Genomic DNA, 72,089 nt, shown 5'->3' with positions numbered 1-72,089 from the left:
CCTCCCCTTTCTTGGATCGACAGATTGAAGCTATTGACTAATTAATTGTGAGATTGTTCTTTTTCTCTTTTATTTCTCAAGTATTGTTTATGTCTCTTGCTCATATTTTATGACTATTGTTTCTCTTGCTAATCTGATCAATTAGTAACTGTTTACTTTAATCTATTGCATGTTTAGAAATTGAATCCGTAATTGTTCAATTAATCTAGACTAAAGTAGCAAACTATACCCTGATAATTTGTATGCGTTTCATCGTTATTAGGACGAAGTAGAGACTAGACATACAATTCGAATCGTTAACCGCGTATGTTAAAGATCGTTATCTTTATTGCTTCCTTGGATTGTTAATGCTGTTGTTGGATTAAATCTAGACACTTGGCTTAGATTATTCAATAATTAGGGTCATCGCGTTTCGAGTTAGTTGACTGAACTTAAGAGGAAGGGGAAACTTGTATTTCCACAATAAAGTGCTTGAGAGTAATCGAATTAGAGACAATCGAAGACCAATTAGTTTGTTGATAGTGGATTGTTGACCCAAGACCTTTTAACCATCTGAATTCATCTCATTTACTTATTACTTTTTCTTATTAGTTCATTAGTTATAATCAATCTCAAAACTCCCTATATTATTGTTACTTGTACTCTTTACTTTTTACACATTAATTACATCGCCTTCTCTGTGGATCAATCCTTATTACGATATACTATATTTAGTTTAAGGTCACAAGTTTTACAAATATTATCTTTGGGAGCATACGATTTTGGCTCATCAGTCCAGATTTATTATTTCAATTGCAAAAATGGTCACGAGAAATTCAATTTATTATTTTTATATAAAGTCCAGATTTTTCAAATTTTTGTTAAAAAATTTCATTTGCAAAATATTTTGTTAGCTAGTTGTATCAAAATCTGAAGTCGGTATAAAAGATTTTCATGACAAAAAATATAATAAAAGAGAAAAAACTATTCAAATATTTCTATTTTCAACAATTAAAAAAGTTTACACATAAAATTGTTAATTTTTTTTTTTCCAAAAAATCATACCGAATTACATACGTATGTAAAAAAAATGGTTTTAGTATGTAATACATATGATTTTAGTATGTTATATGTATACGTGTTGGAACCACTTTTTACTTTTGTAATATGATAAATTGAATTTCTCGTGAGATTTTGATAAAGGGGTTTCATTTCACTTAGGTCTCGTTTGGTTGCCCGTGGGAATACAATTCCATCGGAATATCGAATTCATAGTAATTGGACTCCCACGTGAATTTCATGTGAATTAACAAAATCCGTTTGGTTGCCATGTAGGAATTCAATTACACCGGAGTTTGCAATTAACTTGGAGAATGGAATGCCTACATCATGACAAAAAAAGGCAAGCAAACAAGTTACAATTTTGTAATTCATGGGATTTTCCAACTCCCATGATTTACAAGGGGCAACCAAACGAGACCTTATTATGTAAGTTATGGGGCCTAATCACTCCAATTGAAAGTTATGGGGGTTAATTTCACAATTGCACAGTGTTATGGGGATCAACCACTACTTCCCCGAAAAAATAATAAAAAAAGAAATTATACGATATAGTAAAATAGACCTCTACAAATCTTCCTAAATGAACCCAAACTCTTAACTACGTACTAACATAATGGAAATTGACTAATGGATAAACAATATAGACGTCCACATATAGCCCGCACAAGAGATACAACACCAATTTTTATATGTTTTGTGTCAATTTGATTTCTTTTATCTAATATAATAATATAATATTAATAAGAGATTTCAAATTCTATTCATAATATTTTTGTACATCACCCCTTTAATATAAGGCTCTAATAAGATTAGTTTTTTAATAAAAAATTTAATTATCATAGAGTTAGCTTTCTCCTCGGCTATAAATAATGTTTATCATTTTCTTTTTTTTGTCTTTTTTTTTTACAGCAATGTTTATCATTTTCCTTCCTTCTATCATACAAACTTTTGCTCTTAACAAGAGACCCATTTCTTTACGAGTAGACCATCGCCGGAAGTAGCATATATTTTAGATCATACACTTTAACATCTTTCAGTTACAAATTCATAAACGATTTAGGCCAACTACAAACAGGCATGTACATATAGGCCCGTGCATCGCACGAGCATTAAATCTAGTATATACTTAAGAGAAGAACTTTTTGAACGATTTCATTGGACACTGCTTTTGTTCGATAATTTGTGTATAAAAAGATAATTTGTTTAATAAATTGTGTACGAAAAAAAAAAAATATGTATATAAAAATAGAAGATATACTAAAGCTCAATTACTGTTAGGAATTTGTGCCTTGAATTTGTGTCGAAGACAAACTAAGCTAAGGTACAATTAAAGATACGAAATATGCTAAGGAAGAAATTGGAGATGAATTGGAGATGAAACAGGAACATATGTCAAAAGAAGACCCGTATCCGCGCGAGTGAGCAATTTTCTACGGGTCGCATGCATTACTGATATCGACGCTAGAAATTGGTAATAGGCGTTGTATTAGTTGACTTTGTTTATGTTTCTAGGAACTTAGTGGGTGTGGGTCCCACTAGTATTTTCCTATTAGTATCTAGTCTTCTATGCTTTAGTTTCGTACGTAAGATTTGGGTGGCTTAGGAAATTATTATTAATAATTTCTATTAGTATTTATTTCTTAATTAGACTAGATATTTTATCTTGGGTGGAATAAATATATAAAGACCTAAGTTTTATTCTAGGTTAATTAAGAGAGAGATTTGAGAGCACAATAAAGAGGGTCGATTTGTGAGGTTCCTTCGAAGAAGAAAACTCGGTTTGTTAAGGCTCTATTATTGGTGTTCGTCTGTCTTTGAAGATCGGAGGAGTTTGTTCAGATCTTGGTAGGCCTCAAGATTATTTGTCCTTCATCTTATTGGGGTAGTCTCTTTTAATGCTTTGAGACTACTATATTTGTTGGTAGAATATGGTATACTTTTGGCTCATATTGAGCGCGTGTATACCGGTCTACTGTTGTACTATTTTCTCCACAATAATGAAATTTGATCTCCTCGCAAGGTGGACGCAGTCAGTTATTTTACTGGTGAACCACGTAAATTTGTGTGTCAACTTTATTTACATTCGTTATTTATTGTTCTTATCTCCTTATCAATTAACTGTTTGGGTAACGGGACGCCTCTGTTACAACAATTGGCACCGGTGCTAAGGTTCTGATTTGGGATCTGCTTCCGCGTTAGTTGTCTTTTAGGCGTTATTTGGGTTTCTTGATTTTCAGGTGAAAAGATGTCGGGAACGAATGTTTTGAATGTTGAAAAGTTCACTGGGAGAAATAGTTTTGGGCTGTGGCAGATAAAGATGAGAGATTTGCTTAGACAGCAAGGCGTCTGGTCTGTTATCTCAAAGGCAAATTCAACAGTTAGTTCGTCTGATGCAGCAAAGACAGATGCAGATGTAGTCATGGAGGATGATACGTGATTTTTATATAGTCTTTTTAGCCTATTTCAGCACGTATTTCTATGCATTTTTATACTATTTCTGTAGTATTTTGCCCCGAATTGGCTACTTTGGTTCGTTTTGTCCATTTTGTAGAAATGAACGCGAAAGTAGTGGAATCGTACTCTTTTTCGTCCTTTTTGCATGCATTTAGAGGAGACGGGATTTTCTAGAGTGAGATACTACATTGGGAAGCGTCATGGCACGGATTACGAGGCATTTAGGCGCGGACTTGAGCTGATTTGAAGATAAAGGACTCGATCGAGCAGTTTTACCACTCGATCGAGTGGTTTTGCTGTTATGGGCTTTAAAACAGCCCGTGTTATGTTTATTTTGCTAAACTTAATTACTTTGCTATTTAAGCACGCTTTACTAGGTCATTAGGATCTATCTTTTCATTATCTAAACTTTCTACTGTAAACCTTACTACGTTGCTTTTGCCTTCACTGTAACCTTGCTCTCGGATCTATTTTCGCTCGGATTTTGTGTTCTTTACGCCGGAATTCGCACGATTGTAATCCCTTCTCTTCCCTTAATAATAGTTAATCATTTGTTGCTTTAATCATTTGTTCTATTTCGATTATTCTTCTGCCCTAATTTCTCTTTATGCAATTTTATTGTTATTTCATAATGTTTACTGCTGGAAAATTATCTGCTGTTAGTTTAATTAGCGACATGAGTAGCTAAACCCCCTTCATGTTGGGATTAGGGGATCTGCGGTAGGATTGTGACGATGTAGTAAATGAAACAGATGAATTGATTATAAGACTCTGTCACCATAGCAATTTAATTGTATGTATTCGACTTAGTTGAGTGCACACTTCTGAGTTAACCTTTAATCTGGCTAAAATTAATCCTAGATCGAAAGATTAGACTAAATAGGCCTGCTATGAACAGTAGACTACCTTGACGAGAATGAAAATTAAGTTAGTGGTATTTTAGGATAGAAAGTGGACCGAAAGGACCTTTCAACATCCGTCTTACATTAATTCGTCTAAGTCTTTTACAGCTGAGTCACTGGACTACCGTAGTGAACCGAAATCCTGACATGTCCCTCTCTATCTGATAGTTTTATCCTTATTTCTTGCTTTTACTGCTCTTACCCTTTATCTCTCTTTCCTTTAAAAATCGTAGTTTAGATAACAATTCAAACAACCCCCCCATTTGTGACCAAATAGACGGACTTATACAGATATCTTGCCTCCCTGTGGAGATCGACCTGACTTCCCTAGCTATATAGTTAGTTTAGTTAGTTTATTTTTGACAGGTACATGACAGACGTGTCAAATTTTGGCGCCGTTGCCGGGGAGGCAATTGCCCTATTTGTTTTCGTTCCGTTTATTTTTTCCGTCTCAGGGAATTTTTATTCCTTGAGGCAGTTCTTATTCATTTTCTTTCAGTGTTGTTTATGCCCAGGTCAGACAGGTTTGAATTAGTTTCAGCTGATTCAGAGCTAGAGAGATTATTCAGGTATAAACTCCGTCTGCAAAGGAAATCACGAAAGGAAGACTTGAGTACTTTCAAGCCAGAGCTACATCACTCTCTTTTCGAAGACAGTCCGATTTCTACAGTAAAGATGCCTAAGCTTTCCAGTCATTCAGTGCCTAAAGCATCCTCTATTCCGAAGGGTTTTAATCTCAGGGATCGAGGATGGGAATACATTCGACATCCGTCCTTCTTATATCAATCAGGTGGAGAGAAATATTTATAGAGGTGTAGTGGTGAAGACCCGAGGAAGCACATGGAGGTCTTCTGGACTATTGTTCTACTATTCCCGCCACTAAGGGGTAACTTAAGACAAGATTAAGGAAGTTTTATTTCCTTTCTCTTTAGCCGATTCAGCCGGGGAGGAGTGGTGACTGACTTGGACCGCACAGCTGCTGGGGTTACAGATTGGGAGTCTCTTGCTCTTGCATTTTACAAGAGATATTTCCCTCCACAACGCACCAATCTGCTGAGGGCCAAGATTACTAGTTTCAGACAGGCTCCCGATGAAATTTTTTATGAAGCATGGTCACGATTCAAGAAGTTGGTGAGGTCTATTCCTCACCATGGTTTTGACCCATGGTTTCTAGCTAATCAATTCTACAATGGGTTGTATGACGACCAAAGAGCCATACTTGATGCAGCATCTAGTGGAAGATTCCAGGAGAATACCGATGATGATAAGGGATGGTCCCTTATTGAGGAGATGGCAAATCACAGTGCTGAGTATGGTAACCCGAGGGATGGGATTAGAACAGTTCATGCAGTTAATAAACAGGTTTTGGCTCAGCTGGAGACCATGAATGCTAGATTTGACAAGTTGGAGCTACAAGCTGCTGGGGAGCCTCAGAGGGTCCATGTTCTTACTAGAGGAGAGACCGTCACATGTGAGAGATGTGGGAGTAATGATGGCCACACTGCTGTTGGTTGTCTTGTAGAGAACGAACAAGTCCTTGCCTTTCAGCAATATAGGCAAGGAGGAGGTTCCTATTACAATAATCAAGGGGCAGTCCATCCCAATTTGAGGTGGACTAGTCAAAATGTGCTCAATCCTACTCCTCCTCCGCACCAGCAGCAGCCTTATGTTCCTCCACACAAGAATCAACAAGGCTTTCAGAAGCCTCATTCGTTTACTCCTCCTAACCATGGTGCATCATCTTCTGGTGGGGTGAGTGAAATTGGTGAGCTTAAGTCTATGCTGCAAGCTTTTACGAAGCGATTTGGTGAGTGATCAACGAAAGATCGTCCATAAAGGCACTTGAAACTCAAGTTGCCCAACTAGCCATGAACCAATCCACAAGAAAGCAGGGTCAATTACCGACTCAAAATGAGAAGAATCCACACGAGACGGTAAACTTGATAAATTTTAGAAGCGGTCGTTCATATGAGGGACCGGAAATACAAAAATCAGACCCGAGGAGAGCTATAACTGATGATGAACAGTGTTATGTCGAAGAAAGTGAGCTCACGGCAAAGCAAGTGCTCGATCGACTGGTTTCAGGTGGTCGATCGAGCAGATTTGGTGATGAAAGTGGTCGATCGAGTAGTTTTTCTACCCGATCGAGTGAACAGGAAGAGCAGACTGGTCGATCGAGTAGTTTTTCTACTCTATCGAGTGAAGAGAAAAATGGAGTTGCTCGATCGAGTGAAAATTTCACTCGATCGAGTGATATTATTGAAGATTCTACTCGATCGCATGGGCATATTGGTCGATCGAGTAGTTTTGATGACGGGAAGCTTATTCGAGAGCCTGCTAGTGCTCGTTTAAGCGATAAATCACCGGAAAGACCTCGTCCGAGAGGTAAGAAGCGTCCAAAGGATACAGAACTTGCTCAGGAAGATACATTGGAAGAGAGAAACAAGGGACTCGAAATTCCTATCACGGTTCCCTTCCCGAGGCGTCTGCAGAATTCTAAAGTCAATTAACAATTCGGCAAATTTGTTGAACTTCTGAAAAGCTTGGAAGTCACTGTGCCGTTTATTGAGTTGCTGACAAAGGTACCCTCTTATCTTAAGTATATGAAAGAAATTTTATCGCGTAAGAGGAATATTAATGATAGTGAGACCGTAGCTTTGACTGAGGTGGGGTCAGCCCTATTTCAAAATATATTACCTCCTAAACAGTCAGACCCGGGTAGTTTTTCAATTCCATGTCATATAGGTACCCTTTTGATTGATAACGCTCTATGCGATCTAGGCGCTAGCGTGAGTGTCTTACCGCTGTCTCTGGCTAAGAGACTTGGTTTGACAAAGCTGAGTTGCACCAACATGACAGTCCAGATGGCCGACCGTAGTATATCACGGCCACTAGGTATAGTAGAAGACGTACCTGTGAGGATCGGGAGGTTCTTTATTACCGTTGATTTCGTTGTCTTAGACATCCCCGAAGATGCACACACCCCTATTATTTTAGGGAGACCATTTTTGTCCACTGCCCGTGCAGTTATAGACGTCGGGGGGAAGACTTTGACCTTTCAGGTAGGGGACGAGGAGCTGATTTTTCATCAGTCTAAGTCCCGGAGGGCTCCCATGCAAGCTCAGCCTTGCAATGCTCTCTCTTCTATTGACCCTATTATTGACACTCCAGTGGAAAATTTGGAGTATTGTGCTGCAATTGTTATCCCTCCGCCTCTGATAGAGAGCAAAAAGAAGGAAAGTTCGTCTGTTTTCCTTGCTGCAGGTACAGATGAAAGCAATGAAGAAGTTGTCAGGGGACATGGTGCGATCAATGTCAATCAAATTGGAAGTAAGGATGCTAAAGACGGTGATAGAGGAGCAAGGATGAGGAAAGTTCGTGCTTATGTGGATGTGAACTATTCCCCTCCTACCGTTTCAAATGATAATTCATGCTCATGGAAGTTGAAGAGGACAATCAACGTTGCTGAGATGACGTCCTCCAGTCAAGAGCCCTTCAAGGGGCAACTGAATTGCATTGGGAATTGAGCGGGGAAATGCCCCGTGTAACACTTTGTAATAAATGATTTTTAAATTTTCCGTTGAATTTGTTTTATTGCTTTTAATTAGGACAATTAGTTTTTAGACAGTTTTTAGCGTAGATTTAAGACTATAGACTGTTTATATGCGTATTTGGTATGTTGGGATATTTTTGCACGTGTTTTTATGCAGGTTTGGGGAAGTTTTATGCATTCCAAGGGAAGAATGGACGAAATTCAAGAGTTTACGCGAGAAAAGAGCTCGATCGAGTACTTTTTGTACTCGATCGAGTGAAAAATTGATCGACCGAATGCTTTTTCCAATCGATCGAGTAAAGCAATAAAGGGGACTTCTCGATCGAGTAGAATTCTACTCGATTGAGCAACTGGATCATCAAAAGTCCTCGATCGAGTGGTTTAAAACCACTCGATCGAGTGAAAATGCACAGGACGCAGGGAGTTTTACTTTAAACTTCTTATTTTTGTTTTCTAATTCATTTTCCCCAATTTTCGTCTAACCCCTTCCCTAATTGCGATTGAAAGCTCCCCCAATCCCAATTTTTCTTGCCTAATTACCAAATCCGCCTCCTACAAATTGTTTCTTGCTTATTAATCTTTCAAAGCCCCTTAATTTCCCCCTTGATTGTGCTCGTTTTCACGGTTCTAAAAGGGGATTAGGGTTTGCGGTTTTTAGCTCGAAAAATCGCCTCTTTTGCTTGTTTATTTGAAGATTAATTGCATTTGTAGTTTTTATATCATCAAGTAAGTGATTTCTACTCCCTCATTGTTTTTTAATTTCGATTATTTTCGAATTTTATGAGGTAAATTGTTCTAGGGTTTCGAAATTCCTGTTTAGTCGAATTTTTCGACTTAATTTGTTATTGCCTACCCGTATCTTTCTTGCTTGATGATCAATCCCACCTCCTCGCTGTTTGTTGCATGTCTTTTTCGAATTTTACATGATTTTTGCGATATGGGTTCGGGGATGTCGAAACTTTTCGATTTGTCATTTTGGTTATTATTCTTTGTAATTTGTCTAGTTAGCATCATTGTTGCGAAATTGCTGCTGATTGTTGACTGTTATCACACCCCTGTCGATGCTTAAACATGCTTAATTTGGACCTTTGCACAGAATTTGCGATTAGGGTTGTTTAATTCGAATTTTTCGACTGTCAGACGGGTTTATATGCTGCCTTGCCTTAATTAACCTCAGTTGTTGCTTACTTGCTACTGTCATTACCTGCTATTCCCATTCCCTATCGCTGTTTGCCTACTGTAATTCGAAATTTTTGTGGAGTTGTTGGGAATTGTATGCTATAAGTCGAAATTTTCGACTGGTAGGAGTTTTACATGTTGTTTCTGCTGGTTTTTCGTGCTAATTTTAGCCAATATTAGCCGCTGTTTCTTATCATACCCCTTACCCTTTGTATACAATATGGATTCTAGCTCTTTACCCTCTACTAGTTTGTCCTCTAGTCCGTCTCTGTCTGAGACAGTGGCCCCTGCTGTTGCCACTGTCTCCACTTTAGTCACTACTGCAGCCCCAGTATTCCTAGTTTCAGCTGTAGGTACAGTTTTTGCTCCAGCTAGCTCTGCTGCTAGCTCAGTTCAGGCCCCCTCTTCCTCTACGGTCACCACCACTGCTAGCACTACTGCTAGTTCCTCTTCAGTGGTGGTCATAGCAGCCACTACTCCCACACCAGCCACTGCTTTTACTCCTGTGGTGGACTCGCCAGCAGCCGCAGCTGCTTTCAGAGCAGCCCTGGTCCCTCACACCGTCATTGCACGGGCTACTACTTCGGGTTCCAGAGGCCGGGGTCGTAGACAGTCTCGTTCTGCGCCAGCCCCAGCCACCTCTACTTCTACTGCTTCTGCTTCAGCTGCTGCTTCTACTTCTGGCACAGTCACAGTCCGAGGGGACACTTCCCTCGACTCTCACCCAGATTATCCGCAGGTACATTTTGTTAACGCTTTACATCGTACGAAATTTTATAACCTGCTAGGCTGTGTGCATGTTCCTTCCCGATTTCTAGAGAAATCGGCACTTGTGAGACTCGGCATTTACGAGTCGGTTTGTGACTTACTACGGGGCACGAGGATGGCCGGGCTCATCACTATGAGCGGCCGCACTTTTCTGGAGCTGAGCCTCGAGTTTCTCAGCTCCTTTACCTTCTGCTCAGGGGCACACGATGCTGACCCCACTAGTTCTTCAGTGTCCTTCCGGTTGTTTAACCAGACCTTTCCGATGACCTTAGGAGAGTTTGGTAGGTTACTTGGCCTTACCTCTACGGGCGCGATTGCCGCCCCTAGGAGGGTCTTCCGTCAGCTTTGGAGGACCCTGGCCCACACCAGTTTTCAGGAGCGAAAGCTCCAACAGGTCCACCTCCCCACTGTCCGTTGTTTTCTTAGATTGATGGGGAGCACTATTTTCGGCCGAAAGGAGCCGAACAACATCACAAACACCGAGCTCTCCATCCTGGGCGGTTACCTGAACATCGACTGTGAGGGTCCTTTTACCCTCAACATAGCTTACTTGACCGCCTAGTACCTTCAGAGTCAGGGGAAGAAGGAGACGGGAACCATTGCCTGCGGTGGCATAGCCACCATTCTTGCCCGTTCCCTCATCCCCGTTTGGCCTCGTGACTTGCAGTACCTCCAGGGAGAGAGGCTACTGAGTCTGGATGCCATGCTTTCTCAGCATTGGCTGACCGCAAACTACCAGACATGGAAGATAGACGGCTTCATGTCTGTAGACTTACCTTGTGAGACTCTCCCCCATCTAGAGCCCCTTCCTACTGTTGCTAGGGGCGCCCGCCTGCCACCACTGCCTGACCTTCACCTTCCACGCCGACCACCTCCCACTGCACTCGCCGCCAAGAAGCGGCGTCTTGAGACCGGAGAGGGGTCTACACCTTCAGGGAGTACCCAGCCTTCCACGGCTGCTCCCGTACCGACCCCTACTCCTACTACTACTACCACTCCTACTCCCACTCCCACTGACCAGACACAGACTCAGCCGGACCTACCGGCTACTTTCGTACCACCTCCTCCCTTTGTGGCGCCCGATCTGGACCAAGGGGCGCGTTTACGGTTTGTTGCTTGAGGTTGCAGAGCGTCAGGCTCGTATGGAGAGGGACTTGGCTCTAGCCTTGCACCCTCTATACGAGTACCACTTGCGGCGACACCGTCCGATCCCAGAGGGTTGGCCACACTCTTCCTTCTACAGGTACCCACCTGAGGGGTACCCGGTGTCCGAGGAGGAGGAGGACGAGGACGAGGACCCAGAGGTGGCAGTGGAGAGAGCTCGCGCTGAGGAGCAGAGGAGGGGAGAGGAGGAGAGAGATCCGGAGTTCAGGGTGGAGGACGTTCGTGACAGCGACGGCGACGACGACGACGAGTAGCTCTTTGGTCTACTCACTTCCCGTTTTACATTTGGTTTGGGGAAGTTCGTATTTTGTATGTATCTTCTACTCTTTAATTTTGTCTCCTTTATATTTATTATTTTTAATTTCTTTTGGTTGTATATTCCCATTTCCCCGTATATATCTGCTGGTGTATGCTGGAGGACAATGAGGGCGTTGTCCGTTTTGGTTTGGGGAGGGTATTTCATCCTTTTGAGTCTGCATTTGCATTTGTTTTTGCATTCACGTTTATTTTTCAGCTTTGCATTGTTGTTTCTTTCATTAAAAATCAAAAATCCAAAAAAATTAGAAAATTTCAAAAATTCAAAAAAATATTCACGTTTACTTTTGCATATAGGTTGAGTCGGAACAGTAGATTTCCGTGATGATAATGCACTATAACTTGTCTTTTTACTTGAGCCTTGCACTTCTTTTGATAGTTATTAGCTTTGTCATACGCATAGTCTACGAGTTTCTGTTCAAATATAGCTGACTGTTGAGACTTGACCTGATAAATTTGCAAACTACTTGAAAATTCTGAGTTTTAGAGCCTTATAACTGGTGACATTCATGGCCAGTTCATTAGGAATTGAGAGTAGTACTCCTTGCATAGCATGTTCATTTTTTTTTTCACTTTTATGACATTCAATTTCTCGTCAAATGCACATATTCGGGTTTGTGGTTGGTGTCACATGCAGGGAGGTGCTTGCAAATTTCCCTTTCCTTATATTTTTCACTCATTTAGCTCCACATTAGCCAAATTTGCCTTTTTGACCCATTAGTTACATTCCAAATTAAGCCTGCCTAGTCAAGCTAGTTAGTATGTTCTTTTGGGTATGAGTTTTCCGGTTGCATTTTGGCCCGTATGTCCTTTGTATGGAGTTGTTGGAAAATAGAGGAAGGAGGAAAAAGAAAAAAATTGAAAAACAAAAAAACGTGAACGTGAAAGAAAGAAAACCGAAAGAAAAAAAAAGAAAAAAAAGCTGGAACGTGAATAGGAGAAAGAAAAAGGAATTTTGAAAAAAAAGAGTTGTTTTGTTTCAGTTAGTTATTTCACGGTGTTTAAAAAAAGGAAGTTTGTAACCGTCTGACTCCTCCACTCTTATTCTATATTTTTGAGGAGATTGTGTTTGAGTTTAGTGAGCTTTGTGCCAAATGAAGGGCACTTGTACTTAGCTTTTTAGTCAGTTGAGATTCGGATGGTTTATTATGGTCCTGTTAGGAACTAGCTTGACGTTTTTACCTCCACATTTCCATAACATGTTTTGCCTTTCTCACCTGAACCTCACTATTCCCAAATTATTTGTAAGCCCTCAGCTGTGACGGACATTATTGATTGGAGTGTGTGCATTAGTACTTGAATTGTCTTTCATTTTTGTTGGATGCATGCTATGTAGGTCGCAGATAGGTGAATGACTGTCTTTCCTTATCTCTTTTACATATAACATTCACCCTTTGTTTCATGAGAGAAGAGTGACCACGAGAGAGTCCGATTTTGTTGGTCTTGCAAGGTCGATAGGTTGGCTATATTTCTGAACAGCTTATAACTCGTTTGCGTATTGACTGCTTAACGTTAACTGTTAGTTTTTGTTACATTAAATTGGTTCAAGTAGATAAGTTAAGCTAGCTCTGAGTTAACATTTCCGTTCTATTAGTTGCATTTTAGTTTACTCGAGGACGAGTAAAGGTTCGGTTTGGGGAGATTTGATACGTGCTTTTTATATAGTCTTTTTAGCCTATTTCAGCACGTATTTCTATGAATTTTTATACTATTTTTGTAGTATTTTGCCCCGAATTTGCTACTTTGGTTCGTTTTGTCCATTTTGTAGAAATGAACGCGAAAGTAGTGGAATCGTACTCTTTTTCGTCTTTTTTGCATGCATTTAGAGGAGACGGGATTTTTCAGAGTGAGATACTGCATTGGGAAGCGTCATGGCACGGATTACGAGGCATTTAGGCGCGGACTTGAACTGATTTGAAGATAAAGGACTCGATCGAGCAGTTTTACCACTCGATCGAGTGGTTTCTACGTCCCAGGATGGTCGATCGAATAGAATTCTACTCGATCCTTAGCCGCAGAAAGACGAGTTACTCGATCGAGTAACTTTCTACTCGATCGAGTAGATTTGCTGAGGTATTTTCTCGATCGAGTGGTTTTAATCCACTCGATCGAGTGGTTTCGCTGTTATGGGCTTTAAAACAGCCCGTGTTATGTTTATTTCGCTAAACTTAATTACTTTGCTATTTAAGCACGCTTTACTAGGTCATTAGGATCTATCTTTTCATTATCTAAACTTTCTACTGTAAACTTTACTACGTTGCTTTTGCCTTCACTGTAACCTTGCTCTCAGATCTATTTTCGCTCGGATTTTGTGTTCTTTACGCCGGAATTCGCACGATTGTAATCCCTTCTCTTCCCTTAATAATAGTTAATCATTTGTTGCTTTAATCATTTGTTCTATTTCGATTATTCTTCTGCCCTAATTTCTCTTTATGCAATTTTATTGTTATTTCATAATGTTTACTGCTGGAAAATTATCTGCTGTTAGTTTAATTAGCGACATGAGTAGCTAAACCCCCTTCATGTTGGGATTAGGGGATCTGCGGTAGGATTGTGACGATGTAGTAAATGAAACAGATGAATTGATTATAAGGCTCTATCACCATAGCAATTTAATTGTATTTATTCGATTTAGTTGAGTGCACGCTTATGAGTTAACCTTTAATCTGGCTAAAATTAATCCTAGATCGAAAAATTGGACTAAATAGGCCTGCTATGAACAGTAGACTACCCTGACGAGAATGAAAATTAAGTTAGTGGTATTTTAGGATAGAAAGTGGACCGAAAGGACCTTTCAACATCCGTCTTACATTAATTCGTCTGAGTCTTTTACAGCTGAGTCACTGGACTACCGTAGTGAACCGAAATCCTGACATGTCCCTCTCTATCTGATAGTTTTATCTTTATTTCTTGCTTTTACTGCTCTTACCCTTTATCTCTCTTTCCTTTAAAACTCGTAGTTTAGATAACAATTCAAACAACCCCCCCATTTGTGACCAAATAGACGGACTTATACAGATATCTTGCCTCCCTGTGGAGATCGACCTGACTTCCCTAGCTATATAGTTAGTTTAGTTAGTTTATTTTTGACAGGTACACGACAGACGTGTCAGAGGAGAAGGCTCATTCTTTAATTCTGTTATGTTTATCTAATCATGTTATGGTTGAGGTTGCCGATGAGAAAACTGCTATAGGTTTGTGGTTGAAGTTGGAATCTTTGTATATGACAAAGACTCTAACCAACAAGTTGCTTCTTAAGCAGCGTTTGTTTGGTCTTCGTATGCAGGAAGGTACGTCTCTCAAAGACCATCTAGACCGTCTTAACTCTATTTTTCTTGATTTACGTAATTTAGATGTTAAGGTAGATGATGAGGATGCTGCCTTAATTTTGTTAGTTTCTTTGCCAAATTCGTTTGAGACTTTTGTGGAGTCTTTTGTTGTTCGTAAAGATTCTTTGACCCTAGATGAAGTGAGGTCAGCGCTTCACACTAGGGATTTGCGCCGAGTAGCGTCAGGTGGTGTTGTAGACAGTAGTCCTGTAGGGCTTTTTGTTAATTCAGAGGGTTCTAGTAAGGGTAAATCCAAGTCTAAGGGTCCTCGTAAGAATGTCTGCAATTACTGCAAAGAACCAGGTCATTGGAAAAATCAGTGTCCTAAGTTGAAGGAAGCTGGTGTTTCTGCTATTGCACAAAACGTTACTAAATACGATTCTGAAGAAGATTATGCTCTCGTTGTTGATGTTATTCCACGTTCTTCGGATAATTGGATTTTGGATACGGGATGCGTTTATCACATGTATCCTTTTAGGGAATGGTTTACTTATTATGAAGCTTCACATGGGGTTAATGTTGCCATGGGTGACGGGTCTATCTGTGAGGTGCTTGGAGTTGGTACTGTTCAGGTTAGAACATGTGATGGTGTTGTTGTCTTCCTAAAAGGTGTTAGGTATGTTCCACATTTGAAGAGAAATCTTGTATCACTTGGGATGTTAGTTGATCAGGGCTACAGTTTTCAAGGTGATGGTGGATCTTTGTGTGTTGGTAAGGGTTATTCTGTTACTTGGAGAGGTGTTAAGGAAGGAACTATTTATGTCGTTGAAGTCACTTTGCTGACTGTTGGAGCATCAGGTAATCATTCTTCTGTCTCTCTCGAGTCTAAGTTGGGGCATATGCAACTTGGATATGTGAATGATACTTTGAAGCACATCCAGTTTGGGTCACTTGGGTCACTTGGTGATATTTTGGATAATTCGGGTTTCGATAGCTTTAGTGAGAATGGTAGTGTTGACAGTAAGGTGGAGTCTATTCCGGTACAGGTCAAGCTACAGGGTTCTCAAGACAAGCTATCTACTTTTGTCTCTGCGCCTCAATGTGGCGGTCTGCGCCCCAAGATGTGGGGCGGTTTGGGGCTCTAGGTGGAGCCGTTTGTGGCTCTTGAAAGAGAGCCGTTTGGGACCTCATAAAGGGTCATTTGAAACTTCGACAGGAGTTTATTCTTTGGAGCCTTTGGGTCGGACTATCTTGTGTAACAATTTGTACCTTTGATGGAGGTAATTTGTGCTCGCTTAGAATGTTTGTTTTTTGTCTGGTTTCGACTTGAGTTTTGTTGCCTTGGTGTAGGCATATTTGTGGTGGTCATGAAACCTAGTATACTCAAGTGAGACATTTGTTTTGTTCGTGGCATTTGTGTTTTGGGACACCTTGGTACGACGGTATATTTAGCCATGTAGTTTGGAGGAGATTTTGTTTGGAGTCTTGTGTGCGTTGTTTTGGTACACCGTTCCATCATAGTGACATTGGGTATCTTATATATTTGCGTTGGCATTTGGTAGCTTTTGTCTTTTTCGGAGCTTGCTACGTTTGGTCTTCCTATTGGTATGAAGATATGTTGGGTACTTAGTACAATTGGTAGTTTTTTAGCTTACTACATTGGGTACTTCGTATATTGGTCACATTTGTTGCACACTTGGTTCGTTTGTCCGTTTTGGGTGTTGTGTTAAAGTCAAAGTGGAGAATATCGGGGCAGGTAGTGACTTGAGGATCGACTTCGTTGAAGCAGTTTTGGGTTTGGTACTCATAGTTTGTTTCGTGTTTGAGTAATTCAAGTCAAGGTGGAGAATTGTTAGGAATTTGTGCCTTGAATTTGTGTGGAAGACAAACTAAGCTAAGGTACAATTAAAGATACGAAATATGCTAAGGAAGAAATTGGAGATGAAACAGGAACATATGTCAAAAGAAGACCCGTATCCGCGCGAGTGAGCAATTCTCTACGGGCCGCATGCATTACTCATATCGACGCTAGAAATTGGTAATAGGCGTTATATTAGTTGACTTTGTTTATGTTTCTAGGAACTTAGTGAGTGTGGGTCCCACTAGTATTTTCCTATTAGTATCTTGTCTTCTGTGCTTTAGTTTCGTACTTAAGATTTGGGTGACTTAGGAAATTATTATTAATAATTTCCTATTAGTATTTATTTCTTAATTAGACTAGATATTTTATCTTGGGTGGAATAAATATATAAAGACCTAAGTTTTATTCTAGGTTAATTAAGAGAGAGATTTGAAGCACTTTGATAAAGAGGTCCATTTGTGAGGTTCAAAAGAAGAAGAAAACTCGGTTTGTTAGAATTTCTATTATTGGTGTTAAATCTGTCTTTGAAGATCGGAGGAGTTTGTTCAGATCTTGGTAGGCCTCAAGATTATTTGTCCTTCATCTTATTGGGGTAGTCTCTTTTAATCCTTTGAGACTACTATATTTGTTGGTAGAATATGGTATACTTTTGGCTCATATTGAGCGCGTGTGTAGCAGTCTACTGTTGTACTATTTTCTCCACTATAGTAAAATTTGATCTCCTCGCAAGGTGGACGTAGCCAGTTATTTTACTGGTGAACCACGTAAATATGTGTGTCAACTTTATTTACATTCGTTATTTATTGTTCTTATCGCCTTATCAATTAATTGTTTGGGTAATGGGACGCCTCCGTTACAATAATTACAATAGAACCGTGAATACTTAAACCATATTTTATTTGCATTAATCTAATCTTTAAAATAAAAGATGCTAATGTAAAAATAATGTAACACAAATTTTCGTTTGTGACGGGCATATTCGTCGCAAGCTTGCGACGGGCCAAATACAACCCACATAGGGAGATAAGACAAAAGCACATTGTCTAGGGAGTAGCGTTCTCTTTTGTCTTATCTACCTATGTGGTAGTATTTCACCTGTCGCAAATTTGTGACAGATATACCCGTCACAAGAGAGACTTGCTGATAATGTAAATAATCTTTAAATTCATCACCTATCTATCATATACGGAGTGGAGTTTGGTGCCTAGAAGAATTTTTATTGTAATACAAAAGTAGTTGCTCCACAATTTGATTTGGGTTAGAAAACCATATTAATCCGTATATATAGTCATTCCCAATGTGTAATTATGTTGTTCTACGTTATTTTGTGTAAAATTATGTTCTGCAATGTTAGTATGATATCGTGCATGTTTTAGCATAGAACGTTGTTGCTGTTGTGATATCTTTGGTATTTAATTATTTGCCCACCTTTAATCTTATAATTTTCTAATTATTTGATATTAGTTTTGCAGGCAATTTATGCTGAAGACCTTTCAAATAAACAAAACTTAAGGTAATAAAATTTGATTAATATCATACTTTGCACTAATTACAATATAATTTGAGCCACTTAGGTAATCAATTCGTTTGTAACCATGGTAGTTGGGTACGATGATTACGATCAATTGTAGAGACAAAACCTCTTAGAAAAGAACAAGGAAACGTTGTTGGGTGAAAAAGAGTATCGATGAGATCGAGAGACATCCACTTTTGAGAAAGGTTATGATGATAAGAATTCGAGAGTATTACGTAGTACTACTTCACTGTCATACGTTTCATCAACATGTAGCATGGCGTCGCCAGGAAGTCGAATCAAAGTGTCTAAGGTGCCGTTTCGGTTTAAGTTGAAACCCTCATAGCCGCAGCTCTTGCATTGGTTTTAATCGGAATGGTGAACATAAGTGATAATAATCAAATATCGTCCTAGAATTCAAGTATAAGTGAAATTTACGCTTGAAAATTGTAGTATAAATTTGTAATTATGTGGTCATATGCATTGTATGTTTGCTTTCTCAATTCATCCTTCGGTAGAATAAAGAAATCGGTAAGCACTTGATAGGGTTATTTTCAGTCGTTGGCCTATCAAAATAAATTCTAAATTACTACTAACTTGTAGTTAGTGGCAAGAAAGGGTCGAATCCACAAGGAGGCGAGTTAATTAATCTAGTTTGTTTATATTTAATTAAGTTCGTCGTAAAGGTAACAATTTTATGGGGTTTGTTTGGTTTGTTTTCTAAACTAATTGCAAGATAAATAAAATGAATTCAAATATATTAAAAGTGTCTAGGGATCGGGTTCACTAGGTACTTATCCAAGGTTAAGATTTAATTCATTGATTGAGCAATTTATATTGTTGAAAGTCATACGATCGGTCGATTCTAATATGTCTTTTTAGATCTAAACTTAACATCCGATCGCTATTATCAAGTCAGTCTAATTCAATTATCGTGGCCTGTACTAGTCTTATCCCGGTCGGTGAAAATCCTAGTTTGCAAGACTAATTAACCAATTCTGATCAGTAATTAATTAATTAGATTTAAAACAACAATTGAACAACAACAAAAAGCAGTTTAACAATTAAATCATTAATTAAACCCCTTCTAACAACCTAGATCCCCTTTCACCCTAGATTAATAAACTAGTTACTAATAAATCGAAATAATCAAATACAAATAATAATTGAATGCATAATTAAAATAAAGAGAAGAGAAGAAAAATTTAGTCTTGAATTAAACGCAAAGAAAGAACAAAGACGGAGATAGTACAGAAAACGGAACTGACCGAAGCCAAAACCTCAAAGTAAAAATCCCCTACTATGTACTTATTGTGCTTTTATTTAAAAAAAAATAGTAGCTATGGACTACAGGACCAACTTTCAACAAAGCCCATCATCACTCTTTCCGTGTTAGACAACTAGATAAGGTAATTAAGATCAACATATAAAAGGGCTTTGACTTCGCATATGGCACGTTATCTTCCTTCGATTCTATTGCCTAAACTTGTACTGCCCTTGAATGTTTAATTCCCCCAAATTAACTTGATTCATTTTGCTCGTAGGCATCTTCTTGCGTAAAAACTCCTTTCTGTAAATAATTAAATAAATTCGTAGTAAACTCGAAAGGAATGAAATATAACATAAAATGCACTAAAATCATCGACAACTAACTTAACATTTGGGGAAATAACTATATAAAATATAGGTAAAATATGCACTTATCAAACTCCCCCAATGCTAGACCTTTACTCGTCCTCGAGTAAACTCAAGAGGCAAAACAAGACAATACAAAACAAGATCCAACTAGTGACAAAATATAAGGGAACGAGCAATAATTCAACCAAGATTTTCGAAAAGAATTAAACACAAGTTCAAAATCATTTTAATTTCGAAATAGATTAGACCATAATTTAGCAAGCAAGAACAATCACCCTAACAAATCCTCAAAATATCATGTAATGTGTACAACTTACCATTCATTCTTACCACAAACCGTCTAGACAAGTGACAAACCGATGGACCCTCACTTTCGGGAATGTAAACACGGAAGATCACTCACTCTCATGTGTCCAAGTGATGAGGATACGGGTCACACATATAACTAAGCCTAAACTTGCCGACTAATACATGTCAAGAGGACTTTTAAGGGTTGTAACGCGGCTAGGGGTCAAAGGGAAGAAGGTGGATTATTATGGGAATGTGGTGTTAAAGAGTAAGAGCTAGAGAAGAACATGTCAAATCTCGGCCAAAGACAAGAATGCAAAAAACCTCCAAACAAATACTCCTCGTATGAAATATAGCACAGACACGATTTTATTATCAAACTCCATCATATACAAGTTACACCTCCATTAGCAATTGAAATTCAAACCCCATTTATTAACGAATGGTATCACAACTTGAACTTCTATTTTATTTTTTCACTTCTTTTTTTCTTTTTCGTAAATTTTTTCATTTTTTTTTCTATTTCTTTTTTTTCTGTTTTTTTCCTGATTTTTCAAATACGACAACCCTTCTCATATAACAAGTATTTACTTAATCACCGTCAATACTCCCTCATGCTTCGCTTGTACCGTACCTCTTATTTAAACCGAGGAAAACAAACACTTCACTAGCCCTTACTTCGGTAGCATAATGTGGGAAAACGGGTTAAAATATCGGGTAACAAAGAAACAATGCTAAGGCTCAAAGGGTTGCAAATAGGAAATATTAAATTCAGGACGGCTTTTTGGCTAATTTAGCTTATAAACAAATGAATGCCTCTATCATTCATGCAATCCTAATGGCAAGTACTAATCCTATAACCACTCATGAAAGAACTAGATTGGCATGGATGTTCCAATCTTGTTTGGCTCATGTGATCTCATGGCTTTTTGGTCACACGGTAATATGTCACAAGTCTAGTCATACCGTCTTACCACTAACAATGTCACGAGATAAGAACAAAACAATTATTCCGTTGGACTATCAAGGGCAAAAACGTCTCACAAACCTCTAGTGATCAAAATAGGAAAATAATTTGCAAGCAAACGATTTCAAAGTAAAGACTCAATCAAATTATGCTCATTATCCGACAAGAATTTGCCACTGAATATATATGATGGTTTCATCATAATTTTAAAATTTTCAGCATATTCACAGTATTTAGGAAACGATAGCCCAACAATAATATTTATCCCTCCCCCATGCTTGAATCATGCAATGTTCTCATTGTAATCAAAATAATCAATAAAAGCAAGGACATAATGTGTAGGGAAAGGAAACGAGCTCACCCAATTGTGGGAAATGAGCTACTAATTTCTGTGATTGTGCTCTTAAATGGTCCGGTGCTCAGTGTTTGGCGCTGGTTTGAACTTCGATGATTATATTTTAAATTAATTTAAAAGGTTTTTTCGATGTATAAACTTTTTAATGATTTAATAATAATGTCGTCTTGTGTTTATTGTCAAATGTTTTAAGTCGATTTTTAAACTTTAATTTAATTATCGTTTTAAATAGAATATTTAACTCTGTTTTTATTTCAAGTTTTCAACTCGATTTCAAGCTTGTTTTTTGCTTGATTTGGGCACGATTTTGGAAGCAAACTCAACCCTACCTTTGACCCATATCTCTTGATCACTTATCCCATGTACTCAACTCCCATATCCATGTCCAAAATCCCTCCTATTCACGTCCAAACCAACAGCCTAACCCACGAAATCAGTCCATACCTCTAACCCGTGCTCTGTCCAAAACAGTTCCCAAACCCGCATTAAACAACCCTGAACCCGCATTCAACTCAACCTTCAACCCATGCCCGAGATCCATACCGTACTCCCATGCCTTGATATCCAAGAAAAACCACCTAAAACCCTACACAAGCCACTAAATAGCTGCTGGGCAGCAGCCTTTGCGAAACAGGTCTGAGCTGCTTGTGCACCTTCAAAACCTTACGAAACCTCCATTGCTCTTCCCTATATATACTTCACAACCTTTAGAACCTACCATCAACAGCCAACGATAATAACCTAGAACAAACCCTAAAACTCGAATCAAATTAGGACGAAAAACAGAGCAGAAACTTGCTCTTTTGTCGTGGTTTTTGCAGACGTTATAACAACCCATTCAAGCCTCCATTAGAACCTCTAATCTCCCCACATATCCTACTACTATTAACACACAACACTCAAGCAAAAAACCTCTAAAAGGCCCTCGAATTCACACGAAAAAACGAGTATTCAATTACTTTGTTTTCGTGTTTGTTCTAGCGCAGACCTACTCCCTTCTCCCTCATTTTTGGTGCCCAATTCCTTAAAAAGAGTCCTGCTCACTTACAAATATTTAATCTACGTTCTTTTTAGTTTTCAAAACATCTTTCAAATCTAGTTTTCGTTGAGAAACGAGTTTGCAATTCAAGTTTCAAAACCGCGGTTCAGATTTGGAAAAAACGTGTCGCTTTGCTTTGTTTCTTTGTCGACGACGGCCCCTCGAGATAAAATATACGATCGATTATGACCCAAGATAGGATCAACGATACATGTAGGTTGAGGGTGCATCAAATCCTCCTTCTCTCCCTTTTATTTCATTTTTTTATGTTTGTTTTTCATATTTCGTTTTGTATATTGTTTGTTATTGTTTATCGTTTAACATATTAACATAGAAACTAGTTTAGTCCGATTATGAGTTAAAGTACCACCATGAACACCCGCGTTGATTCGAGTTTAAATGGGCTTAATCGCTAGCGGCGATTGCCCTCGCTCGTTTACATATCCTCGTGTTCAAGGTAGGACATTAATAAAATGAAGAATGACTTTGTTTCACGCGTTTTGGCCTCTCGTTCGTTTTACTCAATTCGACAAACCCTATGGCCGTTTGCATGTTAACTCGACCTCTGATTGTTAACTTATAATTCAATTAGATGACTTTAGATCGATTTAATAACCTAATTAGACAGACTAGGGTGTTTCGACGTAGCATATAAAATCGATTAACAAATCCATAACCTAATTGAATGCATCTCTTCTACCACCCGATTTCTCGCTAGCATAGGAGTGCGTGATTAGCATCCTCCTATCAACATTCAATGAGTAAGTATAAATCTCATAAAGTATGACCTAATTCGACCCATTAGGCTGTGTAGAATGCACGTTTTGTGCGACATCTTCTCAATCGTCAACGTCGTTTTCTAACTTGTTCTCTAACTCGTTTTGCAATCGATCTAACCTAATGAATCTAACCTCAGAATTAGGGTACACTCATGTATATAGACAGTGTTTGGCCATGTGTTTTTGTAACACCCCCATACTCCAAGTGCCTTACCAGGACCACTCAGGTATAAGGATGCTACCATCTCGGTTACCCGAGGCAATGATAATCAAATAGACAATAACGAAACAACATTTAAATAGTAATACTTTAGCGAAAGGTTACAATCCAAAACCAAAACCAAAATACGAATACAAGTTCTCAAACCAACTGTCTAGCAACTAACTGAAATGTTTATTAAACTACTAAGCTACAGCGGAAGACTTCTATCATCTGACGGTGGCACATCCCAGCTATCCCAGTAACTCGACTCATACCTGCTCAATAAATGCTCACCATTCCCGAATGGATCACCACAGTTTTTAAAAAATTAAACGGGGTCAGTACTAATCACACAATTTATATAAACCAACAACACAGTAAAACAAACAGCTCAATCATCACAGATATTCTCCAAACTCCAAACCCAACTCCACATTCCTGACTACACACTAAAGTGTGTAGCCCTGCCAGAGTGCCCATCACAACAGATCACTCCTCGCCGCCAGTGGGGGACCGCAGCCTTTCCCACCTAAGCCCCGCTCATCTCCATCGAGGGATAAACCCAAATCCATTAATGTGCACATCCCTTCTGTGGCGGGTTCCACAGAAGGCGAATCATGGGCGTGAAGCCACTCCCGTAAGTGACTCCACTCAGCCAGGGACGCACCCCGAAGAACATAGACAGATACAATCAATCACAGCTACAACCAACAATCAAAGCCAACAACCGTCACAATACGAGTATGATAATATTCAACAATCACAAACACCAATCAACACATCATGGGACTTATCTTGAGTAGGGAAACCTACCGGAAAGCACAACACAATCGAGACGATCTCACGCTGATATCAAACCGCTTCCTCTACGAATCCTCCTCCTAACATACAAACATATAATCACTACCAATCACAAAATACAATAAAACCCCCAATTCCCAATATTAGGGTTTAACTAACTTTAACGAAATACTATAAAAACGGTATATAGATCTTACCCTCGACGCAAGGATTACAACGGGATTTGCCAACAATGCGATTGAAGCGAAGAACGTAGTTTGATTTCTCTTTTTGAAAGTAATTAGGTTTAAAAGTGTGTAAAGAAAAGTGACGGAAGTTATTATATACTTAATCGCATTATTAACAAAACCCGACAAATCATCCCTCGTAAACCGGCTACTCGATCGAGTAGCTGAGGTACTCGATCGAGTGCCCCCTTACTCGATCGAGTAACTACCACTAATACAAATCCAGGCAACTACAACGCCCCTTTAACAACGATTATTCACGAAAATCACAATAGACGTTGTAGAATGTATGGCGCGAATTTTACTAAAATAAATTACAACGGGTATGGTTATAAAAACCGTTGTTATTAGTTTTAACAACGGGTCACACATGCACAACCGTTGTTAATAATTTGGCGCAAAATTGGCGCAAAGTTAGTGAAAAGTAATCACAACGGTTACTTTTGAAATCCGTTGTTAAAACTTATTTAACAACGGATGTTTTTTACAACCGTTGTTAAAACATATTTCACAACGGTTGTTGTTTAATAACCGTTGTTAATACCTTCCATACTATAAACCACACAAATGAAGTCTGCTGCTGACCACAAAACACAACCCTTAATACACAAACACAAACACAAACACAGCAGACAAACAAACACAAAACACACACTCTCTTTCTCTCTTTCTCTCTTTCTCTCTTTCTCTCTTTGTCTCTTTCTCATCGTCGCTTTATCTTCTCGCCGTCACTGTTGATTTCATCGTCTATTACGTTCTGTATTTATCAGGTAAATCTCGCCGTCACTGTTAGTTTCATCGTCATTATTTTCTTTTTCTATTTATTTCTTTTGCATGTATGTGTTTTTATCGACCATTATGTTATTTGTTTAAGTATTGTTCGCATAATTAGTTAGTAAAACAATGAAGAAGCAAGATGAAGAAGTAAGATAAACATAATTATAATATATATATATATATATATATATATATATATATATATATATATATATATTTATAAATACATAAATTTAAAAAAAAATTACATATGTAAAAATGCAATTCTTATATTTTCATAGAGGATCTTATTCTGCTCTATCGTATCCGTCCTCTCCTCCTTGGCTATTTGGAGGTTCCGTTCAGCAGTTGCTATATCGTCATATAGCTGCAACTGCTGCTTTGCTCCAAATCAAGCCATCTTCTTTGGCGTGCTTCAGTGCGGATCGAGCATCCGCAAGGTAGCTCGTGAAACTTTCCTCAATATGGAGGAACCGGCGGATGACGTTGTTGTTGTTCTCGATCATGGTAAGAGTCTTAAGGATGAAATCATTCATTTTGTTGGAGTTTTTTGAGTTTGTTTTGAAACATTAAGTAGAGTTTGTTTTAGCAGTTAGGGTTTGGAGATGAATATATTGAGATAATGGAAATGTTAGTTGAGATAATGCAATGTATTTATACTAAGCAATGTGTGGGTTGAGTTGCTTTTTAATTAATATATATGTTAGGAAGTTGTACCATAATCATTATCATATCTCTCAATAATGCTGCTTCAAATCTTATTACTAACCCTTCTCATTCCATATTATCCGTTCATATGTACAGTGATGTCAGTAATAATGCATGCATCGGAATTCTAACGGGCCGTAATTATGCATGCATCTAGTAATATTTAATTTAATTTTTTTTTAATTTTTTAAGAACAAACAACAACGGGTATTTACAAACAACCCGTTGTATTTAGTTATAACAACGGTTTTGTATATTAAAACCCGTTGTTATAACTTTCCCCCCAAAATTGAGTCACACTTTCCACAACGGGTTTTTATACATAAAACCGTGGTTAATAGTTTTAACAACGGTTTCCTTAAGTAAACCAACCGTTGTTAAAACCTTCTACAACGGACGCTTTAACAACGTCCACTTTTTTATATAGCAACGGTTTTTGACCGTTGTTATAGCCTGTATCTGTAGTAGTGTACGTTACTTGATCGAGTACCCAACAGGTCAGAAACTATTGTTAAGACGCAATCACCCTTACTCGACAGAGTAAGGCCTACTCGATAGAGTACCCAGAGACTCATAAATCCGTAGTATTAGAGTCTTCCCTCCTTAAAAAGAACTTCGTCCCCGAAGTTCAAACCACAACAAAACAAAGACACACTACAACACTCCCGACTCCACAAACAAAACATAACTCAACATAAAACATGTTACTAACCCAAACTCAACCCGACTCAACGACAACAACCATACCGACACAACATAAAAAGGGTATAAAAACTCTTAAAAACTCTTTGCGATCATCTCCTACCCCCTAAAAGAAAAAAGGTTATGCCCTCGTAACCATACATACCTGATCAAAAAGGAAAGGGTAACGCTCTCTCATGGCCTCCTCTGCCTCCCATGTAGCTTCCTCAGTCTCGTGGTTAGACCAAAGGATCTTAAGCAAAACTGTCTCACCACTCCTAGTCTTCCTAACCTTCCGGTCAAGAATCTGCTTAGGTACCTCAAGATATGATAAAGACTCATCTAGCTCTAAGCTCTCTGCCTCTACCACATGTGATGGGTCACTCACATACTTCCGCAGCTGCGATACATGAAACACATTATGCACTCTCTCTAACGCAGCTGGTAAAGCCAGACGATATGAAACCTCTCCAACCCGCTCTAAGATCTCATAAGGGCCGATGAACTTTTCACTTAGCTTGCCTTTTTTCCTAAATCTCATAACCCCACGTATAGGAGACACTTTTAGAAGAACCTTATCCCCAACCTGAAACTCTATATCCCGGCGATGTAGATCTGCATAACTCTTTTGCCTATCCTGAGCTGCTCTCATCCGTTCCCTGATTATCTCAATCTGTTCAACCATCTCATGTACCATCTCTGGTCCTAGAACCACTGCCTCAGCACTATCGTCCCAACAAATCGGACTCCTGCATCTCCTCCCATATAAAGCCTCAAACGGTGCCATGCCAATACTAGTATGATAGCTGTTGTTGTAGGAAAACTCTATCAAGTCCAAACTCTGTTCCCAGCTACCACTAAAGTCCATCACACAAGCTCGTAACATATCCTCAAGAGTTTTGATCGTTTTCTCAGTCTGACCGTCTGTCGCAGGATGAAATGCTGTACTCATCTTCAAAGTTGTTCCCAAAGATCCCTGCAACTCTTTCCAAAACCTTGAGATAAACCTCGCATCTCTGTCAGATACTATGTCCTTAGGGACTCCATGTAACTTAAGCACATTCTCCCGATAAGCCATAGCTAATTGTGCTTTAGTCCATGTATCTTTCATTGGCACAAAGTGAGCTGACTTGGTCAGTCGATCCACTATTACCCATATAATGTTGTTACCCTGTTGACTCTTTGGCAAACCCACGATAAAATCCATAGAAATGGATTCCCACTTCCACTCAGGTACCTCTAAAGACTGAATCTTACCTTGTGGTTGTCGCTGTTCCCCTTTAACTCTCTGGCATGTCAAACAACGGGCCACAAACTCAGCTCTTTGTTTCTTCATCCCAGGCTACCAAAACGTGTTCTTCAAGTCCTTGTACAGTTTGTCACCACCTGGATGTACTGAATATGGTGTACAATGTGCCTCTGTCATGATAGTTTTTTTAGCTCCTCATCATTAGGGACACACCACCTACCATCGAACCTCAAACTACCATCTGTATGAATAGAGAATTGAGACACTGTCCCTTTCTCTACTCCAGCTCTCAACTCAACCATCTTAGAATCCAAAGCCTGTTTACCTCGAATATCATCATAAAGATCAGGCTGTATTGTCAAATCTCCCACAGCATCCCCTCTCTGCATCATATGTATCCCAAACTTCCCCACCTCATCTTTCAACCTCATCAAAGATAGAGCTGTACACAGGGAATGTACACTCTTCCTACTCCAAGCATCTGCAACAACATTGGCTTTCCCTTCATGGTAGATAATATCCATGTCATAATCGCCAATCAGCTCCATCCACCTCCTCTGTCTCATGTTCAACTCCTTTTGAGTGAAGATGTACTAGAGACTCTTGTGATCCGAAAATACCTTAAAGGTCGCCCCATAAAGGTAATGTCTCCAAATCTTGAGAGCAAACACCACTGCACCCAACTCCAGATCATGTGTAGGATAGTTCTCCTCATACGGCTTCAATTACCTAGAAGCATAGGCAATCACCTTATCGTTCTGCATCAACACACATCCCAACCCATTCTTTGAGGCATCTGTATAAACCTCAAAGTTCTCGATCTCTTCAGGCAATGCTAAGATAGGAGCCGTGGTCAAACGCTCCTTTAATGTCTGGAACGCCGTCTCACAACTCTCATCCCAACGAAACCTGTTCTCTTTCCTCATCAAAGCTGTCATAGGTCTAGCTATCTTGGAGAAATCTTTCACGAACCGTCTATAGTATCCGGCTAAACCCAAGAAACTCCGATCTCAAAGCAACATTCTTTGGTGCTTCCCACTTTGTCCTTTGCCTCAATCTTTGGGATCCTGACTACTCCCTCCTTAGAGATCACATGCCCCGAGAAAAGCAACTTTCTCTAACAGAACTCACACTTGGACAGACTTATCATATAACTCATGCTCCCTCAAAGTCGCAACACAATCCTCGGATGCTCCTCATGCTCCTCCTTAGTCTTGGAGTAGACTAAGATGTCATCGATAAACACCACCACAAACTTGTCCAAAAGCGTATCAAGATTCTGTTCATCAAGTCCATAAACACAGCCGGTGCATTAGATAACCCAAATGGCATCACCACGTACTCATAATGACCATACCTCGACGTGAAAGTTGTCTTTGGTATGTCCACCTCTCTAATATTCACCTGATGGTACCCCGACCTCAAATCAATCTTGGAAAAGACTGATGCACCACTCAACTGATCAAACAGGTCATCTATCCTTGGCAAAGGATACTTGTTCTTTACCCTCACTCGGTTCAGCTCTCGGTAGTCTATGCACAACCTCAAACTCCCATCTTTCTTCTTCACGACAAGAACTGGTGCTCTCCACGGCGATACACTAGGTCTAATGTATCCCTTCTCTATCAGATCATTTAACTATTTCCTGAGCTCCTCTATCTCTTTAGGACCCATCCAGTACGGTGCCTTAGAGATTGGCCACGTCCCCGGTTTCAACTCAACTGTGAAATCTATCTCCCTCTTCGGTGGCAACCCCGGAATCTCCTAAGGAAAGACATCTGCAAACTCTCCCACCACTGGTATCTGATCAACTGTCGGACTCTCTATCCGGTCATCTCTCACATGGCATAAGATCAAAGGGCATCCCTTCCTCAAATAAGACTTCAAGGTGACAGCTGCAATCAACCTAACTTTTGGTTTGACCACAAACCCACGATAAGACACACTAACACCCTTAGGACCTCTCAAAGACACTTTCTTTTGATGACAGTCTATCTTAGCTTTATACTTTCCCAACCAATCCATCCCGACTATCATCTCAAAACCGCCAAAAGGAAACTCTAGCAAATCTACAGGTAGATCAACTTGCCCAACTATCATAGGCACATCTCTATACAACCTCCAACATGATACAGACTCACCCGAAGGTATAAAAACTCTCTCACTTACAGACTCATATACCCTCAAACCCAACCGTTTAACATGACTCGAAGATACAAACGACTGAGACGCCCCCGAATCAAACAAATAAAAGGTATGAATACCGTTAACAAGAAAAGTACCAGTGATAACATGTGCATCATCCTCAGCTGCTTTCTTGTCCATCATGAACAGATTTCCACTGGTCTTCTGTCTATCTCCCTGGACAGTACTGGCTGATGTGGTCGGCTTAGCACCCGACCCCTGGTTGTTGTTGTTGTTCGTAGCTAGTTTCTGGTAAGAATTTCCGCCATTGCGGTTACCTCCACCCTAATAGCTCTGACTTCGCCGGTTAGACCATGACCCGGACGGTCTATTGCTCGCATAACTCTGTGCAGGTCCCTGAGAATAGCTCCCCCGATCCGATCCCTGAAACGCTTCCGGTACACTCATGCACTCATGTCTCTTGTGGCCTACACCGCCACAACCAAAGCAAGTCATCCCCCAACTACCACTACTACTCACACGGCCACGCCCAAAGGAATCCCCAGCACTGAACCCTGACCCAGCAGAAAACCCTTTACCTTGATTGTGGTTGCCTTTCTTGTGACTAGATTGGCCACCACCCTCACTCTCAGCCTTTCTTTTCTCAACACCCACTCTCTCCTGAGCCATCTCCACCAACCTCTCAGCTCTCCCAGCCCTCTCATAAGCTTCCTTAACATCAGTAAGGACTCCCACAGGTAGCTTATCCATGATCTTAGAGGTCAACCCCCTCTCAAACCTCAGCGCCAGGTTCTCCTCACTCAAACCCATATCCTCAGCATACCTAGACTTCTCATTAAACTACTTGTAGTACTCAGCAACTGACATATCAGATGTCATCTTAAACCCATCAAACTCCTCTCTCAGCTTACTTATCACATGTTCCGGTACAAACTCTTTCCTCATAGCCCTCCGAAACTCTTCCCAAGGTATAACAGGTAAGCCCTGGTTCGCATACATCTCCCTAGCACTCACCTTCACCTTATCGCACCACTCGCCAGCTGCTTCCCTCAGGTAGAACGCAGCTTGTTCTACTCTCATCTCATCGAGACAGTGAACCAGGTCTAGTATGTTCTCCATCTCACGATGCCAGTTGTCAAGAAGGTTTGGTTCCCCGGTCCCCTTGTACTTTTTTGGGTTAAACCTCGCTATATAAAGGCTGATCTTAGAGTGATCAACCTCCTTGTCCTTTCCCACTTTCTTTAAGGCCTCGGCAAGAGCATCCTGATGCTCCAACATCTTAACGATATCATCTATGTTCATGGTCTCAGCTCTCGCATACAAAGCGTTTCTCTTGGGCGGCATCTTGAAACTATATAAGAAAGGGTAGACATAAACATACGCACTAAAACCTCAAAACACGAAAGCAGGCTGCCCAGAACGCACTCGATCGAGTGCCTAAACCTACTCGATCGAGTAGTAGCTACTCGATCGAGTGCCGACCATACTCGATCGAGTGCCCCGACATCAGACCCCAAACAAACCTTCTGACCTCTAACATACTCGACCGAGTACCTAGGCTACTCGATCGAGTGCCCTATGTACTCGATCGAGTACCCAAAAACCACGATTCTGGTTATAAAAACGTCAAATACCCACTCGATCGAGTCAGACCCACTCGATCGAGTATCTCACCTACTCGATCGAGTACCCCCTTACTCTATCAAGTCATGCTGACTCGTATATACTACCCGCATGTTATCTCATATATCCCAACATATTCTATGCAACTTTATAAACTCGACATATAACATAGTAAAGCATGCAATTCTACCAAGCTTTTCATATGATCAACAAAACAACTATATCATATTATCAAACGCCACATAGTAAACATCCAACATGCTTCTTGTTCAAACAACGAGTTCTATATATATATATATATATATATATATATATATATATATATATATATATATATATATATATATATATATATCACCAACCTTTCATGCACAAACTCAACCTTCTACTCCAAACATCCAACAATTACAGCATACTTCACCACATTCACATACAAACTAACAAACATCACATAGGACCTTGACATATACCCCCCATGTGACCGGTTTAAAATTGTAGGGAGAGTTCGCGACTTTAGGACGTCTCCCAAACCTTTGCATTAGCTCCTACAACCTTTACCCCGGGTTCATTTTAATTGACTCCCTATGTTCATTAGATTCATTGGTTACAGGTTTCGGGATCGTCGCTCTGATACCATTTTGTAACACCCCCATACTCCAAGTGCCTTACCAGGACCACTCAGGTATAAGGATGCTACCATCTCGGTTACCCGAGGCAATGATAATCAAATAGACAATAACGAAACAACATTTAAATAGTAATACTTTAGCGAAAGGTTACAATCCAAAACCAAAACCAAAATACGAATACAAGTTCTCAAACCAACTGTCTAGCAACTAACTGAAATGTTTATTAAACTACTAAGCTACAGCGGAAGACTTCTATCATCTAACGGTGGCACATCCCGCTATCCCAGTAACTCGACTCATACCTGCTCAATAACTGCTCACCATCCCCGAATGGATCACCATAGTTTTTAAAACATTAAACGGGGTCAGTACTAACCTCACAATTTATATAAACCAACAACACAGTAAAACAAACAGCTCAATCATCACAGATATTCTCCGAACTCCAAACCCAACTCCACAATCCTGACTACACACTAAATTGTGTAGCCCTGCCAGAGTACCCATCGCAACAGATCACTCCTCGCCACCAGTGGGGGACCGCAGCCGTTCGCACCTAAGCCCCGCTCATCTCCATCGAGCGATAAACCCAAATCCATTACTGTGCATATCCCTTCTGTGGCGGGTTCCACAGAAGGCGAATCATGGGCGTGAAGCCACTCCCGCAAGTGACTCCACTCAGCCAGGGACGCACCCCTAAGAACACAGACAGATACAATCAATCACAGCTACAACCAACAATCAAAGCCAACAACCGTCACAATACGAGTATGATAATATTCAACAATCACAAACACCAATCAACACATCATGGGACTAATACTGAGTAGGGAAACCCTACCTGGAAAGCACAACACAATCAGATGATCTCACAGCTGATATCAACCCGCTTCCTCTACGAATCCTCCTCCTAACATACAAACATATAATCACTACCAATCACAAAATACAATAAAACCCCCAATTCCCAATATTAGGGTTTAACTAACTTTAACGAAATACTATAAAAACGGTATATAGATCTTACCCTCGACGCAAGGATTACAACGGTATAAAGAAAGGTAAAATCCGACCTTCCAAGCTCCGGGATTTGCCAACAATGCGATTGAAGCGAAGAACGTAGTTTGATTTCTCTTTTTGAAAGTAATTAGGTTTAAAAGTGTTTAAAGAAAAGTGACGGAAGTTATTATATACTTAATCCCATTATTAACAAAACCCGACAAATCATCCCTCGTAAACCGGCTACTCGATTGAGTAGCTGAGGTACTCGATCGAGTGCCCCTTACTCGATCGAGTAACTACGTTACTCGATCGAGTACCCAACAGGTCAGAAACTATTATTAAGACGCAATCACCCTTACTCGACAGAGTAAGGCCTACTTGATAGAGTACCCAGAGACTCATAAATCCGTAGTATTACAGTTTTATTGTCCTTTTTCGTTCATTTTGATCTTTATTTCATTGTTTTATATTTGCAATTACGCTTTGTTTGTCGAGTTGTAATTTGTAGTTTATTTCAATATTGTTTTCTGTTTTATTGAGTTAAGAGATTTATAAAAACCTTGGTCATGTTTGGTTTAGGTAATTGTGTTTTAATTCGTGCAAGAGCGAAGTAGATCCCATAATGTTTAAGATGTTATGGCCCGGTTTATACTCGAGTACGTTTTATAACATGATTCAATGCCTAATTCAACGAGATCAAGCGAATGTGCATAATAAGAGATGCACACGACCTGTTTTGAGTCATGTGGCCATGGCTTCCCTTGCACGAGTCTAGTCCGTTTTGTCGTTGTCCATTGCATTCTAAGAGCGATCCTTGGGCATCGATGGGTAATGTTAGGATCGAGTATAGCATAAACACGATAGTCGCCTATGTGTCGTGTGATAGCAATTGTATTTAGATCAAGTTGTAACTTTCAATTGTTGTTGTGTCGTCATGAAATTCTCGGGATGTAATAGAATAGTTCCCCACGGCTCCCCCATTCCCGTCAAGCCTTGTTTGTTTTGCTTTGTATGTTGTTAGATCATTCAACCCACATGCTAAATTACAACTTTGACAAACTTAGTTTAGTTGCATCTAAATTAACATAGAAACTTCACATGCTAGGGTTTTTAAAACGTTGTTTGCATAATTTTTCCCGGGCCGTTCTAACGCGACTTCATGACACATGGGGGCCGACGTCCCACTATGCTGGTGCTTGCACTCTGCTTGTATCAACTTCATCCTATACGTGGGTCTTGGAGGTTGAGGTACTTTTCTAGGTACTCTACCTAAAGGTCCTCTCCTTACTAGAGTTGATTAGATGGAGGGCATAAACCTTCTTATAGAAGACTTACCGAGACTTAGAAGAGTCTAGGAGCATACATCTTATAACATGCGGATGACAATGTGCAATGTGAATTTCCCGAGATTTTTTTCAAAGCTTTCCATGTTAATTTCAAAGCCGAACTTTTTAACAACTCACTTTCAAAATAGCATGATTTTAAAAACCCAGAATGCTGCCAAAATAGAACTAGATTTTCGGATAAAATGAACTTTTATAGCCGGCATGCTGCCCATTTCAAATCTCATTTTTAATCAATCCTCCATTTTTCGAAATCAATCCAAATGGTCTTCATTCCCGAACCTTAACCAAGCATGAAATGCGTCGAGTCGTGTCCAAGTCCTGGCCGTGTATGGCTAGTCTTGTTTTGTCAAAGAGTCTAGAACACGACCCAAGTGGATCACCCACGCTCACCTCTTGGGTCCGACTCATGTTGGTAGACCATTTGGTCCAGGATAGACCATAGAAACGTCTAAGCCAGGCCCATTCTGGACGTTTCACTTGAACCTAAGGGCTATGTTGGTCCAATCACGGGTTTAGTCACACCGAGTCCAGTTTAGAATCGAGTTTTGATGTTGTGTGTCACGGTTTTTAGTCGAGTCACGTTTGAGTCGATGTCTAAATCAAACTGTGAGTCGAACCTATCGTCAATCAAGTCTAAGTCAAGTCCATTTGCCGAGTCTGATATGTTATAAAGTAGATGTCTACTTGGGTCTAACACTGTTTTATCCATTTTTGAGTCTGAGTTATGTGATCAAGTGCATTCAATTCATGTCAAGTCAAGTTAGGTCGAAGACCCAGACCAATTTTATTTAAACTTTCACAAACGAACCATCATGTTCATTTCAAGTCCATCCATGTCACGTTGAGCTCCATTTGGGTCGAAGACTCAAATACAACACCAATTTCATTAGATCCTTCACGAATGAATCACAATGTTCATTTTCAAGCCAAGTCCTGTCCAGTCCGTTTGCATCCCAAGCTGTTCAATAGAGTGAAACCTCTACTAGTTTACAAATAAAGTCAAAACTCTGTCAACTCCTGAAACCGCGTCACATAGTTTATTCCTGAAGTCAAAACCGAGTTGCAAAAGTGGGCCAATTTTCAAACTAAGCATTTGAGTCAACTCTTGAAAAGAGAAAAGTTCAAAACCGAGGTTGATAAGTACAAGTCAGAAGTTGCATTTGAATATTAGTCCAAGTCGAGTCTAAGATCTGGTTTCCTACAGTCGTGTCAAACTTCTTTTTTCGAATCAATGAAATTGATCCAGTTTCCATTTCCATTTTAGCCATCAAACCAAATAAATTCAAGTTGCACAACACACTCGAAAGGTGCCCTGCGTAGAAACATGTATTCCGTTGTAAATGGTAGGGTACTTTAGGATCCCGTGTCTGTTTCCTTTACCTATTCCATGTCTGGCGATAGAAAATCTCCATCACAACAAATGCTTATGACAAGCTCTTAGATGATTCTATGAAAAACCCAGACTAGCTCCTTGTTTCCCATGTCGATGACGGAAGGCAAGCCTATTCCCCACAAAATCATACCATCTCAAAGAGTGAGGAGACCAACCCGTTCTAGTAAGGAATTGTTAGTTATGACCCAAATTAGTTGGCGAAGCCCAGTTTTCAAGGTGTATCCAATTGTGACTAGGAGAATGAGTAGAAAACCATTTCCAAAAAGAGAAGACAAAAAAGGAAAAGATGAAAAAAGAATGAAAAAGAAAAAAGGACGAAGAAAAAAAAGAAAAAAAAGAAAAGGAAAAATAATGAAAAAGAAAAAGAAAGAAAAAAAAGGAAAAGAAAAAAAAAACAAAAAGAAAAAGAAAAAAAATAAAAATGTCGAAGTTATAGAAGCGAGTCGTCGCAGAGGTCGAAGTTCTTGAAACGAGTCGTCGCAGATGTCAAAGTTACGGAAATGAGTAGTCAAAGATGTCAAAGATACGGAAATGAGTGGTCGAAGATGTCGAAATTAAAGAAATGAGTGGTCGAGAATGTCGAAATTGCTGAAACCAAAAGCCGATTTGCAAAATCCGATGTCGAAGTTACAGAAGCCAGTAATCAGTGTGCAAAGAGCAAGCCGAGTACCATAAGACTCGTGGTTGAGTGTCGAAGTTACAAAAGCCAAGAGTCAGTATGTGAAGCAAAAACCGAGTACCAAAACAACTCATAGTCAAAATTTAGAGGGCGAAGCCAAAGCAGTAAGTTAGTGCCATTTGTAGCCTTTCTACCCCTAAGTCCTTCTCGAGATAATTGCAAGGGAATAGTCAAGGATTTTGAGGATTCATCTAGCGTGTTTCATTACACCTAAGCCTATAGGGTCCAAACATGGAAATTTGAACCCACATCGTTTTCCAACCCATTTGCACTCGAGTTCATCAAACTTGAGACACCATTCAAACTTGTTATTACCAAGCTCCACATCCCAATGGATCCAAGCCATTTACACCTAACCCCAGACACGGGATTTAACGGTACCTTACGGTCTAGAATGGGATACAATAGTGATACCTTAGGTGAAATCTTCGAGTGTGTACACATAATTAAAATGCCAGTTTTATGCACCAATGATCGAACTACGTCGGATTTGATTTCGCTCCATACGAATACGTAGGCAGTCCTTTAGAATAAGGGATTCAATCCACCCATCATCCAAGTGTTATCTTGTTGGTTTCTTACGGGTCTTAACCAAGCCCAAATGAATCCACCTTTGTTGAGTCAGTCTTAGTACTCGATTTAGGCTAGGATGAAGATGTAAGTCCAGATGAGTAGTTATCAAGTCTCATAATGGGCTCTATCTAACGGTGTTGGCAAAGATTTTGAATTAATAATTGGCCCACGTTTTAACGAGGACATTGATTAGGGAGATTATGATACCTTCTACCCATGTCTAGTTCAAACCACCTGTCAGTCTTTAGAACCTACACTTTTGCGAGTCTGTCCGTCGGTAAACCTTTGTCTCAGGTCGAATCAATCATGGTCAACATTCAAACGTCAAGCTCATGTTGAAAGATCATAGATCCTAATTAGTCACTCTAATTAAATGTCAAATTATCTCATAATTTGTGTTTATGTGATCGATGTAACATGCATGCAATATTAAAGCATATTAATATAAAAGATAAAGAAAATAATTTTCCTTAAATTGAGAAATAGTAGTATTTGGGCACAACCAAGATCACCATCTTGGTTGTTCTTGAGCTTGAAATAAATGGCAAGATCCTCCATTTTCAAGTGTCCAAGGTAGAACCCCTCCTCTCTTAAGCACCCAAGAACTAACCCCAAAATCTTACTAATATTAACTAGATATTATGTAAGATTACCCTTGAAAATATGTACAAGTCTATTACTAACACTTTTAGTAATTTTGTTTTGAATTATTAACACTTAATAATTTTTCTTTTGATTTTTAGAGAGAAGAACAATGATGATTTTTCCACATGCACGACACGAGTGGAAAAAAGAACAACACAAGTGTTGTCATAAAGAAGGGAGGACGGTTGGTGGAGGAGAAAGTGAAGTGTTTTTCTTTCTTATTTTATTCCACCCAATGCTCTTGTGAATGGGTTAGAACAAAAGTAATAATGGGGAAGTAAAATGTGTAAGAGAATTGATGGTGTTTAAAGCAACACACACACACACACACACATACACACTACCACATGCACTCACACAGTCCAAAATGACCTATTTACGGGTCCATTTTGGTTCTTATATTTGTCGCACAAATACTTGTAAATTTTATTTAAACATCGTTTTATGTTTAAATGCTTCCCGATTAATATCGTCTAAAACACTCCGTAAATATATGTGAACAGCTACACATATACTTTACGTACCAATACTAATCACATTAGTCAATTAGTACTAATTTAACAATTAACTGCTTAATCATTAATTCCCGTCTCAATTAATTTATTATTCAATTATCGCATAATTAAATAATAATTTCCGCGCCTCGAGTTCACAACTCGATATCTCTCTAAATTAATTAATCTACTAACTCTTAGTCAATTTTATCAAGGGACTAATTAAACTGTATCTCATACAATTAATTAGCTTTCGTGTTGGGGTTCGTTCTTTTAGGTGTGACTGAAAGGGATCAGCTGACCACCGCCGTCTCACGACAGTAACGTCAAACCCTAGTTGGCCAACCGTTACCGATATACGTTGATCAGCTGACTAGTATTACCAATGAATATCCCATGCATATTCCTTAATGAGATTTAATAATATAATCACGCTCTATTGTGGAGTACAAAAACTCCAACAATCTCCCACTTGTCCGAGACAAGTTGTGCGATGATAATAACACACAATTGTGGATAACTCCTTATCCCAACAATATCCCGCTTGTACAATACAAGGGTGTGTTACCGATTCTCTTGTCCATTTTAATAAAAATCTCCCACTCAATGCAAGGTATCTTTCAGGTCGCACTTGCTCATGAACATATCATGAGTGGTGTTCACGATCAAGAGTGTGACCGCAAGACCGGAAAAATCTACCATAGATTACTTCTGAGCGTGGCCACGCATTTCTCAGTCACAACTCCTCGAGTGGCCTAGATATGTTTAAACCCAACGTGGGTGGACAATTCCTGTCTGTCCTATCTATCCTTTTGCACAATACAGATCACCATGACCCAGTAGATGTCCTTTGGCCTCATTTCACGGCACGACCTAGGACAAAAACCAAAGTCACTAGTAAACTGCACTTGCTCAGATAATAGTCTCCAGTTTAAAGAATCGACTCATAGGAATATCATAGAAGTCCCTGCCACGACCAGGCGTCTGTAATAGATCTAAGGGACTCTATAAATGTCACTACCCGGCAAAGTGTCCCACAGTCTGCCTATGTAAACGACTAGTCATCCTTATGACCTTACGGTGCTGAACCTACCATAAATCATCTTACAATCTAGTCACTCCGAGACGTCACCTCATTAAGTGACTAGGAGCTAATACCATGTTCATCCTATTCACTTGAATTGGGGTTATATATTAATGCCAATTTTCCAACATACACATAGAAGACACCTATTCTCCTGGATGATCTTCAAACGCACCTATTGTTTAAGTCGAGTGATGTGCAAAGGGAGTAGACCCTGGAATATTAGATTCTTTTTTTTTTTTTTTTTGGGAAAAGGTAAGTTATATATTAATGCCAACTTTCCAACATACACATACACAGGTTACACCCCCATCATATTACACGACATAAACAATTATCAATCCAAACTCTAGCTAAGTTACTCTTAATCATCTCATTTTTGCTTCTAACTCTAGCTAACAAATCCATTCTAACACTCAGAAAAACTCTCTCAGGCCTAGGATCACTGAATTCACAGGTACGTCCACCTGTAACCAATTACTCAGCAATGCCAGACATTTCCTACCAAACAAACACTTAAAATACAGATGCTCAATGCTTTCCTCATCAATACCACATAGAAGGCACCTATTCTCCTGGATGATCTTCATTTTGAACATACGGTCCTGAGTCAGTAATCTATTCTGAGCAGTAAGCCAGATGAAGAAAGAATGCTTAGGCAAAAGCACCCTATTACTCATCCATGGATGTCACTCAACAGGCACCCCCTCATCAACTAACCAAGAATATCCTATCTTAATGCTGTATTGAGGATTATGTGCTCTCCATTGCTCATTAAACAAAAATAGTTGCAACAGATTTTTCACCCAACAGACCTTACGCCATGCCCAGCTAGAGGACAAAGAAGGAGTAAAATCTTGCCATACCTGCTGTTTTATATAAATGGCATGAACCCAACAGACCCAAAGATGATCAGGTTTAGCTTCAATCCACCAGACATACTTCTCAATAGCAGCAATGTTCCAGCTATGGAGATGTCTAAGTCCCAGTCCACCATTCTTCCTAGGTTTACACAGCTTGTTCCAAGCCACCAGTGCAGGGCTTTCCTTAGCCTCATTGCCATGCCATAGGAAAGCTCTACACAGAGCATCAATCTTATTTAGCACAGCCTTTGGGATGATAAAAATACGTGACCAGTAATTATGCACGGTGTTGAGGACTGTTTTGATAAGAATGAGTCTCCCTGCATATAAAAGTTTCTTGCTTCCCACAGCCCTAATTCTCTTAGTCACCTTATCAACCAGCTGCTGGCAATCCATAATCCCCAAACACTTGGGAATAATATTTACCCCCAAATATCTAAAAGGGATAGCTCCTCTTTTCATACCAGTAGCCTGTTCAATCTGGTCCATAAAACTTTCAGGGATGCCATTCCCATACATATTAGATTTCCCTTCGTTCATCTTCAATCCTGAAGCTCTGGAGAAAGTCTCAATGGCTCTTAACACCAGTGTTAGAGAAGTCATGTCTCCTCTACAGAATACCACCAGGTCATCAGCAAAGCACAAGTGAGTGAAGCCAACTCTAGCACAAAGAGGATGATATTTAAACCCCTTAACTCTCTGAATTCTCTCCAACAAACGACTTAAGTATTCCAGGCAGATTGTAAAGAGGAGAAGGGATAAGGGGTCACCTTGTCTTAGCCCTCTTTTTCCTTGAAAGTATCCAAAAGTCTCACCATTGACAGCAAGCGAGTAAGAGGTAGAACTAACACATTCCATAATCAGATTAGTCAAGCTCACACGGAACCCCAAGCACTCTAGCATCCCTATGAGAAACTCCCACTCAACAGAATTGTATGCTTTTTGAATTAGCATGATTTTAGGAGAGCAAGTTTTCCTTTTATAAAGCTTGATAAGGTCTTGACATATCAGAATATTACCAACGATGTCCCTGCCTTGAATAAAAGCACTCTGTGCAGGATTTATGTTCTCAGGAGTATGCCCGCCAATCTGTTACAGAGCACTTTAGCCAAACATTTGTACATAGTGGGGATCAGAGTTATCAATTTTGGGGATCAGAGTCAAGATAGTATTATTGCACTCCTTCAATACTTTCCCAGGATCAAAAGCACTCTTAACTGCCCTAATGACATCTTTGCCCACAATACTCCAGCTGTCCTTAAAAAATTGGCTGCTATATCCATCTGGCCCTGGTGCTTTATTGCCAGGTATAGAGAACATAGCTTGCTTAATCTCCTCATCAGTCAAAGGAGCAGTAAGGATAGCCTGGTGCACTGCAGATAGACATTTACCAGACTGTACAACTCTTTTGTGAATCTGTGTGACAGTCTTTGAAGTGCCCAACAAACCAACCTAAAACTCCTCAAAGGCATTTTTTATTTCCTCAGGTTGGGTACAAAGATTGCCACGTTTATCCTTAAGCTGATAGACTTTGTTCCTTACCCTACTTCTCTTTATGCTAGAGTGAAAGAAAGAGGTGTTGTCATCACCTTCTTTCATCCAATGTTCCTTAGCTTTTTGAGCAAGGTACAAGCCTCTGGCCTTAACAAGAGTGCTAAGCTCCTCAGCACAATCTCTCTCAGCTTGGCACAAATCAGGATTGAAAGGATCCATTCTCAACTTTTCTTGAAAATGTTTCAGGGATAATTCAGTAACTTGAGTTAAATTCTCAATATCATTGAAATTAGCCCTATTCAGCTGCTTGAACCCATGTTTTAAACTCTTTAATTTCTGCATAACTTGGTACATTGGAGTGCCATAAACAGGGACTCTCCACCCCTCAGTAACCACCTCCAGAAAGTTCTCATCCAAAGCCCACATATTAAAGTATTTAAACGGGGTCTTCTTCCTTTCACCACTGTCAACCATAGAAATGAGGCAGGGACAGTGGTCAAAAAGACCTTCAGGGAGAAAGTTAGCATAAGAGTCAGGGAAGCTAAGAATCCATTCATCATTTGTAAGGACCCTGTCCAGCCTACTGTAAATCTTAGAGCCATGCTCATGCTTATTATTCCACGTATAATAAGAACCTATGGTCTTGAGCTCTTACAATTGTCGTTGAGCCATCATCTCCTTCATGGGAGCCATTTCACTCCAAGTGACATCAGCCCCTCCAATTCTTTCATTCACATCAATCACACTGTTGAAGTCCCCACAAACTATCCAAGGCCCTTGAACAAGCCCCTCACAAGCCTGCAGATTATTCCATAAAGAGATCCTCTCCTGGCTTTTATTAAAACCATACACCATAGTGACCCAAAACTTCTTATTATTACCCTTATCAAAAACTTGAGCATGGATGAGCTGATCACTCACCATCTGAATATCCACATCAAACATCAGAGGTTGCCATACCAACCAAATCCTACCACCAGGGTGACACCCATTATTTGTGCAGATGGACCAATTGTCACAAATGTTATTCCTTACCTTTATCCATTTACTACCTTTGATTTTAGTCTCAAGCAAACCATATAAACCTAAATTATTTTGATGAAGGAACCATCTTATTTCATTTTGTTTATTTAGGCTATTCATACCTCTAACATTCCAAAATCCCAACTTAATCATTATCAGTATATCCAACCTGAATCACCCTCTTACCATTACTCACATTCCTAGCCTTCAGCAAAGAGACAGTAAGAGCATCCATTAAAGATATACCTCTTGGTGTAAAGATTCTGGGCTCACTTGAATCTTGCCTTAACATTTTAGTGATAAATCTCCTAGGTAAAGACTGTGTCTCAACCACTGGTGACTTCCCCACAATGACAGGTACTCCTACAGAAACAGAAGGTTCAGGTGTAACCAACTGATCACTTGGAGACTTGGCCTGAGCAACTGGTTTCGAGACTGGAGTCTGAGGTTTCCTAGGACCAGCTGCAGCTTGCTGAGGTTTAGGTTTAGGTCTCCATATCTTCTTTGGTTTCTAACCCCCCTCCTTCCTGCACTGATCAGAAGAATGCCCCATACCTTTGCATTTCTCACAAGTTAAAGGTAACCAGTCATATGCCACCCTTACTTTATGAGACTTACCCAGTTCATCCAAAAACTCGATTTCAGTTGAAAATTCCTGCCCAATCTGGACTTCAACCAACATTCTCGCAAAACCTAAGAAAGCTCTACGAGAAGTCGCCTCATCACATCTTAAGAATTTGCCAACTAGTCCACTAATTTTTGACAAACAACTAGTTCCCCAAAATTTTATGTCAAGCCCATAAAGTTTTACCCAGATTGGAATCGATTTTACATCATGTTTAATCAATTCCGTCTCCGGTTTCCACTCCTTAACGATAACTGGTTTGTTATCAAACATTAAGTGTCCTGTGTTCACAACTTCCATTTGCTTTTCCTTCGTCTTAAATCGCACCAAAAAAATCCCATTAGGTTAAAAGGAAATACGATCAACCCCATAAGATTGCCATACCCTTTTCACAAACCCAGATATAACACTCGCATGAGGTTTCGCCCCTAAGATGTAACAAAAGACAGCGGATGACCAGAAATTACCTCCTCCTCAACATCATCTGTTGACAGTCGAAGTAATGGCTCCGTTACCTCTTTATCAGATCCAGGACCTTCCTCAACTTCATAATCCGGTATCTCATCTTCTGATAATTTCTCTTCCTCCACAATAACATCCAGTTCCGAATTAGATAATGGTGGGAAATTAAGACTCACTCGACGAACCGGAGATGGAGATGATCCACTCGAACTCGCTATATTCGTACCTACTGTTTTTTGTGATTTTGTATTATGTGAATTATTATTATTATTAGAACGATTACTATGCTGATTATTAATTGATTTGGGATTATTAGGTTTAGGGTTCTTTCTTTTAGCCATTGCTGATAAGAAATCCCTAAATTAGAATATTAGAGTTTCTCTCTCTAAAATCTCTCTCATCCCTTTATTGGAATATTAGATTCGTGGTACATATTAGATTCTGGAATTTGTAATACACTAAGTCTTGAGAGTACATATTAGATTTTGGAATATGTAAGTCGTGTAAGACAGGAAGTCATGTTTCTGGACTAATTCTGGAAACATATCACGAGGCAACGAAAACGAGATACAATTTTCAAAATTGGACAACGAAAAGGTCGTACGAAAATCTCTCTAACATCGTACATGCATTAAAAAATGTTCCACGTGCATGAAATAACATTGTGCATGCATGAAATATGTAAGTCATGTGTCCAGGGTCAAATCTTAAAGTAATCTCAAGTGAACTTTTAAAATGTTGCATTTTCAATTAGATTTTGGAATTTTATTATTAACTTCGACGGTTGGGGATGTGGTAGCAATGAAGGATGTAGTGGTGGATCACAATTTGCCGGTTTCTTAATACTTGTCTTAATCTTGCATTAGAAAACGTGCTACGTGCATGAAATAACTGTTGGAGTATGAGTCCTCGACAATAGTGTGATCACATTATTAAAATTCATAATAAGAATACATAAAGGGATGATTCATTTTTATACATTAACTGATCAACATTAATCGGTAATGATTGACGGACTAGAGTTTGACATTACTGTCGTTTGACAGTGGTGATCAGTTGATCGCTTAAGGTCACACCTAAAGGACAATTCCCTTAATAGATAAAATGAATTAATTGTATAATGATACAGATTTATTAATTTCTTAAAATTGAATAAATTACAAATGTGAGTAAGAATATGAATCTTGTTGTAATTGGATTAAATGAGATTCGTTTTAGTAATTAGGATGTTATATTACTAAAACTTTGTTTTATGAAACAATTAAATTAAGAATGAACGGTTAATTATAATTGCAATGTGCTGTAGATTATATTAACATGAACCATTTTATTTACTTATAATTGCGAATTACTAGTCAATTGTTGTATATAATTAAATTAATATATGTAATAATATTTAATTATTAAATATGCATTAATATTATTAATAACATGTTACATGTTACATGTCACACATTATATGACAAAATGACAATTGAGAAAAATAAAATGGACTCCATATTACAAAGGGGGCACCGACTTTTTAGAGGAGTTTTGGGTGAAATGGGTAAATTGTTTTATTAGTGGAAAACAAAATGATTACCTTATAACCTATTCTACACTCTAGCTCATATTGATAAGAACAACTCTAAAAAGCAAAGGGGCATGCATTGGGTCCTTGAACCAACCCCTACCCACCGGTTTTTTCCCGCTCTATAATGAATAAGAATTGTTCTTATTTAATTATTCATTCTTACACAATTTCACTTCGTACTCTTCTCTATTTTTCTCTCTAAAATAAAGTTTTAGAAAAGAAAATAAAATTTGTTCAAAATCTTATATTTAGATTACTAAAAGTAGTAATAGAAATAATAATAAGATTAATTTTAAGGTCACTAATTTAATATATCTAGTTAATATATAAATTAGTATTAAGGGTTTGTCTTGGTGCAATTGAAAGGAGGTTCTCACATTATTGAGACAAGGAGGATCATCCATTTATTTTAAGCTCAAGAACAAGTAGGAAATGAGTTCTTACTTGTGCCCTTAAACCGATTTCATCATTGTAAGAAGCATTCTTCTTATCTTTGTTTTATATAAAATTAATGAGTAATAAGATATAAAATTAAAGAGTTTAATTTGAGGGTTTATAAATCCTTTCAAGTGGTATCAGAGCAAATGGTTGTTACATGCATAATCGGTTTGGTTTTTCCGAGTTATTTGTAAATTAATTAAAACTAAAATTTGAGATTTATGAAGATAAAGTCACTAAAATTTTTGAATGTCATATATTTTGGTCCTAAAATGAATTTAGGTCATTTTTATGATTTATGGTAATTTATGGCTTATTTTAATGATTCTTAGTAATTTTATAACATTTAAATGTATAAAATGGTAATTAAAATGCTAAAAATAGTTAAACTTTATCTCTGACCGTGAATTTTTTATATGACCTTACATGCATATTTTTCATATTCTATGTAAAATTTCGGATCATTGTGATTAGTTTTTCATGATTTATAATTTTTATGAGATAAAAATGACATAAATGGAGGTAAAATGGTTAAAATTAGTTAAACTTCAAAACAGGCAATTAACTTTTAATATGTTGTCACATGCACATTTTACTCACTGGTTCTAAAATTTTAGATGAACTTGACTCATTTTGCATGATTTATGAATTTTTAGTGTAAAAATGACATAAATAGTGACTATTTTAGCAAAAATAGTTAAAATAAAATGCGTGGCATGAGAAAATTATTTTAGGTTGAATAGTTATCCCAAAAATAAGATCTAAAGTTAGAACTTTGATTAGATTAATTTTTGTATGCTTTAGATGTTTTATTTGATTAAATCGATAAATAACAACCATATTTTCTCGAAATAAATTAAAAAATTTTAACCTTGATTTTTGACATTATGAGTGTCATGGAATTTTTCCAGAATTTTCAAAAATTTAAAATTCAAATTTTGAAATTATTTTAATTTAATTTGGTTTTATATCATAAAAGGTTATGATTTTAAGGTCAAAAACAAGCATAAATGATAAAACAAGTTGAATTATTGTAAAAATTTGAGGGATGACTAATTTTTGAGTCCTAAGATGTTAGGATAATTAACTTGGACTAAAATTAGATTTTAGTATTGTTTTTGTGATTTTAAGAAGTTAAAAATCGCGAATTACCATAAAACCAGACTATATTTACGATATAAATTAAATAGGGCGATTTGGCACATAATTTGGCATGTTAGATACATATTATAATGCTGAAATTTTATTGATGAATGTCATATTTTATTTATATAATTTTGGAATTATGTCATTTTATCTTAGTATGGCCTTAGTTTTAATCGATATTACACGTAATGAAAGGGAATATTGATTCGGTTGTAATTTAATGTGATCTCGTATCACTTTTATTTTATTTAATTAGATTTTATTTTACAAATGTATAATAGGAAGTACAATGTACATTTTATTATTTAATTATTTGTAATCCCGGAGTTTCCTAAAGATGGTGCCATTCGGAAAGGAGTTCCGATCAAGACGGTGTTTGTCCTTGGGAGGCGTGTCATTGAAAATTCAAGGGACCAAAGGAGTTGGTTTCCGAATATGTAATAGAATATAAGATTTTCTATTTTAGGAAAGGCCATACTAGGAAATTTATTTATTGCTTTGCATTTTTCTTTATATTTTACATGCATTGCCAAATCGCCATTAACATCACATGCATTTTTTTTTATATATAGAGTCTTTTCGACCGTGTCGATTATAATTATCCTAGTTCACTAATATAGTTCACATAAAAGGTGATAGATAATAAATCGATAAGACCTTTCACATATATAAAATTGAGATTAGCCTTACTAAATATTAGGACTCATGAATCCCTTTGACATTTGGGGTAGATTCGGTTCCCCGTGGTACTTTCATTTTTCATTGGGTAAGTAGGGTAATAAAACGTTATTACACGCGAAATTCGGTTGGTCTCAACGGGACACGAAGACTAGTCTTGTGTTCCGATGCTAGAGATGAACTTAACGTAATATCATCGACCGAGAGTTCTAATTTTAGAATCGGTTAAAGAGTTAACCCACCGAGTTATATTAGTGAGGGATATATCGGTTTCCCGTGTCTGAATTAATATGAATTTGGATCTCGGAATCATTTATATAATTGGGTGGAGGTCATTATATAAATGCCAAAACATGCTAAAATGTTTTCATATTTTAACGATGAATGTTTCTTTTCCCACTATTTTGTTGTTTTATGTTGTTCTTTATTATCGCTCCTATTTATATATGATATTAATTCGATTGTAACATGAGTCTCCGCTAAACCACTACTATAAAAGACAAATAGAATCTCTTTCTAAATCCTCAAATGAACCGTATCATAGGTAATGGACTAGCTCCATAGGAATCGTTCTATTCCATAGAACTCCATAGAAGAAGTCCTATGCAAATATAAGATTAGCATCTTAAAATTCCTTGCATACCTATAATTTCTTGTGAAGAAATATGACTAGAATTAAAGATTAGTCAAAGTATGTTTTGATAATTTCTTCTATGCATCAATGGTTCATTTAAAAGTTTTATTGCTCAACTTAAACACTTGTCATCAAGTACTTAAGTTGTTAAGAACATGACAATGTGAAATTAGTAAATTGGTTTGTTAGAAATTTTAATTGACCAAATACCACAATAAAGTTCATCCTTGTGAATGATTAACTAGGAATTTATATGAAGATAAGTCTTCATCAAGTAGAAATTCTTAAAGTAAGTGGGAGCAATAAGAAGTAAGTACCTATCTTAATTGTTAAGGATAAAACTAGGCTCGAAAGAGAAAGTGTTAGACACTAAATTAGATACAAACCCCAAATAAGTAAAGATCAAGGAAGTTGGTTGTGTGACTCCAATATATTCCTTCTTGAATATCAATGACATTGACATTACATTCTTGCGAATTATCACGTCATTAGTATTTGATACTAATATGTTAATCATGTTAAAAATTGCCAAATTTTATGATTATAAAATATGGCAAAAGGATGTCAAAACCACCTCTCTAAATGGGTATTTAGAGGAGGATGTGTTCATGACACAAACCGCGGGTTTTGTAAATCCTTAGAATCCTAACATTTAATAATCGTATGACAACTAGCAAGAATAAATTTAAAATTTACATGAATGGAACTAGGGTAGTTGCCATTTCATCCATATAAGTGTTATAGTGTATTCATTTTAGTTTTGTATTTAGAATTGTACCTCAATAATTGTTATGATGTACACTAAGTCTAAATAAGAATATAATTCATGTTTTTGTAGAAAAACGCAAAGGGTTTCACTATTGTGCAATTAAAACATGCGTTGTGCCCTTATATACCACGATTAAGTTTATGGTGAAATCATACAAATCAAGGTAATTATATTCAAACTAAAAATAAATGTCATATATATTGTATAAGACTCAAGTTGATAACCCCAATCATTTCTCAATTCTTGATTGAAAATTGCATTAAGTAATTAGTTTTGACTAGTGTCCCAAACCATTTGATTGGGAATCTCTTGGTGTGTGTGAATCTTGTATTCAAAGCAAGATTAATTCATGACTTTTTCATAGAGAAGGATTATGAATAGAGCAAGATATTCGCCCTATTTACACTTTGAAGTGTATGGTCGAATACAATTTCAATCAGAAAAGGTTATTACTTCTTCATCTCTTCTACCGACGAGCTGGGTAGATACTTGGTATCCACTTAATGAGGTAAGAAGAGAGATTTTTTGAACAAGTTCAATGAATGTTTAAAAGTATCAAAACCTAGAGATTATAAAACCAAAGTATTTGTACTTTGTTAAAATTGGGAACAATAAAGTGAAGACTTTTATATGCACCAAAAGGAGTGTGATATAGTATCACAAGTTCACTTTCATTATGATATGATTGAATCTTTACTATAAAGTTGGAAGTAGTTTCTATCACAATTGGTCTAGTATTTATTTATTCCACTAAAACAAAACATAATTTAAGCAATCATCTACATTTTAAGAGGATTATTTCTTATAGACAGAGTGGAAGAAAATGTTCAAGAGCCACAAACTGAGAATAAGACTTGGGAAGATGTTCCTTCTTGGTAAAAAATCAGTAAATATTTTCGAAATCTAAGTAGACAAGAATCATGTTATTTTGAAAATAACAAACCTGTAACTTATTAAGATGCTTTATCTAGTTTCAACTCCGTAAAAGTCCGATGCAAGCATAAACATAAAAATGTTTATTTAGCTTGGTTGGTTGGTGGCAAAAGGGTTTTGCACGCAACAACAACGCTTCATTGTATTTGGATGTGATTTGATATAGTTGGATTTTAAAATCATCTTGCATGAGTTTTGTAAATCGCGACTATCCTAAGGTAGAATACAAACTTAAGAAGAAATCTTAAGTAGAACTTAAGGAGTTGAATTGTATGTTTTGATCATGTGATAAACATGTCTTGAATTGTCGAGTAGTTCTGTTTATACATGGAGTTTAGTGGGAGTAATGTAGTGTTACTAGTCTTATATGTAAGCGACATATTGGTCATTGTGAATGATGAAAGACTTAGGATAGGAATAATACATCTCTAAGGTATCCAGACCTATAAAGATAGTTCTAAGAGGATATTAGCGTTAAATAAATATTCTTATAATGATAAGAGTCTAGACAAGTTCAAAGGTATTGAACATGTAGAAATTGAATCCACTTGCTTCCACTGTAGGATTAATTCATTAAGCTAAGATGTATCGACATTCTTATAATTCGTATACTTAGAGTATGACGAAAGATTATAAATTGAATTTAAGTGAATGTCACTATATAGCCATATAGTCTATCCATTAGTACTCAAGAAGCACTAATGATATGTCTTCTATGTCTCATATGTAGATAACATATTATTCATTGAGAATGATGGAACAATACTCTCTTCCGTGAAGAAGTGATTGGGTGACTACGAAGAGATGCAAGACATCTTTAGTATCTGAATCTATAGTGATAGATGAGAGAGGATAAGTGTGAAGAAATAATCATTGGATTTATGTGCAATAACTTACACAAAAACCATATTCTACACACATAAGGATGGTTGGAGAACCATCTTGGCTATATTATTTAAGGAGGATATCTGCTAGAAACTGAAGGATAAGTAGATCTATATACTTACATATTCATATATGTTTTAATTTAATTTGTCATAAAATTAATGATTGATCTTATGCATGCAAACATTAAAACAAAATAAGGAAGAAACATTGTTCTTACATTGTGATTTTCGGTTTAATGGGCACAAGAGAGATCACCTTTCTCTCTTGTTCTTGAGCTTTCCCTTTTGGATGAACTAAGACCCAAGTGTAGGATCTCTCCCAAGGATTTATACCCAAAGCTTACTCTTAATTAAATTTAATATTATAGTTACTAGTACAATATTAATCTTGTATGAAATTGACCCAAAAATATTATAAGACACTTAATATTTTCGGTTTGGAGAGGAGGAAGAAGGAAATTTTTATTTCTCTTTCTAAAACTCAAAGTTTAGATGAATAATGAATGAATGATAAAAACACAAAACATTTTGTGTATATTAGGTGAAGTAAGAGGAAAAACCAAGTGGTTTTTCCTCTCACAAAACCGGGTGGAAGGGGGGCATGGGAGGGAGCCAATGCATGCAATTATTTGTCTTCACAATGCATAATAGGGTTGCATGGCTAGATTAGTAGGTAATCATCATGCCTTCCACTAATACAATCAACTTAATATTAGCTTAATACTCCTCCAATTTTCAGCACATTGGATAATATGGATTCCATATTATTTTTGTCAATTTATCAATTTGTCACATGTCATATGTAACATAAATTTGTTATGTATTTTTTTTTAACATATTAAAAATCAACGTATTAATAAAAATACGTCATATGCAAAAATCGACTTAGTAATTCATAATCACTTGTACCAAAATAATTTACCAATTTATAAATCGTATTTATAATAATTCATTCAAATTTAATTGTTTCCTTAAACAATAATTTCATCTGAGTAATGATACAATTCGATTACTCAGACCGTATCTCATTTTAATCAATTTCAATGTGATACGTAAATTTTACTTCCAAAATCGTCCGTCAATTTTCAAGTAATTCAATTAACTCGTAACATTATACGATTAATTAAATGATCAATTAAGAGTGTTGCCCTATAGGTATGACCTGGGGATCAATCGATCACCACCGTCGCACGACGTAATGTCAAACTCTAGTCGCCCAATCATTACCGATATATGTTGCTCGGTTGACAAGTAAAAATATTACTTCCCAATTGTATTCTTTATAATGAGATTTAAACATGTGATCATCATGATCAACAGTCGTGATCGCATTATTGTCGGAGGACACATATTCCAACAATCTCCCACTTGTCCTCGACAAGTGTGCATCACCAATTCTCTTGTCCTATTACTATCTCCCACTCAATGCAAGGTGTCTTTCAGGTCGTACTTGCAAGTGATCATATCGAGAGTGGTTTCCTCGATCTGGAGAATAACTGATTGACCGGATTTATCTATCATAGATACCTTCCGAGCGTGGCCACGCATTTCCAGTTCATTACTCCTCGAGTGGCCCTGAGATATTGTTATAACCCTGACTAGGGATGGACAATTCCTATCGCACTCATTCCCTTCGACTAGACACAGCCATCATAACCCAAAATATGCCCATTTGACCCCATTTACGAAGGTCGTAGTAACATAAATCAAAGTTAATCAAACGTGCCATCTTAGGCGAATAGTCTTTAGTCAAAAGAATCGACTCATTTGAATACTATAGCGGCTCTCGCCACGACCAGGCTATATAAATTTGCCAGAACTCTATAAGCGGTCATTAGGCCCGACAAAAAGTTCCTAACAGTCTGCCTATGTGATCGACTAGTCATCTCACATGACTCTATGGCACTTGAACTTGCCATCAATCGCATCACACTCTAGTCACTTCGAGACGTCACCTCATGTAAGTAACTATGGGCAAATACAATGTTAATCCATGTTCACTTTAACGGGGTTCAATTGTCTCCACAACCCGTTTGGATGTAACAATGTACAAGGTGAGTTAATAATAACTCAAACGACAAATGTCGACATCACACTCGGGTAGTCAATATCATATTACAACCTTGTGATGTATATCGTAAGTGTAATCACTTATTGATTGCAATAGAAGTTTAACATGCCATGTGTTCATGTGTTCAAACTTCTTACACTTGCATTTTCCTTTATATTCATGTTCTCTCTCATAGCATGAATCTTACCAAGTACGCATCAAGGTTCCCGACCTTGGTTTCGGTTCTTTAACTTGAAAGAACTTCCTTATCGATTATCACATAACGAACGAATTTGTGGTGAATGATATAACTTGTACTGATCAAGTACTCCATCCACACACAATGCACTAGGTACATGTTTTGTAGAGTCTTGCAACAATTTGCCAAGACGATTGGCCTAACACTTCTCATAAGTCCTAGCATAGTTAGGAAAGATTAGTTTTGAGTAACTTCTTATTAAACTAAGTATCTTTCCAAAACTTCTTATCTCTCCTTTTGATTTGAAAAGTTAGGATTTCTATAAATCTTTACGTGTGTTCGAACTTTCTATAATATGTGCAACCTCTTAACACATAATAGAGTATTCCGTCAAACACCGAAATCGCTCATCGGATTCTACTTGAGAATTCATGATGTTTCTATTATGGCTTACCAATGAATCATCATGCTCTTATGCATATGATTCACTATTGGACATGTGCATGATTTTTCTAATGGCGGAAACATTAGTTACTAATAATCATGAGATCAACCATTCATAGGTTCAATGAATGACCATGACTGCTAATGGCAATTCCATTTTCATCTATATGAATAACCTATGTGTATGTTGATATGATGTGTATTTCTTAATACTAATCCAATATTTCTTGTCGTAATTGGATTCATCATAGTCCAAATTCATCCAGAATTGAAAACTCAAAACTTCCTCTGTGAAGGAAGGTGTTAGCTCGTCATTCTTTAATGAGTGGTGAGTTGTAAACATTCAAAGGATGATAGCTCCCACTAAATTCCATGTCTTCACATGATAATTTCCTAACTCCCACTCAATTCCACATATTTCGAAATTGACTTCTCAATCGAAACTTTTCAAGAACTGAAATATAAATTGCATTGCCAAGTTATTAAGATAAAACCATATATGTTCCCATCATATCCCTTCAAAATACCTATTTTGAAGAGGTCTCATTTTAACCTTATGTAAAGAGATTTTAAATCTCTAACACACTCATGTCATAATGATGTGTAGCAATGTCATTATTCAAATATAAATAATATCTAGAACACGTCCTTCGAAATACCCTTTCGGAAGGAGGTTTAACCATTTCATAATGAGGTTAAGCAATGACATTTGCGTGGTTAAAACTTGGCCATTGAAGATATCGGTATATCAATCTTTGCAACTCGATCATAACTAGTATGTTACTATGATTCATTTAGGCTCTTAAGTAATTCTCAAGGTTGAAACTATTGGTCAAAATTTATCATATCGAACTTAGTCAAAAACTTGTTAAGACTTTACATTAGTCATTTTTCTTCCAAAACTTTCTTTTGGTCTCCTCGTGTAGTTATCATAAGAATATGTTCTTTCGATTACTTCACTTGGTCTCCTTTGTCATATAGAACTTACTTGAGACCATAGATCTCATCTATTTGGTATACTATGTAAATAGATATACCTTCATTCAAATCATTCTTTCTTGCGTAGATCTTCATTTACACAAGTACACAATTTTTTATCTTGTCTCGTATGTTGTGTCCTCATTTTTCTCCCACTCTATCTTTAGAATAAATACACTATAGATTCAAAGATAGCATATGAGACACAAATAATGATTTGAAGTATAAGGAGAACTACCTCATAGGTTGACTAATAGTTTTAGATTTCATATGTGTACTTGGTGATTGACATACCTTTAAGAGAGTTCATAAACTCAAAATCGCTTTATAAATGATCATACACAAGCCTTAAGCATGTGGACATATAATGAAACCCGTCATTATATTTGTCTATTAGATCACTTTAAGTTATATGTTTCTAAGAACAAGCATTTAAACATGAATTTTAGAACAAATGGATAAAATGATAAAACGGGTGACTTGGGTTGCAAACCAAGTCACCATTATCCAAATACAACCCATTATCCAAAATATCTTTTCATGTCGAACACGAAAACTTAAGGTTCTAAAATCCAAAACATAATTTAAAGTAAGAAAATGAAAAGCAAAGCTCCATGAAAGCTATTCTTAGCTTCTTGATGGTTTCTCATGCTTGCTTTTCCTTTCCCTTGTCTTTGCTTGGTGGAGGCCCTATTTAAAAATAAAAAGGGAGATACATTATCACAACTTTGCATCATAATACCATAGTTGAATTAGAAATATAAAAGAAGGATAGTCATTTACCTACTGGAGTAATGTTTCCAGCCTTAATATCACCAAGGTATTTGGAACAATTTCTTTTCCAATGTCCCATACCATTACAATAATGGCATTTATCAAGAGGACCCTTCTTGATTTTTGAAGTGCTAGCTTCACAAGTCTTAGCTTTGGTGAATGTGGGAGTTTGCTTCTTACCCTTCCTCCCATTCTTCTTGAACTTCCCCTTACTCTTAGTGCTTATGTTAAGCACATCTTTTGGTGGGTTCACATTTAACCCCATGTCCCTCTCGGCTTGCACAAGTAACTTGTGCAATTCTTCAAGAGACACATCCTTGTCTTGCATGTTAAAATTCACCCGGAATTGAACATATGCTTTGACTTTGGACAAGGAGTGTAGAATCCTATCTACAATGAGTTCTTTGGGGATTTCAACCTTTTGAATTTTCAAGGTCTCGACAAGCTCCATAAGTTTGAGCACATGAGGGCTAACCTTTTGGCCCTCTTTGAAGTCGAGATCAAAGAATGCCGCGGCCGCCTCATATTGGACGATCCGCGGAGTTTGTGAAAACATTGTCACAAGCTTGGAGTAAATCTCATTAGCATTGCCCATTTTAAAGGCTCTCCTTTGGAGGTCCGCCTCCATCGCAAATATCAAGACATTTTTCATTGCGGCGGACTCATTTTGGTAAGCCTCATATGCTTGCCTAGTGGCGGCAGTCGACCTAGTAGTAGGTTCGGGTGGAGAGGCCTCGGTAAGGTAACGAAGCTTGTCGTCACCTTGGGCGACCAATTTGAGTTAGGCATCCCAATCGGAGAAATTTGACACATTCTTTTCAAGTTTACATCGATCCATGAAGGATCGGAGCCAAGAAGTATTAGCGAGAGGCATGGCGTTTGGTGTTGGTGTTGCCATTTGTTATGAGAAAAAGAAGTGGTCTACAAAACAAAATAGAAGGAGTAAAACAAATGTCGTTTTAATAATAATACTCGTAAAAATGTAAGATTTAAACAAGTTTTATGCATTTTTCTAGTGACCTCTACCCAACTAGATAAATGATTCCAAGACCCAAATTCATATCAACTTAGGCACGGGGTAGCCGATGAAACCTTTATCAATATAACTAGGTGGATTAACCTTTTAATCGATTCTACTTTTAGAACTCTTGGTCGATAAAATTACTCTAATGTTTATCTATAGCCCAAAACACATCAACAAGGGCACGGGGTAGCCGATGAAACCCTTATCAATAACTTTTGTTGAGTTCAATCCAAATTTCGAATAAATGTGTCCATTATCCAAACCCACATTAACTTAGGCACGGGGTAGCCGATGAAACCCTTATCAACATGAATTCGGTGGATAGACATTTATCACCCACTTCCCCTACGTAACAAGGTTTTTACCCCGGGGGTAGCCGAGTGCACTCACTCGCGAAATAGGTTTTCATGGTTTCTACTATTTGGTAAGGCTATGTCTCAATTGATTGTTTTAGCGAGAGGTCATGTCAATTCATTATCTATCACGTTTTAAGTGAACTAAAGCGGTGAACTACGATAATTTTAATTGACACGGTCAATTAACTTGATGAAAGAAGATGCATGTTTTAGTTATGACGATTTAGCGATGCATGCGACATAAAATAAAATGCAAGCATAAAATAAATAAATCCTAGTATGGCCTTTCCTAAAATAGAAAAACTATTTAACTATTACATATTCGGAAACCAACTTCATTGGTCCCTTGAACTTCGGTTGTGACACGCATCTCGAGGTAACACCGTCTTTATGTATCGCCATTCTTGAAGAAATCCGTCTTTGGGAACTCTGGAATGAATAAAATTACATAATAAATTACATAATTTCCTATTATACATTTGTAACTAAAATAAAATAAATCTATTAAATTACAAAACGGTGATACGAGATCACAATAAAATTACAACTGAATCGATATTCCCATACATTTCGGGAAATACCAATTAAAATCTAAGGCCATACTAAGTAAAATTACATAATTCAAAAATTACATAAATTAAAATTATGACAATCATAAAGAAAATGCAGCATTATAATATGTATGAACATGCCCAATTTTATGCTAAATCGCCTTTAATTAGCCAATATCGTATATTACTCGATTTTTACGGATTTGCGTGATTTCAACATTTTATAATCACAAAAAATTACATAAATTCATATTTATGCATAAGTTAATTACCCCAAACTCTTAGGACTCAAAATTTAGTCTTCACTAATAATTTGACCATAATTAACTCATATTTATAAAATTGTTCATTAATGGACTAAAAATTACAAAAATAAGCTATAAATTTCAAATAAATCATAAAATTTCAAATAAATTTGAAATTTGAAATTTAAACTCATGAACATTCTTGAAAAATACCTTGACACTCATAATGTTCAAAAACTTAGGTTAAAAATTTTGAAATTTTTCCGGAAAAACAATGTTGCGGTTTATCGGTTTTTAATAAAATAATCATAAAAACATGGGAAAAATTATATTCATTAACTTTTCAATTTTAGATCTGAAAAAGATAATAAAATGCAACATATAACGTTTTTCCTTAGTCATAGATTATGTTTTATTAATTTTTCACTAATAATGTCACTATTTATGCTATTTTTCTTCAAAAATCCATAAATCATGCAAAAAGACTTCATTATAGCCCATTATTTTACACACATCTTTTAAAATTTCATGTGACAACATACTAAATTTCTATGACCAGATTCGAAATTTATCTCATATTAACCTATTTTTCACCTAAATCCGAATTTAATAATGAAAAATCCATTTTTCGAGTATAGCAAGTCCAAAAATTATGAAAATTTACAGGTTATCTCAAAATAATATATGTGACAACATATCCAAAAATAACTGGAAAATTCGAAGTATAGCTAATTTTAGACCGAAAATGACATTTTTACTCATAAAATCACATTTAAATGCCATTATTGTATAATATGAACAATAAAAATCCGTAAATTTAACCAAAATATCCTAAAACATTTTAGGACCAGAAATTTTAACATGCATGAATAAATTTCGTGATATATCATAATAACACAAGTTTTACAAGTTTTATATGTTAATCTTTATAACTCGAAAAAACTTTTAACCGATTTGCATGCAAACAACCATGGCTCTTGATACCGATTGAAGGATAAGTAGATCTATATACTTACATATTCATATATGTTTTAATTTAATTTGTCATAAAGTTAATGATTGATCTTATGCATGCAAACATTAAAACAAAATAAGGAAGAAACATTGTTCTTACATTGTGATTTTCGGTTTAATGGGTACAAGAGAGATCACCTTTCTATCTTGTTCTTGAGCTTTCCCTTTTGGATGAACTAAGACCCAAGTGTAGGATCTCTCCCAAGGATTTATACCCAAAGCTTACTCTTAATTAAAATTAATATTATAGTTACTAGTACAATATTAATCTTGTATGAAATTGACCCAAAAATATTATAAGACACTTAATATTTTCGGTTTGGAGAGGAGGAAGAAGGAAGTTTTTATTTCTCTTTCTAAAACTCAAAGTTTAGATGAATAATTAATGAATGATAAAAACACAAAACATTTTGTGTATATTAGGTGAAGTAAGAGGAAAAACCAAGTGGTTTTTCCTCTCACAAAACCGTGGGGAAGGGGGGCATGGGAGGGAGCCAATGCATGCAATTATTTGTCTTCACAATGCAAAATAGGGTTGCATGGCTAGATTAGTAGGTAATCATCATGCCTTCCACTAATACAATCAACATAATATTAGCTTAATACTCCTCCAATTTTCGGCACATTGGATAATATGGATTCCATATTATTTTTGTCAATTTATCAATTTGTCACATGTCATATGTAACATAAATTTGTTATGTATTTTTTTTAACATATTAAAAATCAACGTATTAATAAAAACACGTCATATGCAAAAATCGACTTAGTAATTCATAATTACTTGTACCAAAATAATTTACCAATTTATAAATCGTATTTATAATAATTCATTCAAATTTAATTGTTTCCTTAAACAATAATTTCATCTGAGTAATGATACAATTCGATTACTCAGACCGTATCTCATTTTAATCAATTTCAATGTGATACGTAAATTTTACTTCCAAAATCGTCCGTCAATTTTCAAGTAATTCAATTAACTCGTAACATTATACGATTAATTAAATGATCAATTAAGAGTGTTGCCCTATAGGTATGACCTAGGGGATCAACTGATCACCACCGTCGCACGACAGTAATGTCAAACTCTAGTCAGCCAATCATTACCGATATATGTTGATCAGTTGACGGTAAAAATATTACTTCCCAATTGTATTCTTTATAATGAGATTTAAACATGTGATCATCATGATCACCAGTCGTGATCGCATTATTGTCGGAGGACACATATTCCAACAGAAACATCATAGGCAGTTGAACAATGAGATATATACAACAGAAATTTTGTACACTTGCAATAATGAGATATGCAAGAAGGAGGGGACGATATTAGGAATCGGTTTAGTGAATTGGAGGAACTATGGTAGTTCGTTCCAATAACCGAAGGTCCTATCCCTACTCATTATGAGATCAGTGGGAGCTATTCAAGGCTTGAAAGCCTATGTCTAGATTGGATTTAGACACGTAATCAAAAGTTTTATAATAATGATTATACATAACAAAGGGAAAAAGGTACATAGTAAGGTTAGGGAAAGTGCAATGTGTTGCTAAGACTTACTAACCAAAGCCTTCTCATAGGCTTAGCATGATAAGTCATGCCATTTCAATTGAGTTGAGATATATGGATGTATACAATATTAAGTATGGATTATAGATTATGTAGTAATTGATATAGTATCAATTTTACATATGTGATAATACATTCATCGTTTGAGTTTTATTCAAAACTCTTTTCCTATAACACTTTGTTTTCCAAATAGGTTATCGAGACAATATTAAACCCTATTTAAGTGAACTGGATTAACACAATATTAGCCCCTAGTCACTTATATGAGGTGACGTCTCGAAGTGACTAGAGTGTGATGCGATTGTTGGCAAGTTCAAGTGCCATAAAGTCATAAGAGATGACTAGTCGATCACATAGGCATACTGTATGGGACACTCTATCCGGCAGTGACCGCTTATAGAGTTCTAGTAATTCATATGTAGCCTGGTCGTGGCAAGACCTACTATAGTATTCTTTTGAGTTAATTCTTTGACTGAAGATTATTCGCCCAAGTTGGCACAGATTCTGAGTGACTTTGAGTTATGCTCTACGACTTTCGTAAATGGGGTCAAATGGGCATCGCTTGGGTCATGATGAGTTGTGGCTAAATAAAGGGAATAGTGCGATAGGAACTGTCCATCCTCTTGTCAGGGTTATTTAAAATCTCAGGGTCGCTCGAGAAGTAGTGAACTGAAAATGCGTGGCCACGCTCGGAAGGTATCTTTGGTAGATAGTTCTGGTCAGATAGTTACTCTCCAGATCGAGGAAACCACTCTTGATATGATCACTTGCAAGAACGACCCGCAAGACACCTTGCATTGAGTGGGAGATTGTAATAGGACAAGAGAATTGGTGATGCACACTTGTCTCGGACAAGTGGGAGATTGTTGGAGTATGTGTCCTCGACAATAGTGCGATCACATTATTAAAACTCATAATAAGAATTCATAAAGGGATGATTCATTTTTATACATCAACTGATCAACATTAATCGGTAATGATTGGCTTACTAGAGTTTGACATTACTATCGTTTGACGGTGGTGATCAATTGATCCCTTAAGGTCACACCTAAAGGACAATTCCCTTAATAGATAAAATCAATTAATTGTATAATGATACAGATTAATTAATTCCTTAAAATTGAAAAAATTACATATGTGAGTAAGAATATGAATCTTGTTGTAATTCGATTAAATGAGATTCGTTTTAGTAATTAGGATGTCATATTACTAAAACTTTGTTTTACGAAACAATTAAATTAAGAATAAACGGTTAATTATAATTGCAATGTGTTGTAGATTATATTAACACGAACCATTTTATTTACTTGTAATTGTGAATTATTAGTCAATTGTTGTATATAATTAAATTAATATATGTAATGATATTTAATTGTTAAATATGCATTAATATTATTAATAACATGTTACATGTTACATGTCACACATTATATGACAAAATGACAATTGACAAAAATAAAACGGACTCCATATTACAAATGGGGCACCGGTTTTTTAGAGGAGTTTAGGGTGAAATGGGTAAATTGTTTTATTAGTGGAAAACAAAATGCTTACTTTATAACCTATTCTACACTCTAGCTCATATTGATAAGAACAACTCTAAAAAGCAAAGGGGCATGTATTGGGTCCTTGAATCACCCCCTAACCACTAGTTTTCCCCCCTCTATAATGAATAAGAATTGTTTTTATTCAATTATTCATTCGTACACAATTTCACTTCTTACTCTTCTCTCTTTTTCTCTCTAAAATAAAGTTTTAGAAAAGAAAATAAAAGTTATTCAAAATCTTATATTTAGATTACTAAAAGTAGTAATAGAAATAATAATAAGATTAATTTTAAGGTCACTAATTTATATATCTAATTAATATATAAATTAGTATTAATGGTTTGTCTTGGTGCAATTGAAAGGAGGTTCTCACATTATTGAGACAAGGAGGATCATCCATTTATTTTTAGCTCAAGAACAAGTAGGAAAAGAGTTCTTACTTGTGCCCTTAATCCGATTTCATCATTGTAAGGAGCATTCTTCTTATCTTTGTTTTATATTTTGTTATGCATGCATAAGATCATCATATTTAATTAATGAGTAATAAGATATAAAATTAAAGAGTTTAATTTGAGGGTTTATGAATCCTTTCAATAACCATGAAAGTGCATCAAATAACCATGTACATGCATGAAATAACTATAAATTATATTGACCATTACACATTAGATTACTGATTTTCCTCAGCATGACTAACACGACTTGATAAACATAACTCATGCCTCAAAAATAGTGAATAAATATGCTGATAGGACGGGCCCAAATTTAAATAAGCCCACACCAATTATCATTATTTCTTGACGTTGGGTCAACAATTCTCATTTTACCCGGCTTGTCATATACGATGATTCAGCTAATGACATTTTCGCTCGGATCGTCACTTTGAATTTTAAAGACTTGTCGTACACGAAGATTCATTTCAATTGATCACATTTTAGTGTTGGGCTATTCGCATTTTAGATTACCAAATCTGGTGAAACAATGAATAAATTAATCGCCTTAAGGTTTCTTGATACTCGCCTAATGTGTGAATGAAATAACGTTCTTTGTGCATGAAATACCTGTGTATGTGCATGAAATACCGTTGTATGTGCACGAAATAATAGTGACAGGAAAACTAATGTTTTACATTCTATAAGTGTTATATTCATCTTAAGAAAACAAGTCCAACATCTATCAAATAAAATAAAAAGTCCCGAATTATTCAATAAGGCAAATGTCGAATGCTTTAAATATTCATTAAAAAAAATTACTCTACTCATTTTTGGTTGTCCTTCGGTCACAATTCCTACTGTCGTGGTTCGCCATCTCCCCACAAGCCCTGCATTTTCTTAGCGGTTTCTTGTTCACTTCCCCAGCTCGTTCTCTTTGTGAGATCAGCCTTTTTCCCGAGCCTTCGTTTTTGCACTGCCTTGGAGGCAAAACCTTAATCTCACTAGGGATTCTTGTTCCTAAAAGCATCCCAATTTCAGCATTCGTGTCCTTTACCTTTGCAATACCAGTATTGCCACTTTCATCAGGGGCATTTTTTACGCTTTCCTTGAACTCACGCAAAATCCAAAGCAACTCATCACAATGCCCAGGACTCTGTTCAACGAGTGCCACACAAGTAAACAACTCTGACCATAACTCACCAACTTTGTATTTCTGTACATCCATTGATGTACAATCAGCAAGCAACTGGCCATTAGGGCCGACGATTGGCTGGCAGGTTGCTAGTTTGGTCCACTGACTAAGTAGGTAGTCACTTGGAACATTCTGAATTCCCTGATCTTTAAAGACACACAGAGCATGTCGACAGTGTATTCCATGTCTTTCAAACTTCTTGCAAGTGCATACCACTGAAACATCATCCTTCTTAAAACCAACCTCATACGTTTTGTTTCGAACTTGATGTATGATATCTGTGTATAGAATTGGATAGGTTTTATCTTTTTCTTTATCCCCAACACCACATGAATAGCAAGCTGCTACGACTTCCTTTTGAAACTCGCCGAAAACTATTGGAGTGTTGATTTCTGATGCATGCTTTTCTAGGGCTAATGGAGTCGACAACTGGGGGAAGGAGTTTTTTGATTATGCAACGAGTTTCGAATGAGTAAATCTTTGTGCATCCATTGCACTCTCAAATATCATCCAAAACTCAACTAGGGTTAAATTAGGATTAGCGAAGTTGGTGAAAAAGTGGTTTTCTGACTCTGACCTGGAGGTTGTTCTCATCAAACCTCCTAAAAAAAGGTCGCGAGAGTAAGCTGGAACCCACATATTTCTAATGCTGTACTTCTCCTTAAGCCACTCGTTATCCGACAACCAATGAGATTCAACTAGTGTTTTCCACCTTTCCTCAAATTCAGGCGGCTCCACATCTTCGCTCAAAACACATCTGTTTATCTTCTTCAGAAACTCAGTATGCTTAAATATTACAGGCCCTACCTTCTCAGGCAACTTTTTCAGTATGTGCCACATGCAATATCTGTGTTGCACCTTGTCTTTCCAGGCTAATTTCCAATGTCCCGATTTCAACAAATTTAGGGGGTTTTTCAATTTCTCCAACCCTAATTTCATAGTTTCCCCATATTAATTCATGAAACCCTAAATTTAGAAGCATAATTTATCAATCCAGAAAGTTAATAGATGAATCAAACCCTAATTTCACGATTTCAACAAATTTAGGTAATTTCTCAAATTCTCTAACCCTAATTTCTCAGTTTCTCCAATTTAATTGATGAAACCCTAAATTCAAAAGCATAATTCATCATTTCAGAAATTTAATCGATGAATCAATCCCTAATTTCATGAACAATCTAATTTGATCGACTAATTCAACTAATTTCACAACAAATAATCATCAAGATCGAAATTTTACCTCGAATTTAAAGGCTTCATTGATTGAAGCACCGTCGAAAGGTTGATTGTCGAAGAATTTATCGTTTGATTGTACAGAAAGTTAAGGTTTGATTATCGAAGAGGTGATGGCGGAAGGTTTTGATAGTCGACGAGATTAGTTAAAGAAGGAGAAAGAATGATGAGAGAGAAAGCAAAATTGGAAAATGACTGAGATTAGTTTGGTTTGGGGGGACGCGCGTAATTCGTTTGGGTTTGGTTGAGTTAATCTCAGCCTGTGTATTATTAGATCCAAGGGTTGTTAAGTGGTTCTCATGGTTCTCATTATATGGGTGGTTCTCACCGGATCTCGACCCTATATATATATATATATATATATATATATATATATATATATATATATATATATATATATATATATATATATATATATATATATATATATATATATATATATATATATAGATTTAGGATCCGGTGAGAACGATCACTCGGTGAGAACGGTGAGAACGAATAGTGAAAAAGTGATGTAAACAATTAAATATCCGGACAAATCCAACTCACGAAGTTACTGAAAACAAAGCGAAAACAAACCCAACTTACGCACTCATCTCTTATCCTTTCTCTATCCTGTAATTTTCCTAATTTGCTTACTTTATCTTGTTACACCCTAAATCACTCTAGCAAATCAATTTTTTTTTTCGACATTCTGATCTCATGAATTAAAGCTTAATTTTCACCTAAAGATTACTTCAATTTCCATTTGTTCATTGTTCCTTCGTTCAATTCCTAAATGTGTAACTATGATGATGTTGGTCGTCTGTATCTGTGGAGTAATTGAAGGATGTTGCTGCTCATCGCCACACTCATCGCCGACACCGAGCACCGTCACTGCACCGCCCTTTAGTCACCGTCGACAGTTCGGGCATTTCTCTTTTACGCCCATACCAACCTGCTATTTCTCGTTGTTGATGGTACCGCAATCAAAGTGTTCAGCGTCTGATGCAAGCAACAACACAGATCGAGTAGCCGTATTAACCTCACCATACACTCAAATTCTCACCCTCAACTACCATGACTAATAATTTCTCCTCTTATTCTACCCTCCTTCAAAAAAACCCATTCAATTAATCTGATAGTAATATAGTGTATCTTTGTGTATCTAGTCTCACAATGATGTATCTCAAACAGTTTTTAATGTATCTAGGAACAATTTTGGTGTATTAATGCGGTAGATACATTAAAATAGAGTTTAGATACATAAAATAACGGTGTAGATACATTATTTTGAGAGACGATAACGAGTGGTCACGCATCAAATTGGTTGCCTCAAATTTGCTGGGACTCCAACAACCACCACAATAGACGACTCCGGCGAGATTTTCAACAACCTCAGACGGCGTGGCTGATGAAGACCGTCCAATTCGACGCCTGGTCCTTTCGCCGGTGGTACCTCGGCGTTTGCGCAGGAGCCGAAAACGAGTAGAGAGGAATAAGAAGAGAAGTGTCGGGCATAGAGACAAATTCGCCTGCGTATTGAACGTCGGACTGTTGCTTGGTGATAGGTGAAGAAGGAGATGGTGATAGTGTTAATGTGGGCTGACTTTATATCGTTAATAATGGTGAACAAAAAATTGATTTGTCAACTAAAAAAATGGGGTTGGGGGTTTTCAATAAAACGAAGAAAGCAGGGGAGAAGTTAATGGTTTGATTGGTTTAATTGGAAATTTCATTAGCCGTTGATTTCACTCTAATCTAAGGGATAAGGTTTGTTCTCACCGTTCTCACCGAATGATCGTTCTCACCGGATCTTGACTCTATATATATATATATATATATATATATATATATATATATATATATATATATATATATATATATAAGATTGAGGGTGAAACATAAAATTCAATGAGGAAGGTCACCTCGATCGGGGACGCATGTCTCTCGGTTTAATGCCTTAAATTATTGATTAATTATCCAATGGCATCCTATGTTCCGACTTAATGCTCCATAATTCCTCGAGTTAGAGCATCATTTAGCATCCTATGCTTGCAAGTTGACTTGGTCTTTTGGAGTTTTTTTGGGCTTCATTTTCATTTTTGTGCATCAATCCCATGTCATTCTTCATGCTCGGGATTTCTTTACTCAGATTTTCCCAAAACGTCCTTCAATTTACATGATCTTGTTTATTTTAGCCTCGTGAACTTTAGTGCTTGCACATTTGATGGGAAAAAGCTACAAATGCTTCATTTTCTACAAAATACAATGAAAACAAGCAAAGACACCTAGAACACGGAATTAGCTCACAAATACGCTAATAAAAGTACAATAATCAAATGAAACCGAGCTACAATAGGGGGTAAAATCGTATATAATTTAGACACATCAAACTCCCCCAAGCTAAATCCTTGCTTGTCCTCAAGCAAGCAAAGATATCCCATCAATTGCATAATCCCAAAACAAACTATAAGCATAATGATTCAAATCCCAAAGCAACATGGGCATAATGATAATGCAAAAACATGGATGATATTTATGTGGCGGCGTAGCATGAATGACTTTGAATGAAGTTTTCGGCCCTTGCATGATCTTTTTTACTTTGGACTCTCACGATTCACTCAAAACTAATTTATATGTGAAAGGATTTTTATGTGAGTAGCACTCACCTATCCTTGACTCCTTAGAGTGTGCCCGCAATCTAAATGGTAGTCTTTTCAAATCATAAGTCAAAACAATCAAATGCAAGCATGAATAAGAAACCAAAGGGTAAGAAGAAGGCAATATGTAATGGGTAATAAAGGGGATCATATGAATTATGGTATGTGGAGCTAAGTCAAGCTAGCAACAACCAAGTGAAAGGATGCTCAATCCCAAACTAAACCCAAAATTAGAAGCCAAAAACAACAACGTAATGACTTTTTTCAATACAAATCATAGGAATACTCTCCCAAAAATTCATGAATAAAACAAGAGAGTTTCATAATTCAACTTTTTTTTTTCAATTCAATTCATGCTTTTTTTTTTTCATTTCTTTTTCACATTTTTTTTCATTCAATTTCTTGCATTCTTTTTTCATTCTTTTCTTTCTTCTTAACTTTCTTTCTACTTCTTTCTTTTGATTTCATAATCAAAATCCGGGAATTAGCAATTCCGGCATATCCAAGCTCACAATGTCTCAATCAAAGCATAACCCAAATGAGCACCCTAACACCAATGACATATCTACTAGCTTAACAAGGTAGGCAAGTATAGAATGTAGCTATATAAGATGTAAATATGCGTAAGAAGGGGCTAGAAATGGGAAACATAGTCAATGTGAATGGCTTCAAATGCATGGCATATTATGAAAGTAATGCTTATAAAGAGATGAAATAAAAACCATACTTGTGCGTTTTTGATGTAGTACACACCATAAGGAGACCTACACTCACCTAAGTGAGATCGAAAATGGATGTACCGGTCCAAGGAGACTCTACCTTACCATTTTGTGGCTAGCCAAAAGTCAAGATCAAGCCTATTTGGTTCAATTTCCATCTTCCACTTACTATGTCAAGACATCCCCATGAATGCAATTATCCCATCAATAAGAAAGAATCATTAGCTATTAAGCTATCATTAGGTTAAGTAAGAGGGCATAAACACAATTACCATGACAAAAAGTAGGCTATATGATGCATAAGAATTAAAAGCAACACAATCTTCAAAAATTTTCAGAATTTTTCTACAATGCAAACTAACTAAAATGCAAATACAATCCCCCCCCCCCCCAAGCTAAACACAACATTGTCCTCAATTTTCCAACATGTAAAGCATCCAACCTAATCGTAAAAACGGCTCAAAGCACATAAACAAGAAAGACAAGAAGTTATATCTAATGGGTTGCGGGAAATATAACTAAAATGCAAAGAAAAGCAACTTACTAGACAAGCTAACCCCCCCCCCCCCTCCCCAAGCTAGTATGTATACGAGGGACTCTTCCAATCATCATCAAATCAAGTAAAGAGCCAAAAGTTGAAGCCCTTCTTACCACTTTGTGCTTGACCTCCACCGGATCCCGACGCACCATCTTGGTGAGAACTACCACTTGGGTCACCACTTTGGAAAGGATTTCCATAGCCATAAATATTTCTTCCACTACCAAGCCCTCCTCCATAGCTATCATATCCTTCATATCCACCATAACCACCATCTATAGCCTCCATTCCATAATCGGAACCACAATAGTCCGGACCGGGCGCATAAGTACCTGCATCATAACCAGAAGAAGATGGAAACCCACTTGGGTATAATTGTAGAATGATGGGTGAGGGCCCTCGGGTTGGATTAATCCTTGCCTAGCAAAGTGATCATAAATGGGGTGCAAGGCAAGTCTTTGGTCATCAAGTATAGCGGCCACATTAAGGCTAAGGTCTCTCATGATGTCCATCATGTCAGTACTAAAGGTGGAATGGCGAGCATGAGAGAATTGACCTCTTTCACGGCGCTCAATAGTGGGTGCATTGGGTGTCTCTCCTCTTAAAGGCATGTGATAGGTAACCTCTTCAAAGGGGGTACCCGCCCGACGGGGTTTGGTGTGGACCTTTTAGTTCGGAAACCTCATCCGGTAGACTAATTGACTCATTTCTACCAATTGTCCAAATCATATGAGGATGAGAATTTCTAAACCAATTCAAAGATAGAAAATATTCATAATCTAATCCATCACCCGCCTCCCCCGAAGAAAGCAAAGGATGGAAATGTGTTGTCTCTTGGTTAAAGCGGCATACCTTATTAGCAATCCTTGTTACCAACCCACCCAAGACAATCTTACTAGTGGAAGGGTTACATTGTTTAGTCAAATGAGTCGCAAAGTGGTAAGCGAGATTGATCCCGCATTTTTCATCACCATCAACATTTAAAAATGCACCCAAATTTTTTACCTCCAAAATCCTCACCTAGTGAGGTTCATTTCTACCCAAAAATGTTCAACCCATGAATTGTTGCCATATACGAATGGCGGGATAATGAATGTATTGGTGGGGAACATGATTCCAATCAACAAATGGGTAATGATAAATGGCTTGCCATGTATCCTTGGGGCTATAATGGGTGGGTGACTAAATGTGCAATTTCTCATGTTTTAATTGAAAAATTTTTGCAAATTCACCAAGAGTCATCCTATAGTCTTCATTACACAACCGAAAACTTACACCATAAATAAAATCCTTCTTCTTTGACTTGTGAAATTCAAATGAGCTCAAGAACTCAAGGGTGAGTTCGAGGAAGGTTTTGTAATTCATAGTATAAGCAAATTTCATGTCAAGACGCTTAAACAAAGATTTAACATGCTTATCAAGACCGATATGCTTTAAAGAATCATAATTAATGAATTTAGTGGCTTTCATACCCTTATTCCTTAGTGACCTCCATTTTTGCCATTGAGTTTCCGACGCAAAAATCACATCCGGGAATGTAGGATCGTGCCACTCCGATACATCTTGCATTTCGACATCCTCCGCAGCATTGGATGCCTCCGCTTCACCCCTTCTCCTCTTTGAAGGAGCTTGCTTACTAGCTTTCTTAGGAGTCATGAAATTTCTGAATTTTTAAGACAAAAATTTAATCTTAAGACAAACAAAAATTCATCCAAACAAGCATAATAAAAAAAAATAGTGAACTAATTCATCCTACAAACATTAATAGAACACAATAAAACCAATTTCTAGCATATATAAGTGGCAAATCAAAAACCCCCAAATCGAGTTAGGGTTTGAGAAATTGGTATTAAAAGGGGATTAAATGGATGAAATCAAAGATAAATGAGGTAGAAACTTACTTGTTGATGATTATTGATGAACAAACCTTGAAATCTTGATGATTGAAGTGGTATTTGGTGAGATTTTAGGTAGAAAATGAAGAAAATGAGTGAAGATAGAGAAAGGTGTACCGTCGGATTGAATAAGAAATGGTAGAATGATTGAGCATATTTCCGTATTAATGACAAAAGCCAACAAAATAGTAAACCACGTCCCAGCTCGGGGACACCCCACCTCGATTGGGGTTGACCAGTTCTAGGAGTTTGACTTTCTTACTCCGTATTTATTTTAGCTTCCTCCGTTTTTGAAAGTTACAACCCCGAATGGGGTTCTTGCATTGGGAAGTGTGTCAACCCTCATATAGCCTTATTCTCATCTTCAATTACCTACAAAACACATTTTAAAATACCATCTAGTCTAGAAATTATTCCTAAATCTATGAAAACATTAAATTGTTCGGAAATTGAAAACAAAAACAAATAAAAACACGGGTTGCCTTACGAGAAGCGTTGATTTTACGTCCCGCACGACTTAAGAAGCTTTAATGGATTAAGCTTCCATAGATAGAAGATTTACGGTGACTTCCTCTATAACTCCAACGATCACATTCTCATGATATACCTTTAAACGATGGCCATTTGCTTTGAATTTTTCTCCATTGGTGGTCATCACTTCAACGGAACCAAACTTATTGACATTAGTGATAGTAAATGGACCGGACCACCTTGATCGTAATTTTCCCGGAAATAGCTTGAAACGGGAAATAAATAGCAACACCTTATCACCGATCTTGAATTCTTTCTTTAAAATCTTCTTATCATGCCAGCTTTTCGTCTTCTCCTTATAAAGACGGGAGCTCTCATAAGCTTGCAAACGGAATTCATCAAGCTTATAGAGTGGCAATAGACGTTTCTTCCCACTTAGATTTAAATCCATATTTAGCTTCTTGACCGCCCAATATGCCTTATGCTCCATCTCAACCGGTAGATGGCAAGCTTTTCCATAAACCAACCTATACGATGATGTAACAATAGGGGTTTTATAAGCGGTACGGTAGGCCCACAAGGTATCATTTAGCTTCATGCTCCAATATTTCCTTGACTTGGCAACAACTTTACCAAGTATGGACTTTAGCTCACGGTTTGAAACCTCTACTTAGCCACTAATTTGTGTATGATAAGCCAAGCCTCTTCTATGGGAAACCCCATACTTTACAAGCAAAACATCAAGTTGTTTCTCACCAAAGTGAGTACCACGATCACTAATGACCGCTCTTGGCACACCAAATCTTGGATATATGATCTTCTTGAGTAAATTGATCACTGCTCGGGCATCATTGGTGGGAGTAGAAATGGCCTCTACCCATTTAGAGACATAATCAACGGCGACCAATATGTAACGATTACCTCTTGATGAAGGAAATGACCCTTGGTAATCGATACCCCACACATCAAATACCTCCACTTCTAAGATACCATTCAAATGCATCACATGTCTTCTTGAAATCGAGTCCGTTCTTTGGCAAGCATCGCATGCCATCACAAAATTCTTGGCATCTTAGAACATGTTAGGCCAATAGAAGCCGGATTGCAACACCTTTGAAACGGTCTTGGATGGCCCATGATGACCACCATAAGGAGAAGAATGACATCCTTCTAGCACACCTTTTTTTATCCCATTGTGGGACAAATCTCTGGAAAATCCCATCGGAGCAATGTTTGAATAGATAAGGATCATCCCAAAGGAAGAACTTGGCATCATGTAAGAACTTCTTCCTTTGTTGATATGAAAGGTCAGGTGGCAACTCCTTTCCAACTAGATAGTTGGCTA

The 72,089-nt window shown here is 37.3% G+C and overlaps 3 protein-coding genes and 1 non-coding gene across 4 annotated transcripts; all 4 read right to left on the bottom strand.

Moving 5' to 3' along the window:
* Window positions 1-5,447: 5,447 nt before the first annotated feature.
* LOC141636640 (small nucleolar RNA R71) lies at window positions 5,448-5,554 on the bottom strand. The gene has a single exon (XR_012541242.1). It is a non-coding gene; the product is annotated as a small nucleolar RNA R71 (small nucleolar RNA).
* Window positions 5,555-39,759: 34,205 nt separating this feature from the next.
* Window positions 39,760-44,151, bottom strand: LOC141631307 (uncharacterized). The gene is made up of 8 exons (XM_074443996.1): window positions 43,816-44,151; window positions 43,342-43,663; window positions 42,893-43,086; window positions 42,356-42,624; window positions 41,796-42,163; window positions 41,398-41,579; window positions 40,048-41,295; window positions 39,760-39,966 (listed from the first exon to the last, which is right to left on the bottom strand). Exons 1-8 carry the CDS (start codon window positions 44,149-44,151, stop codon window positions 39,760-39,762), a joined length of 3,126 nt encoding a protein of 1,041 aa, XP_074300097.1.
* Window positions 44,152-62,874: 18,723 nt separating this feature from the next.
* Window positions 62,875-64,185, bottom strand: LOC141631306 (protein FAR1-RELATED SEQUENCE 5-like). Its single transcript, XM_074443995.1, has 2 exons — window positions 63,846-64,185; window positions 62,875-63,659 (listed from the first exon to the last, which is right to left on the bottom strand). Exons 1-2 carry the CDS (start codon window positions 64,183-64,185, stop codon window positions 62,875-62,877), a joined length of 1,125 nt encoding a protein of 374 aa, XP_074300096.1.
* Window positions 64,186-70,808: 6,623 nt separating this feature from the next.
* LOC141631305 (uncharacterized) lies at window positions 70,809-71,342 on the bottom strand. The gene has a single exon (XM_074443994.1). It carries the CDS (start codon window positions 71,340-71,342, stop codon window positions 70,809-70,811), a length of 534 nt encoding a protein of 177 aa, XP_074300095.1.
* Window positions 71,343-72,089: the final 747 nt, after the last annotated feature.

This window comes from Silene latifolia, chromosome Y (assembly GCF_048544455.1).
Source record: "Silene latifolia isolate original U9 population chromosome Y, ASM4854445v1, whole genome shotgun sequence".
Classification (NCBI taxonomy): Eukaryota; Viridiplantae; Streptophyta; class Magnoliopsida; order Caryophyllales; family Caryophyllaceae; genus Silene; species Silene latifolia.
This window is presented reverse-complemented; position numbering and strand designations above follow the sequence as displayed.

What these genes read in the sequence shown, in the direction of transcription:
- LOC141631307 (XM_074443996.1), bottom strand. Translation starts at nt 44,151, where the DNA reads ATGGCTAAAAGAAAGAACCCTAAACCTAATAATCCCAAATCAATTAAT. An exon ending in CGAGTTTTTGGATGAACTGG is followed by an intron (nt 43,087 to 43,341) that starts GTAAGTCTCATA and finishes CTGTTTCTGTAG; the next exon opens with GAGTACCTGTCATTGTGGGG. An exon ending in GTGCTTTTGATCCTGGGAAA is followed by an intron (nt 41,296 to 41,397) that starts GTATTGAAGGAG and finishes GCTCTGTAACAG; the next exon opens with ATTGGCGGGCATACTCCTGA.
- LOC141631305 (XM_074443994.1), bottom strand. Translation starts at nt 71,342, where the DNA reads ATGAAGCTAAATGATACCTTGTGGGCCTACCGTACCGCTTATAAAACC.
- LOC141631306 (XM_074443995.1), bottom strand. Translation starts at nt 64,185, where the DNA reads ATGAAATTAGGGTTGGAGAAATTGAAAAACCCCCTAAATTTGTTGAAA. An exon ending in TCGCGACCTTTTTTTAGGAG is followed by an intron (nt 63,660 to 63,845) that starts GTTTGATGAGAA and finishes CGACTCCATTAG; the next exon opens with CCCTAGAAAAGCATGCATCA.